This window comes from Lepisosteus oculatus, chromosome 3, assembly GCF_040954835.1.
Source record: "Lepisosteus oculatus isolate fLepOcu1 chromosome 3, fLepOcu1.hap2, whole genome shotgun sequence".
NCBI lineage: Eukaryota > Metazoa > Chordata > Actinopteri > Semionotiformes > Lepisosteidae > Lepisosteus > Lepisosteus oculatus.
This window is the reverse complement of record NC_090698.1, coordinates 69,385,716-69,436,952: the sequence shown is the minus strand read 5'-3', so window position 1 is coordinate 69,436,952 and position 51,237 is coordinate 69,385,716. Positions and strand designations below refer to the sequence as shown.

The 51,237-nt window shown below is 44.3% G+C and overlaps 1 protein-coding gene and 2 long non-coding RNA genes across 6 annotated transcripts; 2 read left to right on the top strand and 1 right to left on the bottom strand.

Annotated features, from left to right (window-relative positions):
* Nucleotides 1-4,028: 4,028 nt before the first annotated feature.
* On the top strand, nucleotides 4,029-8,616 carry LOC107079398 (uncharacterized). Its single transcript, XR_001480371.2, has 3 exons — nucleotides 4,029-4,174; nucleotides 4,414-4,472; nucleotides 7,481-8,616. It is a non-coding gene; the product is annotated as an uncharacterized lncRNA (long non-coding RNA).
* A 6-nt stretch (nucleotides 8,617-8,622) lies between these two features.
* LOC107079399 (uncharacterized) lies at nucleotides 8,623-34,838 on the top strand. 3 transcript variants are annotated; one of them, XR_001480373.2, is made up of 4 exons: nucleotides 8,623-9,320; nucleotides 10,164-10,337; nucleotides 29,950-30,834; nucleotides 34,645-34,838. It is a non-coding gene; the product is annotated as an uncharacterized lncRNA (long non-coding RNA). The 3 variants fall into 3 exon arrangements; XR_011189111.1 differs by lacking the exon at nucleotides 34,645-34,838 and adding an exon at nucleotides 32,386-32,668; XR_001480372.2 differs by lacking the exon at nucleotides 34,645-34,838 and having other exon boundaries at nucleotides 29,950-32,668.
* Nucleotides 34,839-37,786: 2,948 nt separating this feature from the next.
* On the bottom strand, nucleotides 37,787-50,992 carry LOC102684049 (aquaporin-3). Of its 2 annotated transcripts, XM_015363296.2 has the most exons (7): nucleotides 50,974-50,992; nucleotides 49,809-50,192; nucleotides 42,804-42,930; nucleotides 40,893-41,030; nucleotides 40,252-40,370; nucleotides 39,515-39,732; nucleotides 37,787-38,777 (listed from the first exon to the last, which is right to left on the bottom strand). In XM_015363296.2, the coding sequence occupies exons 2-7, from the start codon at nucleotides 49,914-49,916 to the stop codon at nucleotides 38,597-38,599; spliced, it is 891 nt and encodes a 296-aa protein (XP_015218782.2). In that variant the 5' UTR covers nucleotides 49,917-50,192; nucleotides 50,974-50,992; the 3' UTR covers nucleotides 37,787-38,596. The 2 variants fall into 2 exon arrangements, with proteins under 2 accessions (XP_015218782.2, XP_006626763.2); XM_006626700.3 differs by lacking the exon at nucleotides 50,974-50,992 and having other exon boundaries at nucleotides 49,809-50,197.
* Nucleotides 50,993-51,237: the final 245 nt, after the last annotated feature.

Below are 51,237 nucleotides of genomic sequence, written 5' to 3'. Positions count from 1 at the left end.
TGCAACTGGCACCGAGACCTCCGGCGGGGGGCGGGGCTGCGTGTGACGTGTTGAAAAGCGAGTGGCTGAAATGAGAGCGGATCAGGAACTCGCTCCGGCGCGAGGTTGCGCGGCGGGTAGCTGCGAGGCAAAACGTGAGAACTATACAGCTAGCTGTTTCACATCAGGTAGTAATATTGTAACGCATACGGCCACCATTGCAGGTTGTGCTTACCAGCGTCACCGCCCTTCCCTGTGAATAGCAGGGACCGCAGCCGCTGGGCTGACGGGAGATCTCCCTTTCGCTCGACTGGCTGGGTCCCTGTTGAGTGACCCTGGAGGTCCGGGTTCGAGTCCCCGATGGTTGGGGGGGCGGCAGAGGCGAGGGCATGTTCCCGCTTGAACCCCGGAGCGCTACAATATGTAATTATGGCCGATTGTGTTTGTGCAGCATTGGTCAACCTGGAAGCAAGGACAATGTCATTAAGGAATATTTTTATATATATATAGTTTTTCAAATCTAGATTTTCTTAATTAGAGTAAGCTATTTCCCGATGGTTTGTAGTTTGTAGTCTTCCTTTTGGAATATGTCTTTAGCGTCGTTTTGAAGTTAGTGGGCCGGGGAGTGGAATGTTTTCCCTTCACCGAATGTATTCATTTTTGTGTCATTTTCACATGGTTCCACTAGATGGCAACACATTACACGTTAGCGCTGAGCGTTGATACAGAGTTTAACAGGCCTTCCTCCAAAACGCGCTGGTTAACGGGTAGATATCATATTCACAAACGGAAAAAAGAGACAAATCTCAGTTTTTGATGTTCCGTTTTGTAATTCCCTCTGGCAGTGTGGTGTTATGTGATTTTTTGGGGGTTCACTTATCTTTTTGGATACCTTTTTGCCTTTGGTTCTGTAATTTGTTGTTCAATAACATTTTGGAAAAAAATAAAGAAAATCATTTTCTGATTAAGGTCAAGTCATCTGCATGCACTTTAATCCCCAACATGTCGGGGAATATCCCAGGCTGTTTTTTTTGGATTTCTCTTAATTACACATTATTTATTATTTATTTTATTATGTATCTAAAAAGATAAGTGAACCCCCCAAAAATCACATAACACCACACTGCCAGAGGGAATTACAAAACGGAACATCAAAAACTGAGATTTGTCAGTTATGTCAGTTACATTATGGAAGAGGTGTTAGTGGGGCCAGCAGGGGGCGCTCACCCTGCGGTCCCAGTGGGTTCTAATGCCCCAGTATGGTGATGGGGACACTGTACTGTAAACAGGCACCGTCCTTCGGATGAGACGTAAAACCGAGGTCCTGACTCTCTGTGGTCATTAAAAATCCCAGGGCGTTTCTCGAAAAGAGTAGGGGTGTAACCCCGGCATCCTGGCCAAATTTCCCCTTGGCCCTTACCAATCATGGCCTCCTAATAATCCCCATCTCTGAATTGGCTTCATTACTCTGCTCTCCTCCCCACTGTGATTTGCTGTGTGGTGAGCGTTCTGGCGCACTATGGCTGCCGTCGCATCATCCAGGTGGAGCTGCACATTGGTGGTGGTGGAGGGGAGACCCCATTACCTGTAAAGAGCTCTGAGTGGAGTGGCCAGAAAAGCGCTATATAAGTGTAAGCAATTATAATTATTATTATTATTATTATTATTTCTGAAACCTGTCTCCTTATTAGAATTATTATCAATATGGTCGATTTGATTTGAATAATCGTCAATGTGGGGACAAATCTACATACAGTAGAGTAATAGAGTAGTCCCACGAAACCACAATGTGTTCCCCAGCTCTGCCCATTAACATGTATAATAATAAGATACAGCGCATTTACAGGCTTTCCTGAAGAGAACATGTCCTCATAAACACGCGACAAACCCTGACCTGCAGTCACATTGGCCAAAGTCAGAATAGCTTTGCCCTGTGGCAGGGAAAGAGCTGAAGGGCTTAGCAATGTGTGCAATGAAAGCAGTTAAAAAGATTTTCTAAAAGCATTTTGGAAAGCGTTTCCACTATGCCACAATGCAACACATCCAGACTTCTTTGCTTTAAATCAAAAACTAAAAATTGATTATAACTGTCAATATTGAAATAAAAAGATATGTAAAGGCGATAACAACATTTAGTTAGAGCACATTGTATGCTATGACTTCACAGGGTACAATGCAGATCTTCTTTTACACCAGAGAGCAAAAGTTTGATCATTCACAAAGATGAGGATATTCACCTTTATCAAGCCTAAAACTAAATCCAGGAAGTGATCAAGGTCCATAGAGCTTTTCCTGAGATAACCAGGATGCCCTGGAATTCCAGCACCCAGACCAGGCCGCTGTCAATGGGGGCAATACTGACTGTCTGTCTGTCTCTTCTACACCAACTGTTGTAGTGGCTAATTACCACATTTTATTAGTGTGCTAATAATGCTGTTACCTTGTATTCATTAAATCTCTGTCTGTAAACTGCTGATAGCTCTGATGGATGGATTACTAGCAGCTGTATAACTCACTCTGTATTTACTTCTATTGTACTGATACAATTTCTAATTGTTTAAGTGAATTTAGGCCATCAAATGACTGCAGTTAACATACACTCAGACACATCTAGTCTCAGGGTGTTTGGCCAGATAAGGCATCCCTGGAATTACCCTCTGGGCCTCCGTCAATTTCAATTCAGTTCAATTCAAGATGCTTTATTGGCATGACCGATGAGTACGATCAGTGTTGCCAAAGCAAATTAAAAAAAAAGATTAACATGAATCAAAACAATAAAATAAAACCTACAGACATATTACAGACATTTACAACAAAGCCAAATCATAAAACATTTACATACAAAGCTATGGAGCATTATTGTTCACTGTCACTCTGTGTCACTCTGGATGTGCCCTGTGGCAAATGATCTGTCCTCTTCTGATCCTGTTCCAAACGCACACCCCTACTGTCTGTTCAGTCTCGGCAGCACAGCTATGCAAGACAAAAAGCACTGTTACAATGTCAGCTGCAACAGATGCCAATTCTGTTAAAACCTTAACAATGGGGAAGGTTTTACCATATACTCATGTCAGCTCATCTGTCATCGAGTGCTGCAGACAATTGCATCCAATAAACAAACTAGAAGAAGCCATCCTTAGAAAGGATGTGAGATAATACTCCAGTTTCCCGAGTGAGGTCTGTGTAAATAAACAAAAGCACAAGAGTACAATTTAATTAAAGGCCTAAACACAACTCAGCCGCCTAATGGGTCTCTTCCAAGAGGAAGTACCTGCAGCTCACTTTCGGCTGGGAGAGGGGGCTGGTCTTTGGTTTGAATACCCTCTCTGCACAGAGGAGAAGTGGTGATTCGTTTGAATTTAGTTGCATTCTCAGCTGGCAAAAGAGCTGAGCATCAGAGGTTTTATCAGTTCTATAAAAGCCTGGTACACCTTAGCCAGATTTAGGGTTTGCTGTCCTCTCCCTTTGAAAGTGTTGCACATCTCTTACAGAAAATGACAGCTGCAAAAGATGTACAAACACAGCAGCTGCCACCACTGCTGAAATAGGTCTACCAGATTGTGGCAGAATGGCTTCTTCTAAAGGGAAGCCCTTCTCCTCCCACTGATGTACCGCATTACAATCCCCACACGTGCTCTTGGAACATTTGGCATCAGCAGTCGCATGCTGTGCTCCTGCCTGTACACCACAGGCTTAAACAAGTCAGCTTGCAGAGTCCGAGACCGGTGCTTGGCCCTGTGCATTCTTCCCCCAGTCGTCCTGCATCCTGGAGAGTCCAACATGGTTTGTGACAGGAGCAAACCAAGCCAGCAAGTAAGATAGAGAAGCTTTGAAAGTTTTTTTGACTGGCCATAAATGCTTTTCAGCTAATGGGTTATTCTTCCCATGGTACAGGCAGTCTCACCTAAGACGGAGCATAAATCAATACTTCTTATTGCCTGTCGGATCCCCGTCGTTATACACTGTGCACGGGGAGTCTGGGTCCTCTAGTAATCTCTTGTGCATCTTTCAGGCATTGTTAGAGAAATTCTGTCATCCCTCCCCAGGCCCTGGCTGCTGCCGGTTTCCCAGGATCTGTCCAGGGAGAGCTGAGGGTAATAGAGTATGTCACCTCCTTAGACGATAGGTGCCCTTTTACCAGGGCCATGAACTTGGTCATGTTCCCAGGATCACCTCTTCCAGTCTAATTACAAAGGTCAGTGGAAAGGCTCCTTGGATAAACATCTGGAAATAACATTTTACTGTCTTAGTGGGTGGGGTTTACTCAGGCTGTAGTCATTCTCAAACAACATGTTTTACATCAGAATCTGGGACCGTGCTGTTACCTCGGGCTTATAGTTGTACAATTTTATGTTTGTGTGATTGACATCAACCTTTAGAAATCTGTGGTCTTGAGATGGGCTTTGCTCATGTTAATTGGTGCTACTTTTACAGCCCGCAGGTCCAGATCCTCAGGCTTACTTAACCTTCCTGCCATTCTCCCAGGAAGCCAGGTATTCTTCCACATCTACATCCACATTTTGCCCTGTTCACCGTCATTTCTTTTTGATTTATCAGCTGGTCTTGTGCTCATTCTGTTTGAACACTGCTGGACTCTTTTTAAGCAGCTAGTTGTTCCTGGACGATGGCTATCTGGTGTCAGTATCTTCCTGTACCTTACTAGCATCTTGGTAGTGACTTGTCTCTAGCTGGGCAGCTGCCTCCTGCACAAACACTTTAACAATGTTGAGACACTATCCCAGTCCAACCACCAAAAGTGAAAGCTTTTCCTATAGACCAGCTAGTTTTGCCGGGGAGAAATCCCTGCAGCTGACTTCCAGCTGAGTTTTAGAGCTGGCAGCCGTCACGCTGGTGCTTTGAGGGGAGTGGAATGGAGTGGAGTGGAGGGGTGGCATTGTTGTCTTATGCAATAAACGGAACCACCTCCACCTGTGGGCACAATGACCAGCTGTGGATTTCCAAACAAGATTTGTATTTATTCCCAAGGAAACACAGCACCTACCTGTATATGAGCTATACTGAATGAGAGATATTATTGAATTAATCTACTTACAGTAATTTCAGGAAACTATGAAAAGCAACAATAACTTTTGCAAAACAATTTTTAAAGCTCCGGTTTCCTCATTGAGCATCTATTTGATCTGCATCTGCATAATGTTGAACAATGAACATATTCCTGCATCCTAACCCTCTGAAAACACTTCAAGTAGGAAACTACTTATGAACCTAATTATGTTTTCCTCATTAAATTCATACTAGAATGATCTTGCTGTGAAAATGCCTTTAAAATTTGTGGCTTGTTCTGCAGAATAGAGAATAGAAGAGAGCTTTTAAACTTGCTGCTATTAATTTTTTTACAGTGTGTTAATTTGGCAACATTCCTTCTCTGGCCCTGTGGAATGAAATGCAAGGTGTTTCAGTGGCGGTGGTTGTATGTAAGAAACAGGGCAGTGCACACAGGAATACACAATAAAACAATACCGTGCGGCGACACACCCAGGTGCTGGGGCGCTGTAACGGGATCTTTAAAATAGATGGGCTCAGGAAAATAAACACAATCACAGCCGTACGGTAGGAAAACAGCGTTCCTCTTGTTCATGATGAGGGGAAATGAAGACAAAACAGCACACACAAAACAAAAGCCTGAGCTCCTCTTTGAGAAGCTAGCTCAGAAAATAAGATCAAGGAACAGAAGAAAGGTAAGAAAGGTGAAGCCATTCAACACATCAAGATTTCAGCTAGCCATTTCTTAGCAGTGTGTACTATGCTAGCCTCGGCTTCTTCCAATATACACTCAGGGCAGCTAGGGCCTGCTTTCTCATTAAGGTCTCTGTTCTGATTCTCTTCTCAAAACTGAGTTTCTCTCTGTTACTCGCACAAATCGTCTCTAAAACCTGATGCTTACATTCCGTAAGGAACAAGCAAAGGTGTATTCCATGCCCAAAAATAGAGAAGAAAAGAAATGCGATGTTTCGGCTGTGGAGCCTTCTTCAGGTGTGTTCTTCAGCTGGGAATAAGTCTTTGCTTGGTCCTAAGCAGTCTGCACATGCTGACGCAGCTCCCTGCTTGAAGCGCTTACATTCCAGTCGCAGTCGGTGCTTCTGGTGAGCTCACCTGCAGGAGATCTGTCCTCTGTTCCCACAGGGCAGATCAGCCTTGGAGCCCCCTGCTTCCTGAGTTTTAAATCATCACTTGTTGTCTCCCACCTGGTCAGGTGGGCGAGGGCAGCAGCCCACGCCCCACAGCATTCTGGGGAATGTGGTTTGGGTAAAGGTATTGTCTCAGTCGTGGGCACGAGATTTTGTCTTCTTCCGAAGGAGCCTAGATTTTTTTTTTCCTACTGGTTCATTGGACCAGCTCCTTTTTCCCAAAAGGCTTTTGTCCGTTTAAATCCAATTTTTATAAGTAATTTTATTACTAACAGGGGTTGGTGCAGTTTCTGAGTAAACATGTTGGCCGTCTGCTATCTCTTTTTAGTCATTGTTGATTACACCGTAACACTAAAAGCAAACATTATTTCTCACAGCTCAAACGGCCTTTGTCTTGCTTCACCAGCTGAACCGAAACTACAGTAAATTCGTTTCCGATCTGCAAATTTCAACCTGCTGCAATGATTTTTTTTTCTGTCCATAGCGGTTCATAATTGCTTGGAGAAATGTGGCTTCTCACGCAAATAACTCTCGTTTAACAAACATTTGGCCTATTGACACCAAACCTAATAGTTAACATTTTTAATGAGCGTGCAGATTTCATTAAACACCCACACTTATTGGGTACAAGCCGTTTGGACACTTAGTTCCTCCTTTGATATTAATTTACTGTTAATGCAATTGGCAGTTGTTGAAATAGGGTTTGGCTTAAACCACAATGGCCGGCTGCCACTTAATTCCCAGATCCAAACTGCCCGCAGCCTTGGAAAGCACTGCACGAGCTGACTTGACAGTGGCATGTTACATCATACTAAAACCTGCTACAGAGTCGTAGCTCACTTAATGCCCATAACAGGCCGTCACCTGCTTGACGGGTGACCTACTTCCAGCTGCTCTCCTACAGAAAGTGTTAGACTCTGGGCAATGCATTCCAGATGCCCTTAGATTAGGTTCACTCACGGCTAAAAAGCAAGTGGGTTTGGGTCGTCCCTGAAAATCCTCAAGCTGTTGGGGGTTCTCTGGTGTCATCGTTATTATGTAAGGTTAAGAAAATACCTAAAGTGTCTTTGTGAGTTACCCACCAAATGAAGTTTGTGTCTGTGGCCAGCCTGTTCTTCAGTGAAGCCCCCTTGCACGTCCACACTTGTCTGCCATGGGGTAACAGGTACATTGCATGAAATGCTCTTGGGTGGTTCAGTACCTCACTCGAACGTGCAACAATAACTGGAGCAATGGCTTGAACCTGCAGCCTGTCAGTTAGGCTAATCCTCTATTCTGAGCCCCTTTCTAGGTGCCAAAGCTGTAGAAAAACAGTGTTTAACTGGAGAATCGGTCTCTTATTTCGTCCGTAGCCTCAGTCAGGGAGCGTCTCGTCGCCGCTGGTGCTGAAGCTCCAATTCCAGAGGGTACAGTGCGAATGGACCAGACTCCTGATAAGCGACATTCAGAGGCATTTGAGCTGACCTGATACAGACAGACTTAAACAACATCCCCGTCTTAGTCTGAGTCTAGATTAAGCCTTCTGCCTGGGAACTGAGGATGTCTTCAGTAGTTCCACAGACCGGAAGTGCTCTCAAATTCAAGAACGCGGTCCTGCTGATAGCTTCCTGCATTCGCTTCTCTCCTTTCCTGACTTGTGGACGAAGTAAAGTTAAAAGATCCAAGGCCACAAGAAGTCCAGCCTAAATACAGGAAAGTACAAGCAGTCGTTAATTAACATTGATTAATACCGAGGCTCTGAAGAGACAAGGGGCTTCCGTTCTAATTAACAATTCCTGTTTAGAACAATTCCCATAGAAGACCGCTTCGCTGTGCTCAGGAAGGGTGAGGTCTGTGCCCACTCCAGGTCCCTTCCTTGGCTCAATCTTTAACCCCAGGACTTCACATCAGAGCGGGCAAAAGACAGCGAGACAGTCCCACTGTAGGAGGTGGGCCAGTGACCCGGAGTGTTTCCCCTTTACCTGGCTCCAGAAGCTCTGTAAACCCAGCAGCCATATCACTCTGCAGCTCACAGCTGGCAGCCCACTGAAGCTCAGCAGGTGTGAGCCTGGTCAGTCCCTGGATGGGAGACCTCCTGGGTAAAACTAAGATTGCTGCTGGAAGAGGTGTTAGTGGGGCCAGCAGGGGGCGCTCACCCTGCGGTCCATGTGGGTCCTAATGCCCCAGTATAGTGACGGGGACACTATACTGTAAACAGGCGCCGTCCTTCGGATGGGATGTAAAACCGAGGTCCTGACTCTCTGTAGTCATTCAAAATCCCAGGGTGTTTCTTGAAAAGAGTAGGGGAGCTGAGAGCTGGGGTGTGGGGAGCATTCTGGTGCACTATGGCTGCCGTCGCATCATCCAGGTGGGGCTGCACACTGGTGGTGGAGGGGATCCCCATTACCTGTAAAGCACTTTGAGTAGGGTGTCCAAAAAAGTGTTATATACTGTAAGTGTAAGCTATTATTAAATTATTATTATTATTATTATTAGAACAGAAGGATAGAAAAGCCACTCCTTTTTTAGCTCAGGGCGGCACGCTCCCTGTGAGATGCAATTAGCCAACTGGCCAGTAGGTGTCAGAGTCACCTGCTGCACTAAACTAAACCACAAACCGACAACACCGTTACTGGAGGTATGTATGCACAAATTGTTATTGTGCCTGTGTTATTTTCTCTGTGTATATAATAACATATAGAAGCTGTCTCTAGTTCGTTTCTTTACATTAGCATTCTTAAATCTGGAAGAAGATACTTCTACCACCTCAGCATAGTATACTATACATATACTGTAGTGGAGAATAATATAATTGTATGTCCTAGTACAGACTCAAAGATGCTATTGGATCCCTTTATTTACAAATGTCTCCCGAGGTGGCCTGGTTCTAGTGACAATGAGGAAAATAACTTATCTATAGTTCTAGCAGCCTGTGTTCAATATACAATAATACTGTACAAAGAATGGGCACTCAGGCTCATCAAGGTTAAATTAAAAATCCAGTATTTAAATTGCTACTACTTTGTATGCTGATTCACACGTTCATGATTTTGTCTTTTAAGAAGTATCGCCTTCCACCTGTCCTAAATCTGCAGAACACATTAATTACCACAGCCTTGCAGTCCTAGAGATCTGAGGTCAGTTCCTGGGGTGCTATCTGTGTGGATTTCCCCCAGGCACTCTGGATATTTCCCACAGTCCAAAGACATACTGGTAGGTGAACTGGCTTCTGGGAAATTTGGCCTTGGTGTCTGGCGACCCATCCAGGGTGTATCCTGCCTTGCGCCCATTGCATGCTGGGATAGGCCGCATGCTGGATGGAGTCCGTAAAATTGTGTTTTTAAACTGATGGCAGCTTTACATGCTTTGCGCGGCTTTCAGTCATTAGTGAAATATTAAAAAAGCGTTGAAAGTAAATTAAGTTGATATCAAGCCATTTGGCAAATGTTAACAGGGGTGGTATCTGTGAATCATCATGGCAATACACGTTTCAGACCAAAATAGAATCTGGACCAAAAAAAACAACCTGCGGGACTCTGTATTTGTTTTCTGTGCATCGAATACGAGCGGAGCTCCGGTCAGTGGCAGGGAGGTCTCTTCTCTGAGCCCGCCGGCCTGCCCAAACAGAGCGGACAGACAGGCCTGCGAAACGGCACTCCTGAGACAGGTGGCACAGCAACACAGCACCAGGGAGGAGTGTGAGCCCAGCAGCCGGGGCAAAATCCTGTCAGCCTTTTAAGGGCTTCCCTGGTCTGGGCTTCTAAAAATCTGTCTTGGAAAATATTAACTGCAAAAATGATGTTTTGTCCCCATGTGTACACTCTGTTTGCAGTGAATTGCCATGGTTTCCCATGAATTATAACTTTCTCTGTGCCCCTTTTCTTTTTTAATTTATATCCAATTGGCACGAGAGGAGTTCAGTAATATATCACTGGCCAGACACAACCTGCAAGATTTACAGCAGGATTCTTTCTCGGTAAAAAGATGCGAAAACCCCTCCCACACAAACACGAGGATGTTTCTGTGCTTTACTGTGGCACTTTGTGCTTTTCCCAGGTCGCCTCACAGCAGTCATCTGTCAGAGTGAGCTCTGGAGCTGACGGCCTACTTTACGTGTGGAGTAACTGCAGTCTGAGCTTCACCACTCCGATTAGTTTCTGCTTTGTAAGCTCAGCTTCCGGTTCAGGGACCTCGCACGTGAACTGGGGAGACCTGCCGGGGTTCAGAAATGTAGGTCCCCTGCCGTTAAACAGCCACGAGTACACACCAGCATAAAACCCAGCACACCGCATGAAAAGCAAATGAACACACCCAGTAGCATAGCCGCAAAAGTATTATCTCAGTGTGAGCAGGTGGAAATACATTCAGGTGTAAGGAGCTGATATCTCGCATGTACTTAACTTGAACCTGATAGCTTCAACCCAAATTTTTAACAATTCACAGCAATCTTGGCTGTCAGCAGCTTGGCCTGTAGACTCGGTATCTTCCACTCAACACTCAGTCAGCATCCCTGCCAGCCCTTCTGACTGCCTGCCAGCCATCACCTGGAATGTTTTTATTTATTGCCTCTGGCTGATAAGCACTGATTAATCAGGTTAGCCAGTCCTCATTCTATGAAAATCTGTTAGCCAAGTTCCATCTTCTGATGTTATATAAACTTTGAGTCAGTTCTGGAACAGTATCCATCCAACAACAATCAACAATCAAAAAGCTACTTCACTTGGGACAATGACATCCAAGGATTGAATGCTTGGGAATGCTTGGAATACTTGGTGAGAGAAGAATGGCTTTTAACCTGCTTAGTCCTGGCCACAGGACAAAGAGGCACAAACTCCATTGTGACCGAGTGAACCGTGGGGCAGCTGCAAGGTGGAGATGGTGGAGGAGGAGGAATCCTGGAAACGAATGTGAGGGGAGGCGTTTGAGTTGAGTTTATGTGGCTAGTTTGGTGGTAATGGTGATTAGGTGCAGTGGTGTGAGAAATTGACCTCTCATTGCTATCCCTCCCGAGCTTCAGTTAATAACTTCCATTTATTCTAGGTAAGTGTCATAGCAACCTAAAGCAATGCCTAGAGGCATTAGCTGGAGTGCAGGACTACAGCCTGGAAGAGAGACTTGTGAGGAAAGGAGGGGTATTACAATGGGTGTGGTCAGGACTGTGGAAGATGTGAGGGGTATTACAATGGGTGTGGTCAGGACTGTGGAAGATGTGAGGGGTATTACAATGGGTGTGGTCAGGACTGTGGAAGATGTGAGGGGTATTACAATGGGTGTGGTCAGGACTGTGGAAGATGTGAGGGGTATTACAATGGGTGTGGTCAGGACTGTGGAAGATGTGGGAGGGGTATTACAATGAGTGTGGTCAGGACTGTGGAAGATGTGGGAGGGGTATTACAATGGGTGTGGTCAGGACTGTGGAAGATGTGGGAGGGGTATGGTAGTACTATTAAAATGTGGTAGGGAAGCTGTGTTTCATGTTCTGTGTATGATCCATGCAGAATGAGTGTCATTGAACCTTGAGGACTTTGTTACCAGAGAGGAGGGAAAGACTATCACAGACCAGTCACTCTTTTCCTGTTGAATTACTCCAATCTGTCTGAAGACAGGAAAAGCTTGTCAAGGAATACTGTGGTGTTACTTCAGAAAGCGCAGGCAGTTGAAGGAAACATTTCTTCTATATTTGTAGTTCACATAAGCAGCTGGTGGCAAATTATACCCTAAAGATTATGATACAGACTGCAGCATCTAGTGGTCAGTTTACACCTGATCTCTGATTGCAAGCCATGCACATTAGACAATGTTATTTCCACTGCTTACTTCTGCTATTTCACTGTATAACGTAGAGCAAACATAAAAATGAAGAAATGCAACTTAATGGCTTTGTCTTTTCTTTCTCTGATCACTGAGAAAGAAACCCATTCCAGCTCAGGTCATTCCGTTGCTTCAGCAGCTACTGAAGACTAAACTCTCTGGTTGTAGAAAGCTGCACCGTCTCTGTGGGGAGGAGAGGGCTGTGTGCTCATGTGGGAGGGTCCCAGGTCCAGGTTTTGTCCAGGCGAGTCTCAGCTTGAGATAGCCTGGTACTGCCTTGCCAAACATCTCTGTGGCCACTGGCATCAGAAGGCACTCAGCCCCCAGGCTGTGAAGTTTGCTGAGGATGCTGTGTTTATCTGAAGAAGATGAGGAGTCCCAGGGTGAAATATCATCTGATAAGAGTGAATTCTTCCATCTCCACCCTCTCATTAGTGTCTTCTCTTTAGTGGTTTAGATTCTTGGAAAGTTAATCGAATTTTTACTTTACTCCAGACGAGCACCGAATTCTTTTCTCAGATGTTAAATTCATGCTGTCTCTCCCTCGGAGTGGGGGGGCCCTTATCTTAAAGGACTCATTACTGTACATCCCACACATATAGAGCACCTATATCATTAAAATAGCCTGTTTTTATTTTACTGGGAGACATCTTGTCACAGTATCTCAAACAGGGCACAGTAAATGTATAACTGAAGAAAAACAATTTGTATAAAAATTACAATCAATTAGCTATCAAAACAATTTATCAGGGAGCACTTAGCACAGCACGCAGTAAGAACAGAGATAACATTCATCCCATCTTATTATTTCTGAGTGGTCCCTGCAATGCAGTCAGTATGTAGACCATATTGACCATACAGTCGGGGTTCATCTGTCTTATTTTACAGGACAGAAGTCAACACTTAAAGGCACAAGCACTTTTGGGCCTAACTCAGACAGCAAGAAGGCTGTTTTACTGGGGTAAGATCCAATTTACCAGCTGTATTCTTTTCTCAGTCTCCTTAAAACTACAGGGATGAAACATTTCAAAGTACAGAACGAAGGGTGAGTTATTAGACCAGGCAAAGTCTCAGTGTGAAGTCTGCATGGGGATTGGGACAACACAGTGGGTGCTGTGGAGTCCCTGATGTTCACCTTAACTGCTCAGCTGAAGGGTTAAAGGCAACTTCAGCTGAAGTGCATTCATCTGTCTTCTCAAATAGATAAGAGGGTTGTTTTGAAATGCAGGAAGACAAGAGTGAACATGCAAAAGCAATTACTTCCAGGAACGCTATGGAATTTTAAGTGCCAAACCTTTCAGTGAGGCAGCAAGTTAATGACAATATTTTAAATGCCCACGTTTTCATAAAGTCAACACAAACAGTGTGATGAAAAAGTATGGGCTCTTAAGATTTTATGGTTTAGTATGTTAAGATATATTTGATCTTCACCTAGTCCTAACAGTAGATAAGACTAACCTCATTTTTTCAAATACACACAAATTCCGTTTTCTGTTATTTATTTAATGGGTCAAATATGTGTCTATGTTAAATCATAACATATTAAAGGGGTGTACCTATTTTTTTCACCGCACTGTAAACATCATGACTGAGCACCATGTCACGAAACCTCAGTAATTAACAGTAACCAGTCCATTTGCTTCTGTATCTTGAATCACAGCACTGTTCTTCACTTCTGCGCTTTTCTCTGGCTCAGCTGCGCTTCTCCTGAAGACTGCTGCTCTCCGGCCATGTTCCTACAGCAGCCTCCAGAAGTGAAAAGCTTTGGCGATCTTCTGCCGCAACAGAGGCAATATTGCAGTCGAACGACACAAAAGAAATTCAGTGAAAAGACCTCGCAGCTCTGTCAGATAACATAAGCATTCCCAGAACTGCATGGCTCACATACAGTATGGCCAACTTGTGTTCGCCCCAGGGAGAAACGGGAAGCTTTGGCTGCACTTGACAGACAGAAACACACATTAACCCTCCTCTGAGAAAGGTGTGGTGGCTCTGTGGCTCAGGATCTGCTCCTGTGGCTGGAAGGTTGCCAGTTTGTATCCCGTGGCCGGCAGAGGAATCCTACTCCGTTGGGCCCCTGAGCAAGGCCATTAACCCCAGCTGCTCCAGGGGTGCCGTATAAACGGCTGACCCTGTGCTCTGACCCCCAGCTTCTCTCCCCGTCTGTGTGTCTCATGGAGAGCAAGTTGGGGCATGCGAAAAGACAAATTCCTAATGCGAGAAATTGTATGTAGCCAATGAAGTGATCACATCAGACTGGAGCCAACAGGTTCCACTTGTTTCATCGTTGTGCAATGGCCAGCATGAGGCAGGGACACCTGCTGATACGCGTAAGAATGGAAGAATCTAAGAAAAGCCACAAAAGAGAGAAGACTTTTTGGCCCGTCGAGCCCATCTGTTAGTAAGAAGTTGAAATAAACCAAGGTATTCTATCAGCTTCACTGACATGGCTGGGTAGCTCGTTCCACACTCCCACAACCCTTTGGGTAAAGAAGTGCCTCCTGTTCTCGGATGTCATGCACTATTACACACTATTTTCATATAGAAAATAGAAAATGTAATAGAATATATGTACTGGGTGAGTGGATTTGTGTAAGGACTGTGCCTCCTATTCTCAGTTCTAAATGCACCTCCATATAGTTCCTGTGTAGGTTCCACCTGTGCTCGTTGTTTCGTGTCTCACTGTTCCTTCTGAAGTGATCTGCTGGGTTGACTTTCACAGTGCCCCGGAGGATCCTGAATACTTGAGCATTAACTCACAAACAGGGATTGCCAGCTATCATACACTGACGTATATTAGCGGCTGTATTTCTGAAATTTAACCAGGCCTCCACATTTCTGATACCCCTTAGCCTCTCATTAGCTCTTGCCATCTGTTTATGGCCAACGGCTTTCAGCCGAACAATCCCACACCTGAGCCGGAGCAGAACATAAGGCTTTAACAATTACACAAAGTCGTCATTTCCATCAGATCAGTATGAAGGCCAAAGGTGTTCAGATTTTTATGTCTCTGCTAATTTACAGTTTGCATGCTTGCACATATTCCCTGAGTGATCAGATAATGATGGGGCATAGCACTGCAGCCCCAGTGCAGTGAGAGGACACCATAGTCAGCAGTCGCTGTGCAGAGCCTGTGTTCTGGTCTGTGAGAGGCCGTTTAAGGGCTACAGGCAGCATCAGTGGAATCTAGTACTTTGGAGTCTTCAATGGGAGCATTTTTGAGGGTGGCAGGAGATGAAATCCTAGGGTGTAATTGTTGTGTAATATGCAACATTTTGCATTGTCTGACTTTTCACAAATACATTGATAGAAGATGACTTCATAGCAAGTCTCCCGGAAAACCTGCAGATAGAAACGAAGTCATTGCTGGTATGGAAATCTTTGTAGAGCTGGAATTTGACAGGCATAGAACATTCTATTGCATCTGTGCAACAATAAGCTCTGCAGCAGAGACGCACTGTGAAGCTGTATGCTGAAGTCTAAGTGAATGCAGAGCTCTGCAGCCTATCTTATTGTTGCACAGATTAAATGGAATATGCTGTACAGTACCTGCAGTTCTGCAGCTGTGGGGCTGTAAATTGAAATATATGTGAGTGAAGAGCTTAGTAGCAGAGATACACCATGGAGCTGTGCATTGAAGTATACAGTATGTGAATGAGGAGTTCAGTAGCAGTGATACACTGTGGGGCTGTGCATTGAAGAATACAGTATGTGAATGAAGAGTTCAGTAGCAGAGATAAACTGTGGGGCTGTGCATTGAAGAATACAGTATGTGAATGAAGAGTTCAGTAGCAGAGATACACTGTGGGGCTGTGTATTGAAGAATACGGTATGTGAATGAAGAGTTCAGTAGCAGAGATAAACTGTGGGGCTGTGCATTGAAGAATACAGTATGTGAATGAAGAGTTCAGTAGCAGAGATACACTGTGGGGCTGTGTATTGAAGAATACGGTATGTGAATGAAGAGCTCAGTAGCAGAGATACACTATGGGGCTGTGTATTGAAGCATATGGGAATGAAGAGTTCAGTAGCAGAGATACACTGGAGCTGTATATTGAAGTATACAGTATGTGAATGAGTTGCACAGTATCAGAGAGGTATATTGAAGTATATGATAATGAAGAGCTCTGTACTGTGTGAGCCATTTGAAAGATTGAATTGTATTGTGGAATACAGGTGGAAGTTCTAAGGAGGTGTGAAAAATGTTCTGCACATGTCAGGAATCATGATTTTCTTTTGCTAGTTTATTCCCTTTAGTGATACGGAGTATGAAGTGCTTTGTCTTGAAATTATTTATTTACGAGTGCAGAGAGAAGAACAATCTTGGGCAGAGCAAGGGGGATCCTGGGATTAACCAGAGATTGCCAAGAGTTAACACAACAGGGTGCACTCGGCTTTGAATCCACTTCTTCTTTGATTTTACTTTTAAACTGTCAATGTATATGTGCATTTAAATTTCAGGTATCTAAGTGAACAGTAAAGGCATGCTTAAGAGAATAGCTGGAATTCACATGGGGGATATCCTTAATTAAGAGGGAGGGTGTAGTTTAAGAATATGATAATAATCCCAGGGTTCAGCAATTCAGGATTTCCTGTGTACATGCACACATATGATAAGGCCATGAGACAGGGGCTCAGGTCTTCTGAGGAGACGCAGTGTTTGAACTGAGTGTTAAAATATAGGCCCAACTGCAAGCTCTGCATTTTATTCTTTGTTAGAATAATAAATTCAAATATGCCAGGAAGATCTGAGATGGAAAGAAAACCAGAAATAGCTGTGGTACTCCAGCACTGGAGAGACCATCCCCTTGTGTAATGCCATGCTTTCTGTTTGTGTTATTGTTATTGTGTTATTGCCTAACGGTTTACTAAATGGAGCTCAACTAGAGCCCATTATGCTTAAGGAAATCCTGTCCCTGAAACAGTTAAGTGAGGGTTTGTGCTGGACCGAGACCCAGATGGCCTGGGGGTCCTTGTGGAGTGGTGTTGTTTGCAGACTGACATCCCTGGTGCGGGATGTATCTGTGCTGGGTCCTCTCCCGAGGTTCATGAGGAAAGTCTTTACAGGGCTGCTCCCTCCGCCACAGGGCTGAAAGCAGGATTGTGTGTCGGCTCGACAGACAAACAGGCACTTGTCTAGGCATGCTGCCCTCCTACACCCACAGCCTCAAGACAGAACCTCACATGCTGCAGATAATGGCAGATACACACCAGCCTCTTTCACTCAGACAGTTTCAAGCTGACTTCCAGCAGGTACCCGGGGACCAGAGGAACGCGATCAGGGCCCCTCCTCCACTCACACTCATCCAGTCACTCCTTCTCGCCAACATAAACTTTAACCATTCAGGGCTATAAATTATCTTTTCGTGGCAAGCATGAAACGTGCGTTTCACTGGAAAGAAGTCGTGCACTATTTTGCTGACACATTGCCCTGGCCCTGTGGTGTAATATCTGGTATCCACCTGAGTGTGAAACGCCTGCACAGCGGAGATTATCCAAGGGCCATGACACAGAATGTCTATCTTAATGAGGCCCATTAAGTGGTTTTGCGTTGGTGAAGATAGACTCTTGGTGTCACTTTTCGCGTAGTTTGGCAATGGATTAGACTGTTCCTGGAGTGTGGCCACAAAGTTATCAGTTGTTTTGTTTTCACAACTGCGAGCTCCAGTCTCACTTGCCTGCTGTGCTCAGTGGGCGAGCCTGGCAGAGCGTCCCATGCGACTCATTCCAGATCATCAGAGCATGACAGCAACTGTTGAGAGAGAGTGCTGACATTGAAGATGCATCTGTGAACATCGCGTGCAAATATCAACACAGAGCTTTCTTTGAGTTCGACGCCTGGATCTTGGCTGCCTTCTTTTTAAAAAGGGAAGTCCTACCTTGGAGGAAATGGCCCTTTGACAGGATTTCCACCTTTAAATCTCTCTGGGTTTCCAGCCTTTTGCTGTGCATTAGTAATGGGCCTCTGATCTCCTTCTAGGAACACATTAGCACCATGGAACCAGCAGAGAGGTAAGCTCACGAGGGGTTGGACAATATGGGTGTAAATAAATGCCCTTGAGCTCAGAATTTTCCTGAAGTGGGAAAAGTAGGAAAGTTATCATTACAATATTGAGGCCACTTCCCGATCATTGCTACATAGAGATGAAAAATAGTAAAAGATTATGTGGCATAACACTCCAGCCCATGTGGATGAGGCTGACTGGACCCCCAGTCTCGTCAATAGGAATGAGCCAGGGAGCTGCCGCAAGGATGAAGATAGGGTGCAGGAAGGTTTGTGAGGAGAAGGAGCAAAGCGGGGTTCAGCAGGAGACGTATTTTTGTGTAGGACAGTGGGGGTGGTCAAGATTAGAAATGAAATTGGGTCTCTTCCCTAACCTCTGTTAGACACCACTAAGGATGATTCATGATTATTTTTGCAGTTTTGTTCTGTAAATATTTATTAGAATAAAGCAAACGTTTGTGTGCTGTTTTTAATTTGACTACAGTTTTAAGAGAATCTCCTTGAAGCACAGAACAGATTTATTCCATGCTTGAGTAAATCAAAGGCTAGGAAGCAAGTTAACCAAATGGATTAATAAACCCATTAAGAATAAGGAGAAAGAAAGGACTTCATAAAATGATTAAAATATACCTTGATCAAGTTAAAGAAAATGAATATAACTAATAATAGCATAATCAAATTGGAAATTAGAGAGGCAATGCGAGAGATTGAAATTTAAATCAAGTGAAGATATGTTCAAATTGCATAATGCACTAGTAAGGCCTCAGAACATTGCGTCCAATTTTAGCTTTCATGTTATAGAAAAGATATTGCTGCTCTGGAATCTGTCCAGAGAAGAGCAACCACATATATCCCATGATTTAAAGGAATATCCTACACTGACTGATTGAAGGCTGTCAGTGTAGGGTAGTCACTGTAGTGTAGGTGACTCAGTCCTCCTCTCCTCAATCCCCACCTCTCCTGCTTTCTGCTTCTATTCATATTTTGCAGAAAAGCTGACTCATATCATCATAAGACAGGTCACAAACAAGAACAGGCTATTTGGCCCATCTAGTCTGCTTGATAACTAGTAGCTATTTGATCCAAGGATCCCATCAATTCCAGCCATTTCTCGAAGGAATCCAGGGTGTCCACTTCGACAACTACCCTAGTAGCTCCTGCCACACTCTCACAACCTTTTGTATAAAGAGGTGCCTCCTGCTCTCAGTTTTGAGTGCACCTCCACATTGTTTCTGGCCTCTGGTTTGTGTTTCACTGTTCATTCTGAATTCCACTGACCTAACAATCCTCAATATGCCTTTGAGGATTTTGAAAATTTGTATCAGGTCCTCTTGTAGTCTTCTCTGTTCAAGACTAAAAAAGTTTAGTTTCTTCCTCCTGTCAGTGTGGGACATTCCATGAAGCCCCACAATGTATCTAATTGCTCTTTCCTGGACTGATTACAAAGAACTGAAAGAACTGGACATGCAATCAAAGATTAGATACTCTGCAGCTGCTCTGCAGATATCTTTCCAAATAGAGACACCATTCCAGGACAGACAAATAGACAAAGATATGTGTTAGTAGTGCTCTTTAATTCATGAGCTTGTCTTATCTGTGAGATAAAAACACAAAACCTCTGCCCATTATGCACAAGAAATCTTATGCTACAATATTCTGCTGTCAGGGGAAACAAGGCTTCTCCAGTTGGTATCCTGCAGAAACCAGGATACTTTTCCAAACACTTAATAAATTTAACATTTCCTCTTCATTGGAGCCTTGTCCCAGCAGACATTGTTAACTGAGCTATCTAGCCAGGAAAGGTTAATGAGGAAGTAGCCCCACTCCTGTTCTGTGAGGAATGGGCAATTTAGCACTGCCAATCAACAAGTCAGCATGTAACTGAGAGGTAGGAGGAAACTGGGGTGTGAACCCTTGCAAAGCCTGTTTCTGGGCACCAGGCCAGTAGCAAGCCTGAAACACAAAAAGCTGCAGACAGAGAAACCAGCCCAGAATCTGGTGTTCTGAGTTTCTTATCTGATACAGTCTTTTCAGAGTATGACAGTCTGACTTGACACAAGCTCTTCCCGATAGGCTGTACTGTAGGATCTCTAATGCCTATCAGATGGTCAACTCTCTCTCCTGACCACCGAGAAGCAGGTCCCTTGGCTGTAATTTGGACCTAGTGAAGGCCACACTGTGTATAGGTTCTTCATCTCTCTTGGTATACACAGTTCCAAATCCAGCACAGGACTAAGGTGACCAAAAAATTGTTACATGGTGGGTAAAATCAGTCTATACCAATTTCCTTGGAAAATGGAAAATACATACGTAAATATCCTACACTGACTGATTTAGTATAACACATACATTTATACTAAAAAATATATTATTAGAAGGCTGTAGGTTTGGTTCCTGCCTGAGTTACATTCCCCAAAAGGCATTGAGGAATGACCTGCCATCCTCCGTCACCAGCCGATGGAAGACAATGGGTCTGGGGACAGTTACAAGTTACAAAACAGGAAGAAGAGGCTCCTGCGTGGCACTCAGCCTCTGTCGTGTGACAGAACAGTGAGCTGAAGGATGAAGGAATTGCAGGCTTGCCTCTCAGGGGAAGTTTAAAAAGGGTTCTGCAGTGGAAGAGGCATTTGCTTGAACAACAAAGGGTTTTGTTTCTAAAGTCCTGTACGTTTTCATGTCCTGCAATGGGCTGGTCTTCCTGTACCCTGTACCCTGTACCCATGGCTGGCTGGACAGAGGTGGCATGAAGTCGCTGCGTCATCTTTACATATCCAGTGAAGCGAGTGGCTCTATTGGCACATTTCCGGCCTGAGAAGTATTTTTCACCCATTTGATTGAAAAAGCCGTTGTACTGTAACAGGGATAACTGCGTCTTTACAGTAGTGTCAACAGAACAGAAATAAACACGTTCGTCGTCGCTCATTCGTCCTCGTGTCTTGCTGGCAGCTATACTTTCATGCCTTAACTTATACATACAAAAATACAGAGACCTGTAATTGTTCTTCTCCGCTTTGATGCTCTTGTATCAACGTGATATTCAGCATCTTGGCACTACCTGTGTGCCTCCAGGTGTCAGTCATGAATCCTGCTTATCTCTCCCTTTGTTGTAGCTCCCACAGATTCAGGATTGTGTTTCCACTGACGTACAGTATATGATTGTATAGAACAGAAACACATGGCAAGCACACGGGCTGGCAGAGGAGATATTTCTCCCCCTGCAAACATCTGGGTCTAAGAGGTTGCCAAGAACAAGGAGAGGGGTGACATGCAGCCACTAACTTCATAATAAGGGCCTTCTGGATATTCTGAAGGAGCCAGAATGTGGTTATGCTAACTGCATTAAGACAAAGCTTAATTTAGGGCACACAATTGTAATAGTACTGAAGTACAAACATCGAAGGGCAGATTTGAAGGGTGCAGCCTACAACACCATTTATAATTGTTCTGCTGCTTATACAGTTCATATGTACTGTATGGTACCTTAGTGCCCAACATAACAATCAGGTCAGTGAGTCTTGGAGACCTGGAACGTTTTGTGCCGTCCATTGGGTTCATCTTGTCAAGAACCAATGTTTGCAATCGACCTGCAAGTTATAAGTCTTACAAAGGCAAGTCAGTGTAGGTTAACCTTGTAATTACTGACACAATTTCAAGGGGAGCATTGTAGGAATGCTAAATGAAATGGGTTGACAAGCACTAATACAAAATCACATTGTACCCATGGTGAAGGGTGGGGCACCTTCAATGCCAATTATTGTGCATATCAGCAGCTGATGGCTTCAGCCCTGGATGGGGGTATCACAGTTGCCAGAGTCAGCTCACCCCCATCACTGAGAGCTGCCTTCCGCACTGCAACGTACCCAGATACCACCTGGCCAGCATACAGATAACTGCGCAGCGCTGTCTGACTGTGCCCTCTGTTTATCCCCAGCACAGAGGGCACTTGGCAAGATTGATTGTAACATTCAGAACGAAAAACAAAAGTTAATTATATTTAACTAACATTCCTTAAGACCTCTGTATGTGCTTGGGCAATGCCCTGAGTATGTACAGAGCCCTGCTGTGCAAGCAGTCCGCTAGTGAGGTGAGGCTTCCTGGTTTCCTCCCTAATCCTTATCACTGTCAGGGTCTCAGAATTCCAGGATCCAGGGACGGGCCTTTGTTCTGGCCCTAGCATCACGTTGGCCACATCCTGTTGTCTCCTTGTCAGGGAAGCTCCCTTTCATTTGGCTTTGCTCTCTGCACATATGCCTGTGTTCAACGGCAGGTAAGGTAATAAAGCTAAAGATGAATTCCCATCCTCTGATTTTTAATCTTGATCTAGTTTTCCTTCATTCCTGGCAGCCATAGTTACTACAGTACTCACTCCCTTCAGCCCTTCCGGCTTGTTAATAAACCTGATGCTCCCTCCCACAGGACAGAGGCAGTTGGAACTGAACCCCACAGGTGTGGCACTCCCCTAAGAAGAGGGCAGCCAGTGCAGAGGTATTCATGCGTTCAGGGAAAATGATCCTTCTGGACCATTTGCTGCTTAAAGACAGTCATACATTACATCATTTAAAAACGAATCTTATGAATCATACTTCCACACCATTCTGTGTTTATGGATAAGTCTCCGTACTGCTTGTAATGAAATGCGCAATATAACATACTGTAGCGAGTCAACCAGTCATGATGTCTTTGGGAGGTGAGAGGAAACCGGTGTACACACCAGAAGCTCACCCTCCCAGTCTGGAATCAAACCCAGGGTTCAAGAATTGTGAATGTGCTCTTTTGCCATGTCAACCAGCGTGTACCTTTTCTTTTGCTCGAATGAAACCATTTTAAATTCAAATTGATCTCTCATTTTACATCTCAACTAGTTTTATTTCTTTCTTTGAATCCTGCTGCATTCATTGTCTCGGTGTTACTGAAGAAACATTGAGCCACTGGAAGGTTTCACAATGACGTATTGAATAAGGGTGTAGCGCTTAATTACTTTTAGGGAAACAAAAGGAAGAAAAGTCTGGAAAACAAAGTATGGAAGGGTGTTGTGTAATTTGGAAAAATATTGCCAAGGCAACTGTAGGGTGGTGATGTACTGGGGATGTTTTCAAATGTGCTTGATGAGACGTGAAGACCAATGATCTGCTAATGATGAGGTGTGCGATCTGGGCAGGTACACCCTGTCTCACCTGTACAGTAGCTGAAAAACACCAGGCCTGTGCAGGCAGGGCATGGCGGCGCTGGGGAGAATGGGCAGCCTGTGGCTGTGAGATTCTGGGGTGCGTCTGTGAGAGGCGCCAGGCGGGGCTCCACCTGGGATTCGGGGTGCGGCTCTCCGCCGGGCAGTAAGGAAGAGGAGGCTGTGTGACGGCACAGTCCTGCTACTCGGCTTTCATTGCTTCCCAGGAATGTGGGATGGATGTCTTGTTTGCACAGAGAGTCTTTTCTCCTTTTATTGTAACAGCTAATCAACCAGATCATTAATCAACAACTTCTGGGAAAAACAAAATCCTTACAGATACAAAAAGAAAATTTGAATGGATTTTTATGTGCATTTGTGCATTTAGATTATTATACTCTTTTCTTTTCATGCCCAGGGATATGTATGTGCCCACCAGGTGTTGTTGCATCAAATGACATCTGGTAAAATCAGACACCTTGATGTCAGTCATATTAACACTGGGTTATTCTTCACCCCTCTCCATGTGATGCATGTGAGTTTGTCATGATCCTGGGGCCTATGCCACAAAGCGTTTTCATTTCCATGCTTTTGAGTATAGCAACCAGCAATGCATTTCAATCCATTTGACAATGTTCAGCTGAAGACTGTCTGAGCCTTTAGTATTAATACAGTTATTAACTATATAGTAATTAATACTATAAGGATTCCAGCTTGCGTTCTTCTGGATGATCTATACTTGATAACAGTGTTGGGTTCGACCTTTTCCTTCATGGCATCTCTAAACTGACGTTCAATCAAAATTTCTTGGCCCGCTTCTGCTCTCTTCCACCTTAATCTCTCTCCTGCTGAACACCCTCCTTACTCTACTTCCTCACACACCTTCCTCCACCCCATCTTCACCCATGCAGCAGCTCCCTGGCTCATTCCTGGTGACGAGAGGGGGGTCCTGTCAACCTTGTCCTCTAGGGCAGGCTGCTGTACCCCCAGTTATGCCACATAAAACGTTAATAGGTTTCACCCCTTAGCTGCCATGAACCAAAGCTGAAATTAAAGTTCAAAGTCTTATTTTTTAAAAATTTGCTATACAACTGTAAAAAAATTGGGAAGGAATTTGTTCTCTGAAGCATAAGGGCTTGTGTTTGCTTTCCCTGTCTCATCAGAAATCACAGCCTTGAGTCCTGAACTGAAAGGTTCTTGGCAGAGCCTTTCTCTCGAAGTACACTGTGCATGCTGGCTCACAAGGCACTACGAAGAGAAGCTACTGTACTTGTCTTGCGTTGAGGAAGTTTAAACCAAAAACCTCACTCCCTAAGATTTCTAGTGGTAGGTCTGTGGACACAGTTATGTGAGTGACAGCAGAGTTTCGGTACCACAGTGTAGGAAGTTGGAGGGTAGCCATTATCCTCTCTATCCCCTGGCACAGGTCGTGTTCAGACAAGCGCAAGACATCATTTACTATTGCTCAATCTCCGCATGAAATACACCTGCTGGAAATCAACAGTATTTCTGAGGCCCTTGTTGCCAACCTGCATTCCATTACTCTGACTCTGCACTGGAGTTACACCTGACTTTTAATAAGGCATCTTCACATTTCTTGTTGTTATATTTCCTACGTTGATTTAATTTTTAATGCAGACATGCTTATGAGCGTATTTCATTTTTTATTTGATAATCTAGCTTAGTGAATGGTTTTCACTCCAGTTCCTATTGGAATAAGCAACTGGAAAAGAAAGGATCATTTTCAAACTTAGATTTGCTTGTTACATAAGGGACTTCATAATATTTTACTATATTGCTCACTTTGTCTATCATACTGTCCTTGAACATTAAGGAATAACTAATTGATAAGCTGCTTTAATGATGTGAAAGCATGAAGCTCCCTGTGGCCTGGAGAACCCCTCCCAACATCTTCTGCAGTACAACACCGTGGATCAGATTGCCACAGGCCCCTGTGCAAGACCTCGGAAACAGGTGGCCAATATGGACTTACCTACTTTGCATTAAAAGTCTCTCTTTGGTCCATTGCATGATCTTTAACAGGAGTGTGAATTGACCCATTTGGAACATAAGAATGCCAAACCCTTTAGCCTGGTTGGTCAATAGATGCTAATTTATCTAAGGATCTCATCCAGCCATTTATTAAACAAAGCCAGGTTCACATCCTTGACCTCCTCACTTCTATAGAAGAGTGACTCTGCTGGGCTGTTGCTGGACTGGAATCCAACTAGACAAGTAGCCCTAACCCCTCAGCAAAGTGACCTGGGACAGACCGCCTGCTTTATTTCTGACAGGAGCTGGCTGCCAATCCATTGGAGAAGCTTGAAAATAAACACCCAAGGCTTGTGGTGGCCACCAGAAGAGTGGTTCCCAAAGACACTGCATGCTCTTTTCACAATTCGGTCTTGCTGTGACACATTTGGGAACCATGTAGAGATTGCTTTTTCTAGGAATCCAACGTGATCATCACATGCAGCTCCCTCCGGCAATCACACTATGTAAACATTATTCTATCTGAAATGGTATTTCAGCTCTTGTACCGTGAAGTGCAATTATGAAATGATTTATGTTTGCAGATGATAACAAATTAGGAAGATTAGAAGGATTGAATAAAGTGCAAAGGAAATTCAAAAGAACTTCAGAAAACATTGATGCATTCCTTGGATCAATAATCTATTATCAAATGAGCTAGATAGGCTGAATGGCCTCCACTGGTTTGTATCATTCCTCACATCCTTAAAGAAATGACCTTAACCACTATCTTAACATTAACAATCTTAACATTATTAGTATACTTGGAAACAATCACTCAAAAAAGCAGTAGATCTTGCATTACAATTAAAGTACTGTACTTTATTAGGTTGGCCTCTTCTTTGAATCTTTTCAGATTACAGTAGTTTCATGTTCCTATCACGTACAATACACTTCAGACCCCACTAATGACCGTCATTGAGTTATTTTTATTAATCAAAGGAAAGAAATGAACAACAGAATGGATACAAAAGAACATGCTGAACCACCTCCTGCATGAGTGTGTCTGTCACTTGTCCAGGATGTACTGTTTAGGCCCTGTTTCTGATAAAGATAGAGAACAAAGACTGCAGATTATGTATTTCAGTCCCTCCCCAAAGTGGAGGTTTCAGACATGTGAGAATCTGGCACAAATACTGCAGCCCGAGTGCAGCAAACAAGATAAGGCAGAAGAATTTCCCAAGTAGCGTTCTTTCATTAGTTGACAGTTCTCGGCAGGAATCTGTAGGAGAAACAAATAATTCTCCAGGGCATGCCACCTATTTAGAGTTCTGGGGATAGACCAACAGTGTTTTAAGTCTAGAGCGCAGAGATTGATGCTCAATGCCAATGAATATAGATTAGTCTGGCATTTCTGTGGGCATTGTCTGCATTTCTCTGGATCATGGTGTCATAGCTAAAACAGTATACAGTATATGTCTAAAGTCATCTATATACAGTAATCTCTTGTTATAAGAGCAACCACTACATGAGTTTTTGTTTTTATAAGTTGCAGTAATTTCTAAATGTACTTTCATTTAATTTCACTCTTATGAGCTGGGATCTCATAAAGCATTGCTGAGATTCTTCTTTTCTTGCACCTTCTCATATGAGTGATTTACTTTTTATTTCTTCTAACGTTTTAACTTTTTTTACTGTAAAGGCATGTCTGCTAAGTGCAAAGTGTACAGAATAGTACTACTGTTAAAGTGTTTGCTACCGATATAAATGCTGTACCGTACTGTAAATGAGCTGGAGTGTGATTGTTTTCCTATCTATTGTTTATGCATTGGCTAATGACTTAAAAGCACATTACTGGAATCATTAACCAGGAATGTTATTGTTTCCATACTTTGGTACTATTCTGTGCAGTATTAAGGTGGAGTCAGGGTGTCTGGGTTAACATTTCTGAGTTCTAGAACTAATCAGTTCAATCATAATTTCTGATTTCTGAGTTTTCACTAACAAGCAGTTTTTGAGGAATTACTTCATATAATGTGGGATTACTGTATACTGAGACCCATTGAAGCCGATAGCAATTTGTTGCATCTTTAATGCCTCTCAGTATATATAACTATTCAGCCTTTTACCACACCTTCTGTCCTGCATTTGCATTCTTAAAGAGCCTTGTGTTGATTAACCTCAGCTTGTGTCGCAGTAATTAATAAAATACCAGGATCACCACCAGCACAGTGAGACAGTGAGCTGTGCGAATCAGCTGAGCACACAGTCCTACATTTCGTAAGCAGCAAAGTAGATGACTTGTACAGTACAGAGGGAATGTGTAAATCTCTTATCTATTTGTATTATTAACCACAGACCTAAACGGGTGGTCACAGTCAAATCAGATTTACCACACAGTAATGTGGTAATGTTACAGCTTGGTACTGTTCTGACCTCATTCACCATAAGGCATGGTTTCACTCCCATAAGCTCCTGTAACTGGAAGTGCAAAGGTGAAGCTCTTGGGCAAGGAAACCACATTCAGAGGTAACAAGAGCAGGTGAGGAATTTTGATCTATGCCAATTTGTCATGCAATTATGTGAAGATGAAAACAACCCTTAATTAAAAGTGGTTAGCGACTATGGTTGCGAAAGGGGCTCAGCTGAATCTGGTGCTGAATTTGGCGTTCAGTGAGGCAAGAGTGCACAGTGCCCGTGTTGCACGTCACACCGATGCCACAAATCACCAGCAAAGGAAAACTGTGACATGGACTGTAGAAACACAGAACATTTGTCAGATATCTTTTAATTGCCTCTTCACATTGCCTAGAGGATGTAAATAATGTATCAACGTAAAAACATACAGTAAGTCTTTTTCATAAGTGCCCACTTCTATCTCAGTGTTTTCCATTTTGTATTTGTAGTTTATTTTTACTATCAGCATGTAACACTCTGTTCTCGTTTGCACTAAACATCATCTGCCAGGTGTTTGGCTAGCTTTTGCATTTCATCTATGTCTAGGTATGTAAAAAAATCTTATATAAACTAAGGAAACACTGTTGCCAAAACACTACAGTGAGTAATTTGAGTTAATTACAGTAAAACAGCAATTACCGAAAGTGATGACAATAGTGCACCACTGTCAATGGAAGTCACAAATTTATCAGGAAACTTCAACAATCTGTCACCACAGCTGAGAGGCGAAAGTGAAAGAACTACAGGGAGTCCTGTGGTGGGGTTTTAAATAACTAGTTGAAACAAAGACTTAACTGAGTGGATCAATTTAATCCTTTTCTAATGTCTAATCCAGGTAATGAATACACAGACTTACAAACCCCGCTCCAGTTGGGGACCTCTGGGTTTTGGGGTGACAGACTCCTGGGCACCTGGTGGAACAGAAAAGGAATCCATCAAATAAAACGGACTTCATTTAACCAGTGGAGCACATACACTCAGCCCATATTGCTCATACTGTACATATGAGCCTTTGAGTCTATAGGGAAGCTATGTCTTTTTCTTCCAAAATAATAATGCACACTAACATCTGGGTTGAAATTGCTCCCATGTGAATTGTATCATAAATATTACAGTCTCAATCAGAACACATCATTCATTACCTGTGCTTGTGGTTTTTCATTACACTGAAGTGTTCACTAAGTGTTGTGTAAATAAGAGGCTCTGAATGTCTGATCTCAGTAACAAACTCACAGCCCTGGGCCAAAAATATTACTTTACTAGTTTCAGCTGTTTACTTAATCCAACCAACCTCAAAATGACTAACCTGGTGAACTGTAAACATGAGAACATAAGAGCAGCTACAAACGAGAGCAAACCATTTGTCTCATCTAAGCCTGTTTGGTAATAAGTAGTTAATTGATCCAAGAATTTCAGTCAGCCAGGTGTTTCTTAAGTATAGCCAAAGTACCAACTCCAATCACACGGCTGCGTAGCTTGTTCCATACACCCGCAACCCTTTGGGTAAAGAGGTGCCTCCTGTTCTCAATTAATAATAATTCCTTACACATATATACTGTAGCGCTTTTCTAGACACTCCACGCAAATTGCTTTACAGGTAATGGGGATGATGCGACGGCAGCCATAGTGCGCCAGAACGCTCCCCACACACCAGCTCTCAGTGGGGAGGAGAGCAGAGTGTTGAAGCCATTTCAGAGAGGGGGATTATTAGGAGGCCATGATTGGTAAAGACCAGGGGGAAATGTGGTCAGGACACCAGCCCAAAAAGCTGATTTTACAGTTTAGCCCTGTCTTTTGCAAAATCCCAACTTCAGGCATGCATAGGTGTAAAAGATAACATTAAAAAAGAGCACACAAGGAATACAAGAGCAATACTTTCTTTCTCTCTGTGTCGTCTTCTGTTTATGCAAGAGCTCCTGTGTACAGTGGAAGGCTGAACTGCCAGACATTTGTTTGACTGTGCGTGTTTGCACATGGCTTGTGGTTACATAGCTTCAGATCCTATTTTTATGGAATTGTGTAAAATGATTTTTGTGCTAATGCTGTAGTTTAGCCAGGACCTTCTGCCAATATTGTGATGTTGCAGCAGAAATAATATTCCCAGAGGTCAGACTAGGTTATCTTTCGAGCTGTGGGATTCTATACAGTCAGTTCAGTTCCGTTTGCTTGTCATAGGCACAAGTGCAATGGAGTGCATTGGGAAATTATTTGAATGTGTGCTCCTATACAAAGACATTAAGGAATCACCATGCTTAAACACAGAACAGCAGCAGCAACAATAATAAAGGTCAATAACACACACCTTAAACGTCAGCACAAGCAGCGTGCAAAAAAAAAGATTATTATAGAAAGTTTGAATGCTTTGAAATTAAATGATTGGTCACTTTCAGATTCCAAAAGATGTTTGGCCTAACGTTTATCTTTATTCTGGGCAGGGCTCCGAGACGTCTCCCAGTCTCCCGGCCGGCACAAAGCCCCCCACAGTGCCAGGAGACAGGGAAAACTCCATCCGCTTCGCATACACTAAGCTGGAAAGCACCCGGAGAGATCCGTGAAGCTGCTGCAGTCGGAGCCTTTGTCGTCGCCTGCGTTGCAGGCGTCATCCAACACCGCGGGCGGAGGCCTGGGCTGGACGCGTGCCTTCGGGAGCCCCCATTCTCTCTTCCACGTCCTCACGGGGAGAAGGAAGAGAGATCCCTCCATCGGGTCATTTCCCGTAACAGTCTCACCCTCCTGGCGTATTGTGAAGCGAGAGCCGTTGTGAGGAGCTGCGATAGAAGCAGAGAGCGTGCCAGTGTCACATCCACCCTCGGCCCGGCCCAAATCCCAGAACAGCGTGTCACCAGGACCCTCCCGCCTGCCCACCCGAGGCCTGGGTGATCTCTCACTGTTCTGCTCTTGGAGGCTCCTGTGATGCGGGAGGGTGTCATGTAATCTTGCTGAGAATATTCTCAGTGAGGAGCCACTGCTGGTCACGTTCTCGATCAGACTCCACCGCCCAGCAGCGCAGTCCTTAGGTTGGCATGGCGATTTGGCGGTTAGTACTTCTGTCTCACAGCAGGGGGTCCGGGGTTTGATTGGGGGACAGCTCGTCCTTCTGCGCGAAGCCTACATGCTTCCCCCCACCCCCCCGTTCAAGGGGATTTTCGGCTGGTTTCCTCCCACAATCCGCAGGCATGCAGCTACCGGGGGGATCAAGTCTCCCGATTCGCGAGCAGAGGAAGGGGACCCCGGGACGTGACAAGTGTGGAATCAGCTCGGAAGCCGAGAGACGTCACATAGCGAGGGGAGAATAAAGAGAAGACAAAATCCACTGCCAGGTATGACAGGCACGGGAAAAATATCCCCATCCCAATTTCCACTGGTCAGGCTTTCATTATGATGAAGATCCTTTAAATCCCACCAGAATGTCCTGCAGACCGGAGGGGGCTCTTTAACGGGGCAGAAGGAAATGAAACATCTCCCCGGCTGCACGACATCTAGACGTTTTTCTTACATTTGACTTGGAAATGAAGGCGACTGTTGTTGTAAGGAATCCCTCTTTATTAAAATGCCAATGGAAAGCAAACCCCCTTCGGCAGTAGGTACTGTAGGACTGTGAAAACAGGATAGGAACAAGAACCTTGGTTTAAAACTGGCTGTAGGGAAAAGCTGTTTGGGGCGTCGAGGCAGGTGGGCGCAGGACATGCCAGTGTGCCTCCATGTGAGATTTTCTGTTTCGTCACACGAAGTCCGTGCATTCCAACAGAGATCTCACTCTGCCTTGAGCATCTGTTTCTTGTTTTTTTTTTACACTGTTTTTTTTTGGACACTGGTCCGGATGAATGCCCAGAGACACCCAAATATTCGGATGATCATCTGACCTTTAAACTGAAATCCTTAACACGGTTCTAAACAAGTGACAAGGAACTGCTTTGTTTTTGCATTTTCACTTTTGTCCTTTTGACAAAGATGCCTACAGTACAATGAGCTCTCAGAAGACAAGTATTGGGGGCAGTGAAGGCCAGAGGGAAAAGGAGCTCATTAGGTTGAGGTCATAAATAACTAAAACATTCTGTCTTCTTGACTTGCCAAACCTGTATTGCGAATCTCATATGATGACCTGTAACCTCGACACAGGAGAATTTCAGAAAAAAACAAGTTTTCCTCAAAGAGCCACTGTAGAGGAGAAACAACAACATAGTTTGGCAATTGGATTCATAAACATAATTATGCTCGTTGTTGCTGAAGCTGTACCGACAGATTTTTGGATGCAAATCTGGAGTTGATGTAATTTATTATCACCCTTTCCTTAATTGCTGTCAACTTTTAATCATGTGAAAAAGATACACTGTGAGTGTTTTGTAAACAAGGATTCATCTGATCATCCTATTTTTCTTCTTCAGGACCTTTAGTTAAAAACAGACCATGGATTTCTTGGGTTGGGTTTCAGGGGATGGTTATGGAACAAAAAATGAGATTGTTTTTCTATATGACGGTTCAGTTTTGTGCCGGTTCTTCCCCACACCCTCCAGAAAACTGATCAGCAAACACGTACGTGAACAAGCACAACCACATCAATACCTATCAACAGCCACTTGCCTTGTTCCCCTTGACTGCTCTGTGTGTACAAACATGTTCATGCCATTACCAAAAGAGTTATTCACTTCAGAATTTTATAACAGAAGCAAAACAGAAACCGTCTCAGTAAGCACAATGCTTTTATTTTTGTTACTGAAATAATTGAAAGCTGAGAGCTTCCTCCAGCAGCACAACAGGTTGAGACAGGATCAAACTGAACGATAACTTCAGCTCTAACAGGCCAAAAATACCTCCAATAATGCAAGAAAGCAAGACGTCTGAGCTCCTCCCTTCTCTTCTCCTTTCAGTAGCTGTGTACCTGCTGACATGTGGCATCAGATTGACTGGAATCTCCTTAGTGCAGGGCAAAAACTGTGCAGTGCTGTGGGTCAAGGGTGCAAATTTAATGCCAAGGATTTCTACTGTCTCACACTGATTTTTCTGAACTGTTAAATAAACTGGTATCTAAAGATACTTGCATCTGCAGGGCTTAATTACTCACCTCTGATCGGGCTCCGTGGTCCTGTTTTTTCATTTTGTCTCCCTTTCTCCTTTGTGGGTTTGAAGGTGCATTTAAAACTATAAATGTACGAAGTCCAGATATATTTTAGAAGGCTAAAGTTGCACAGCTAACAAAACACAGCCTCTTGGCACTCGCTGAACGTGGCAGTGCAGGACTTCGGCTGACTCCTTGACAGCTCAACGTACTTTTCGTTGCTGAATTGACCGCTGTGTTGAAGAACACATTTAGACAGGGATTAACAGGAACAATTATTTCAATTGGAATGGAATACAAATTTGCCCCCGCCTGCCCTAGAAGATGCTGGTTCCCATTATTCAGAATGGAAACTTTTTTCCTGTCTCACTAGTGTTTCCACTCGGTTATCAACACTTTGGGAATGAAACCCTGATTTGGTGAATTGGGCTCTGGCAACACCAGACATGGCAGGAGAAGCTCATGCAGCTGTCTTAGTGAATTATGCCAGAAGGAGGCTCAGTTCTGAAGAAATACTGAAAAAGACCACCTGGATACAAACTCTTCTATACAACACAGCACATGTCTACAGAACAAAGGAGGGGGATTGTGGCTTTGTTTTTCTAATCCCATAAAACTGGCTACTTTATTTTCTGAGCGCTTGCTTGTCTTTTACACCAAGTTGTTTGAGGCTAATGGCTAACACAGCTCCATGAAAAATGATGGGAAGTTTCACTTTCCTGGAATTGTGCTCCCAAAAATTCCTTTCATCCCGGATTAGGGAACAATGTTTTCTGAGCAGAGTCGAGCATGCGTGACATTGGGAGAAAGATTATGGTAATTATGTCGGCTCTGCTGGGCTCCAGCCCAGGCTTGTATCACGTTCCGGAGCTGGAGATGAAAGAATCCAGCACAGGTGAAGGTGGAGGCCATGCTCAGCCATGCTGGAACAGATAGGAGAACAGGTAGAGGCAAACCTCTCTAGCCGGTCTCTATTTTCCTCCTGGCTAAACATACCACCAGGGAGAAGAGCTGACAAACAGTTTGCCATCATGACAATTTAAAACAGCACTTCAAATTTTGAGCCTTCGCAATCCACCCCAATCCAGGAAGGCTAGAACATGCCGGTAGCATATAAATAAATTAGATTTTTGAAGCTTCTCAGTTTTATAAGTATTCAGTCTTTGCTGTGATAACCCTTTGGAAAAGCCAAAGGATATAGGTAAAATATTGCAGTAGAGGCTAAAATAAACAGCCCCGAACCCCAGAGGACTTGAGTGGCTGAAAGAGGGAGGGAGAGGCAGCGTCAAACTCGCAGCACCTTCACCTTGTCCGAGCTGCAGCCATCACTGCAGGCAACGTCAGTGATGTGGACCTTCCACCTGCTGCGAAATGAGCCGCGTGCAGAGAGTGTGGTCAATAAAACATTACGAAAATAAAATGGAAAACAACAAAAAAGAACACAGATATAATGATATGAAAGCATGCAATTACTTTTGCCTCCCACGGATCTGTTTTCGACTGTTTCGCATTAGAAACCCAGGGGGATTTCTCTGAAGACAGCCCCTCCCTTGTGAACGGGTGCAAAGGGTGTAACCTGGCAGATTAACGACACTGCAAGAGCAGCATGAAACCCCACTTTATGGTTCAGAATCCGATCACACCTTTGAGAAAGGCAACAAAAGCGACTGCCTGACGGAACATGTTTTTCGTGTCCGACGCTCAGGAGCTGCTGCTGGGTCGAACAAAAGCTGAGAACATTCCTTCGGAAAAAAGGCATTTTGTTCATCTGATCCTCTATTTTCTCATTTCTCCCTCATTGGAAACACTTTAACTTGGCATTGTCTTTGGCCTTTTGCCTCAGAGGAAAGGGGTGTCTCTGGTGAGTCTAAACAGAACCATACTGGCACACCTGTAAGTGCCATGAGTCCGTTGTTGAAAGGGAGTATCATTTCTGCTGTTTATTCATGTGTTTTTATGAAATGGTTTGGGCAGTACAGCAGTGTTGTGGTTAGTGCTGCTGCCTCACAGCTCTTTGATCCCGAGTTCAATCGTGGACTGAACACCCTCTGTGTTGTGTTTGCTCTCTCTGTAGAAATGGGTCTTCTCTGGGTGTGCAAGGTTTCCTCTCATATACCAAAGACGTGCTGCCTGGAATAACCAGTGACTTGAGCTTGAACTTGCATGTACAGTATGTGCATCCCATGAGGGCCTGCCATCCCAAGAAGCAGCTGGGCAAGGTCCTAAGCCATTTAACTAGTAACAATAAAGTGTACGGGATGGACTGAATGTCCTCATCTCCTTTGTGACCTTTCTTGTGCTCCCTCTTTGCACCCCAATTCCAGAATAGGCTCCAGGTGGGCTCAACTGCTACCAGGAATAAAGAGCTCTCTGACAATGGGTGGGTATAAAATTTGACATTGCCAAGAATTTTCCTTTTTACACAATTATAGTTAGAATGTTATTCATTTTTAGTGCTACTTCATAGATGCAAGGGAAAGTGCAGGATGGTGAGCTTTTTTCTCCTGAACATCTGAGCAGATAATAAGCAGATAATCTGCACCTGCCATTTATTGTTCTACCCAGTATGCAGGTGAAGATAATAATCCTCACACTTACAGTATATAGCGCTTTTCTGGACAATCCACTCTAAGTGCTTTACAGGTAATGGGGACTCCCCTCCACCTGTGTGTCACCCCCACCTGGATGATGTGACAGCAGCCATAGTGCACCGGTACATTCCCCACACACCAGCTATCAATGGGGAGGAGAGCAGAGTAATGAAGCCAATTCATAGATGGGGATTATTAGGAGGCCATGATTGGTAAAACCAGGGGGAAATTTGCCCAGGACACCGGGGTTACACCCCTACTCTTCTCGAGAAACACCCTGGGACTTTTAATGACCACAGAGAGTCAGAACCTCAGTTTCACTTCTCATACTAAGGATAGCACTATATATTAGGGGACATTAGGACCCACACAGACTACAAGGTGAGAGACCCCCTACTGGCCCCACTAACACCTCTTCCAGCAGCAACTGTACCCCTCCAGGTACTGACCAGGCTCACACCTGCTGAGCTCCAGTGGGCTGCCAGCAGGGAGGTGCAGGGTGATATGGCTGCAGGTGTGTTGAAAGCAGCTCTGCCCCTGCTGGGATTTGGTCATGGCCAGTCATGGGCAGCACTGGGCCAACGACAGGGGAGTTGTGTTAGAGGGCGGTGTTATCCAGGAACCAGCCCTGGGACACTAGCCCTCACTGCAGGAGAGATTCAGCTCTCACTAACAACAAAAACAAATTGAACAAGGAGACTGGTGGCCAGATTACTGGCACATCCTTGGACTCAATAACATGTCTAACGGTGTGACTTATTATTAATATTACTAATGTTGCACTCAGTATTTATCTTAGATGACCTCTCTCACCCACTCTTTTTAGAATAAACCAGATCCCTTTTATAAACACTGAGAAACATTTACGTCATTTACACCTAAAAGCATTCAATTATTGAACGATGAAAAGATTGTTTGGAGGTAGGGATGGTATTATTTTAGACTCTTTACCAGCTAACTGCCTATTCTTAAGCTCATAGTACTGGATTGCGTTCTGACTGGGCAATGTTGTTAAATGCTGTTTTGCATCATGATATTGCACTGCTTCTGCATTGTCTAATTGTCCTATACTTTATACGCCATGACCTCCCGATGTGCAAGACAATTTCCCTTAGGGGTAATAAAGGTTAAATCAATTTAACCCTGTAGCCAAGCTACTCACAGCGGGTGGGGCATGCTAGAGACACCCCGGCCAGCTCAACCCATCCAGCTCCAGTGCTGGGCCACTGCCCGGGGAGTCTAGATCACAGCGTCCTGTATCTGGACCACTGGGCTACACAGGAATTCACAATGCCCACTCCTCCTGCTTGAGTCTGCCAGGAGCGCTTCATGCTTAATGGTAGATCTACTGTATTTACCCAGAGAGAGCGCTGATGTTCAGTGCTGCGTCTCTCGGGCTTCTCCGTCCCATACACAGATATATTAATGTTGTCTCAGATACACATGGGTCATGTTATTGTTTCTTTTTATTTCCTGTTGTTTGGGAATTTGCAACGGAGAAAATTGTCTCACAGGATATCGTGACCTCAATTGGGTAATACTCAACATATTTACATACAATAGAATACAAACCTGTTTAGCATTTCCAAACGCTTTTTAAAACAAAAAAGGAAGCTTCGCCTGAGCAAGAAGGAATAGACCAGATTTACAGTATCTAAAAGGCAGCTGGATTTTAAAATATTCAGAGGGATAAAAAGCAATGGGATACTGTGAAAGAAATGTAAAGGGCTCGTTTTAATTTATCCAACAGCATCTTGGCTAAATAAACATATACTTCAAAGATTAGTTTACATATTTGCCAGAGTCCTAGTCTGCTGAACACTTGTGAAGTTGTGTCAGTGAAGATGTGCAGGAGCTCCTAGCAGAAGCAGTTTCATTTCGAATAAGAGAGGGACGACTGTGAGCCCCTTCATTGTGAAGGCTCTCAGTATCCTTTACCTACCCTTAATAAACGTACATGAGAACAACTTGAAATGTTTTTCCACGACAAATCTAATGTCGCTCAGCTATTTTTTGTATTTCAATAATCAGGACGTGCCCCATTCATTTTCTGAATATAATGAAAATATCCTGTTTTTGAAAGAAAACCATCCAAGACATTAAATAATCTTTAATACAATAGTAAGTTCAATAAAAACCTGTGACCTCTGTGAAGCAGATATTTGACAGCCATAGTGCAATATGTTATTAAAGAACTTCTATACATCCAGTATAATTACCTTCGCTGCTACCCAGTGGGGTAAGAATTTGTAAACTCTATAGAAAAGAAAAGACTAAAAGATTAATTGAGATTTAGGCAAAATTCAAACATTCAGGGCTAGGCAATTCATATACTGTAAATGTGAGTATGTAGTGTAGCAAAAGTGTATATGTAGCAAAATCAGAACAGATTCTTTATTGCTTAATTAACCAAAGTGTTGCAGATGACTTTCCCAGTTACAGTAAGTATTAGCTGGAGCAAACCCTTTAAATGGCCTGGAATACAGGCGATATAAACTCTCAGAACTCAAGCTGGAGTTCAAGAACCAAGATTGAATTCTCTTGTCCTGTAGAGATAACCATGAAAACCAAAGACAAACACAATGACAGTCATTAGACATCCAAATTCACAGCCCAGTCTGCATGTACAAGAAAAAGGCCTTTATTTGTACAAAAATATCTCCTTGGCCTAATAACAGGGACATCTGATACAGTACAAAAATACTTGGACAATACTATGGGATTTATACATTTCAAACTGGATTGGCGAGGTTCATAAAACCGTGCCAACATTATAAAAAGATTTGGTAGAGACAGTTACATGTTCCTTATAAAAGAGCTGTAAAAATGAAATTAAAATATTCTTCACAAGTAACAAAATACGTAGAAAGGTCTATCTAAGATACTCACCATGACAAAATCTTCAGAAAGCTTAGAAACAGACTTACTGGTAACTATATATATATATCACATGTAGTAGAAAAACCTATAATCATACAGAACATACAGCATGTGCATACAAAGTGGAGCTGGAAAGAATCCAGGGCATATTTTCCTTACCAAGCTAATTATATTTCAGAGAACTGATCAAATAACTAGAACGGAGATTTTCACAAAGCTTTTTGGTTTGCTTTTAAAGGATTAAGAAAAAGTACAACCCCGTTTAAACCAAACTCCAGGAAACCTACAATGCCGAGGAAGAGCGCGGTGCTATACATGTGTATTTACAGAGGGCAGACAGCTCACACAAGTTGCTTTAGAGCAGGGGCCTTCAGGGGTGGCTGAAGCAGGTAGTGCTGGGGGTCCGCTGAGAGCAGATTTCCCCAGTCTCGTCGACCCGAGCCCCAGCAGAGCAGGCCTGAGAGATCAAGCAGGGGAAGGGCGTGGCAAGTGTCTGGGAGGAGAGGGGTGGGCTTGGCGGTCTGCCCGCGGAGGGGGGGGCGGGGGTCGCTGGGCTCACGCCGTCTCCTTGGGGTTGAAGTTGGACAGCTTGGCTCCCTCCTCCCCGCCTCTCTCCTCTCTGTCCCGAACCTCTCCCTCCACGTGGTAGCCAACCATCAGCTGGTACACCACCACACCCACAAACGAGCCAATGAAGGGGGCGAAGATGGGCACAAAGAACCAGTAGTCATTAGCCCTGGAGGAAGAGGAAGAGAGAGATCGCCCATTATGGCCCAAGACCTCATCTTTACTATTTCCAACCACCCCCTCATCACAGAATAGCCGATCGTCATATTCCTAGATACAGACTTTCCATCAGTAAACTAAAAATATCTGACCACAGAAGCTCAGCAAGGCTGGGCCTGCCCAGTGCTGGGCTGGGAGATTCCTAAGGAAGACCAGGGTGCTGGTGAATCTGCAGGACGCTTCCCGCTGGACGGGAATTTCGAAAAACCAATGTCCAGTGTGGCGAAAACAGGACACTGCTGTACAAGGCACTGTTTAAATGACACGTTACACTCAGGTCCCAACTACTTAAGTCGTTGAAGACTGCATGACCTTTTGAAAAGCTAGGGTTGTCTATACAGTTATTCCGATTACCTTGTACTTTGAGCTTGCTTAAATCGGTCTTTTTTTAGCTTCCCACAATTCAATCGGTGTGCCAATGTATCCCTTTTCTACCGGATCTGCCGTGGAGTGGGGCTGCAGGTCGCCCATGTGAGCACCGCAATGCATGAAGCGTTCAGGGACCCCTGGGGGGGTGAAAAGCTCTTCATAAGGAACTGTTTCGGTTTGTGCTCCTGCAGCCCTATTTTGCAAGAGGAAGCGGGCGCAGACAACGGCTTGCTGGGGGGAGCCCGATGATGAGCATCCCGAATTTGGACGGGGCGCTCCCTCGGCTGGTCAGAAGGAAGCCCGCGCGAGGGGACTTACGTGAAGACCTCGCTGCCCCAGCCAGCTATGGCGGTGAAGAGCCGCGGGCCGAGGTCTCTGGCAGGGTTGACTGCATAGCCGGAGTTGAAGCCCATGGACAGGCCGATAACCAGCACCACGAAGCCCACCGTGAAGGCTTCCAGCCCGCGTGGGATGGGGTTGTTGTAGGGGTCCACGATAGCCAGGATACACACCACCAGGGCGGCAGTACCAATCAGCTGGAAAATAAAAAAAGAAGGAATTATCCTTTTACCGAAACCGATGACAAGACTACGCTAACAGCTCTCTATTGATTAACAATCTTTTTCATGGATCATTACTAGTAATAGGGTGGCAGTGGAGGTGTCGTGGTCAGCATTGCTGCCACTGGGTTCAATTCTGGACCGGTGGTGCCATCTGTGTGGAGTTTGCATGTTCTCCCCATATTCGCTAAGGGTTACAGTTTCCTCCCACAGTCTGAAAGCATACTGCTGGCATAAAGGCACCATCCTGCTGAGAGGATCAAGGATTAAGACAACCTATTTCCTGGTTAACGCAGAGCTCCTTCACCCCCGTTGCTCACATGAACCATGAACCACTTGTCCCAGGATAGTGGTTCCAAGGCATCATTCACCTGGGGAACTGCCGATGTTGTGACCAGCAGACCCACGTGCCAGACTGCACCGTGTTGCTGCAGTGAAGTCAAGGAAAGACACGCCAGTTTTGGAAGCTCTGCGCCAGGCCTGTCTTGGACTCACCTGGTCAAATAAGCCGTTGATCAGGGTGAGGTGGTTGGAGGGGTAGGTGGCGAAGATGCCAGCAGTCGCATTTGTTCCGGTCACCAGCAGATCCCCACCAGCGAAATCCCACAGGGCATCTGGAGGGAGGAGACGTGTGAGGGTCAGGGAGTGGTGATGTTGAGTAGGGGATCTACTCATTTGACAGGGGCCAGAGCCCCACAGAAATAACCCAACAGACTGAGGAAACTAAATGTGACTTTTGAACATAGAAAGAAAGATGGCTGTGGGATGAGATCTAGCAGTCACTACCACCCCCTGAGGGCCAAATGGACAGCCCGGGGTTTGTAAATCCAAATTATTGCAGGGTTTTTTTTACTCCTAATGCAGAGATGTCAAACTCGGCTCTTGGAAGAACAAGCTCCTTCTCCTTTTCCCCCCAGAGCTCTTGCCAAATGTTTGGTCTAACTATTTAACTTCATTCATCTGACGAGGCTCCAAGGTATTTTGTAGGTAGCAGGGCCTTTAAAAGATCTCAAGAGAAATCCTAGATAGGATGAAAAACAATTACAAGCTACTGAGACCGCAGACCACAAGACACCCAGACCTTCAAGAACAGAGTCTGAGATGCCTGCTCCTAGGGGCTTCCTACCTTTACCTACCAAAGTACAGGCCGAAGATGATCCCAGAGCCCAGGAAGGCTCCCAGTGTCTGGGCCAGAAAGTAAGCAGGGAGTTTCCTCCAGGGATCCCTCCCAAGCAGGCACAGGGCAAAAGTCACCGCCGGGTTAAGATGTCCTCCTGGGAGAGTTTAAGAAAGGGAATGAGATTTACTTCTCTACAAAAAAAAAATCGAACTTGCCGCCACGGCATCTTCTGCAGTCTTAACCAAAGGTCGCTGTGATGAAGATACAATTTCCCACACTCCTTTGCGTCAGCTCTTCTCTTCTTTTTTTTTGCCTGAAAAGGCTTGAGAAGTCAAAAACAAACTGGTGCCTTTCGGTTTTTTGTATTCTGACTGAAGTTTAAAGTTCTTTTAAACTGCCTGATTTTCAGCTCTCAGGTTTCAGGTCCACACAGAGTCGCATGCTCGAGTCTTGGGAACTGGCTTCCAAGCTGTGACTGTAACGGATACTCCACAGTGGAAAAGTTGTATTATTCTTGTTTCTAAAGAGGAAACAAAAATAGTTTCCAGTGGTTGTTTTTGTGGGCTATTCCATTCTGGTAACCTGTAATTACAGAGTAGTTAAATACGCCCAGAGAAGTAGGAGACTATTTCCCTATTTTAATAGAAAAGGCCTTTAAAACAGAGGCAAAGGAACTGTTAATCTGCAGAGTGCATCTCACAAGGATTACGAGAACACAGAGAAATTCAGCGGTAATACAGTACTTAATTTAGTCAACTGCAGACAGGTTAATTCACCACGTGACAGAAACGATATTGTTACTGTAGAAACCGTTCAGAGAAGAGCAACCAGATTCATTGCAGCACTGAAGGTTTTTAGTCTTGAGCAGAGAAGACTATGATCGGAGCCATTACAAGTACTCAAAATCTTCAAAGGCACCCAGTGGGCTTCAGTGAAACAGAAACCAAAAGACAAGTGAAACTTTTGTGGAGGTGCGCTTAAAACTGGGAACAAGAGGCTCTTCCTCACCCAGAGGATCCATCTGGGAGTATGGAACAAGACAGCCAGCCATCCCATTGAAGCTAACGTCATTCAAGAAAACAGCTGGGTGACATATTGGACTAACAACCATCAAGCTGGCTAGATGGGCCCAAACTGCTTCTTCGCATCTGAAGCCTTTATATTCTTACAGCTGACGTTGTCAAATGATGGTTACCCTTTTGTCACAATCCAGTTGCTTTCAGTTCTACAAAAGATACAATGTTTTGCTCGCCGAGTCTAAAATATGGATAATTCTAATAGAAATTGAACACTGTAGAATCTGAAATTAACTGGGAAGCAGTGCATGGGATTAGCAGTTTCTCAGGACAAATACTTCGAGCTCATGTAGCGTTACACTTTGTGCACAAAACAGCCGTTAAACCAACAACGCCTGTGAAAATGATTCATATTTTGGTCTTTCGAAGCACGGCAGTAATACAGCACAGGCTTGACCATACAGTCTTCCCTGGCTCAGACAGAGCAGCAGTGGCAGCCTGTTCTTTTGTGCTTGGAGAGGAGTTTCTTTGCTGTCAAGGACTTGGTCTGGCATATGCCCCTCCTCCTCAACAAGTTTCTGCTTTCTGAAATGACTCAAACCAATACAGGCTGTCCCTTGTCAGGCCTGTGTGAAGTCGCATAGTGCCTATAAGCCACAATGACTATAACTGAAAAGTCATGGACATTTGATCTCTGTCCTTAATTGAACTGATGATCTACTTTAAATACTAGAAGGCAATTTTCTAATAAAGCATAAAAAAAACTATAAAACAAAGTCAATTTGGGTATTTTTTTTGGCTTTTACAGATGATAAATTATTGATCTTCTATTGCTTGATAATCCGTGACCCAGATTTAGTGTATTTGCTTCTAGCTGTACAGACACAGAGCTGAACCACCATGGTACTCACCCGACACCTGTCCGCAGATCAGGATTCCTAGGGTAGCCGCAAAGCCGAAAGCAAAGTTCACGGTCATGAACATACCATGAGAGCCACCGCTAAGCACCAGCTGAGCCACTGCACCACAGCCGAACATCTGGCAACACGAAAACAGAGCACTGTCAGCAAGCCCATAAGATCAGATAACATCACTTTATTGCCCATATACAATTTCTTGCATTAGGAATTCGACTTTTCACATACCCCAGCTTGCTCTCCATGAGACACACAGACAGGGAGAGAAGCTTGGGGTCAGAGCGCAGGGTCAGCCGTTTATACGGCATCCCTGGAGCAGTTGGGGTGAAGGGCCTTGCTCAGGGGCCCAACGGAGTAGGATTCCTCTGTCTGTTGTGGGATTTGAACTGGCAACCTCCCAGCCACAGGCACAGATCCTTAGCCAAGGTGCCACTGCTCCGCCCCAAACTCATGGCGATTGCTGGATTTGAACACGCTTATAAGTCAGTCACTTAAGCAATCACACCAGAGACGCAATAGTACAGTCCATTTCCCCGTGTATTCACCCTGACATCACTGCACTGCATTCTCCAAAAAACACATTCCAAAGAGAGAGAATGACTAAAATAGTATCCCTGTGAACACAAGTCAATTTTCATAATCATCTTGAAAGGATCAACTAAACATCTCCAGGTCAACATAAAACAGAAAGAGCTTTTCAACTTGGGCATCTCAGGAATTCAGCTGTAAAGAATCAGCATTTAGACAAAGTCAGGAAGTAATACAGAAAAAAAACAAGCAATGCAAGGATATATACCTTTATACCTTTAAAGAATGTGATATTACAATAGTAGTACAATGCACTAGTAAAACCATATTCAAACAATATTCAAAATAAGGTCATCACATTACAAAAAAAGATTACTATCCAGGAAAGAGTAATCCGAGTCATTCTGGGCACAAAACAATGTCCCGCTGTTTGTGAGGGTCTGTTATAGAAAAACCCCTTAGGAAAGAATTATTTCCATTGCAAAAATAAAAGACTTCATACAGCAAAAGCTGTTGAGATCCCCAGTACTGCGAATTGGGAAAACCCCTCATCATTTAATTTTTTTTATAATGTCAACATTTTATTTGTGGATATGGAATAATGTGAAAATTATTAATAGTGTGAAAAATATTTTTTTTGTTGATCCAAAAATGGGAAACAGTAAATACAGCTTTCATAGGGCAGGATTAGCCGTTTTCTGGGACAAATACTTTGAGCTCGAGTAGCACTCCAGGTTGGGAACGAGAGGGATGTTAAATCAGTATCTACAGTGAAAGGCTAACAGTTTCTGTGCACAAAGGGTAGTGGGAGCGTGGAACAAGCCGCCCAGCCACGATGTTAGAGCCAGTGCCACCACGTCTTTCAGAAACAACTGGAAGACTTTCTCAGACTCAGGAGGTACCAGCAGCCAAATGGCTTTCTTGTCAGCTTTGCTCCTGCATTGTTTGCCATCCTTTGGTAGGCAGCGAGTATTTCTTTCTGGAAAGTGTTTTACAGATACGGTATTTAGGCGTTTCCTGTCCACAGCACTAGAACTCCCCCCTTTTATCTTGTTCTTGACCATGATATTCCTGGAATAAGCTGTGCTTCCCTGTTCCTTGCTGCCTTGGTGACTCTTATTTTTGTGAATCTGATGTTCCAGATCGCTCGACTGTCAGTATTAGTCATGCCTCTGCTTCTGTGCATGGGACCTGGGAGGAGGCCTGTGCCATGACTTCATTTTTAAATCACAGGTTACAAAATTATGACTCATCAGAAATGGGGTATTTATCATTTTGTTTGGTTTGAAATTAGTTGGAATCAGAAGCACAGAAAGGGACTGGAACGTGTGCCACTACCTTTCTGGGTAACATTTCTCCTTTTGGCCCGAGCTGAGTTTTTCAGCACTGTCTCATGGAAAGTCAACAGCCAGGAGGGGGCTCTGCACAGCTCCATTTCCCCTCCATAAGTTCCTTTCAAAGCCCAGTCCCATACAGAGCCATTGTGCACCGCCTCTGCTGGAAGGCACTGGGCTGTGATTACTTTCTGCTGAAGGAGAATGTGGAGGGATCACCAAAGAAAGAGGAATGAAAGGTCGTATTTTTTCATGCCAAAACCGACCAAGACGCAGCAGAGCCATGGACGAGCTCGTGAAAGGAGCCCATTGAGCCGCTAGCGGAATTTTTCCATCAGCAGACATTCCTCCCCCCTGTCCCACCTTGAAGTGACACTGTGGCACACGTAGTGCCATCGCAGCGGTGAGCTTCTGGAAGAAGGAGAGCTTTGTTCAGTTTTGTCCGGGCTTCATGTAAAGCAAAGACAAAACCCTTGTTCTCCTTTGTTTATGCAGATAAATCCATTGAGAACAAGTTCCAGTTTACAACGATGTCCTGGAAAATAGGATTTTATTGGCACATTTTCAATACGTTTTACTCGACATAGGAGTGTCCAACACATGACTCTAGACTGCCCTCCAGTCCAGAGACTAGAGCCCTAATCACTGCTCCATACTGCTGCCCCCAAAACTGCTAAAAAAAGCAGAAGTTTCCCCATCTTGTTCTGCTCCATTAGAAGTTCCTTGTTCTGTTCCATTGTCTTGTTATAATGCATATAATGCATTCACCATTAACATCCCTAATCTCTGTATACCACCAAGCATAAACAAGCACAAATACCATTACACAACTCTGCAGAATGGCCATAGACAATAGAAACATTGATGTAGCCAGCAGTCCCTAATGATACAGGATACTGTGGCTGATGATTTCAGAGGTTCCAGTCTGAAGAGAGGGAAATGAAAATAAAAAATAGATTTTCTGCACTGCCCGGTTATTTAAAAACCTGCTTACTAGTTGTCTTTTGAACTGACTGATCCTCACAGAGCTGGAAAGCAACCGCCTTAAATCAAGACCTGTCAGCAACCTGATTAGAGTAATTTAACACATGGAAACGGCGCCGGTGGTGTTGATGCTTGGGTCCAGTTCATTCCAGATGAAACTAACACCTGTGGTAGATTTGCCAGAACACTCCTTGAAGTCTCTTGACGGAGCTGCCTGATGGGCAGCAATCTCTGTGTCAAAGAGAGCCTCCAGGCCACAGCCAGCCCCACCCGGCACTCATTTACAGGCTGTGACAAGAGCTCCGAGATCACATGACAGCTGCCAGATTCATATAGCCAATTCACTTGCTTGAGTTGTTATCATTTGTATTTTTGCTCCACTGATGGAGGTGGTTTTCCAGTCCCACCCTGTTTCTGAACACTAGGAATAGACTCGTGGTTTTATTATTAGTATCACAAATAACATTGCCGCTTTTGACACAACCAAGAAGAAATAAGGAGTCTACCCATCCAGAAAAGTGTTACTGGGGGGGGGGATCAGATGAAATTAGTCTCGGGATGAGGACGGGCTGCAGCCTCACCTTACATCTCCACAGAGAAGAGGCAGGTGGACACACATCTAGAAAACGTGCAGCTAACGCCACTATATTAAAGGACCAGCTGGAGAGCAGCAAGCTCAAATCAAAGGGTCGAGCACATCTGAAAGCATCCCCAAAAGCAAATATCAACACGACCCACTCCGAATTTTGGAAATCCTGGGAATTTGAAGTGTAGTTGAACGCCAATTTCAAATTAAGGAATGACAGAATAGCCTCCTCTTACCTGTGGCCTTTCATGCTCTTGGGGTTATTGGATTCTGTTTTTACAGACAAGGAGAGCCAATTGAGGTTACTATAAAGAGAAACAAATTAGATTACTATACCTGCTGTGTGTAGGAATGCAGGACTGGAATCTCAAAACCCCAAAATCGAATGAGATATCCAAGCAAGGAATCTGTAGGCTCACCAGATACATCCGATAGCTTAGGACTGTCCTACAGTAGCTAAAACTACTGGATATTTCTAGTCTTGAATAGAGAAGAATGTGACGGATTCTTATATTCAAAATCCTTAAAAGGTACCGACAAGATCAAACCAATATAGTTTTTCGGAATCAGCACAGAAGGGGAAAATGCATTTAACCCCGAGAACCCCAGGGTGCTTCCTTACACAAAGGACTGTGGGACTCTGAAGCAAATGACCCAGCCTTGTTATCACCCAGCTTCTTTCAGGAAAATAGCCCTCAGCAGCTGGGCCAGATGGCTTTCTCTCATAACATTTAAAGTTCAGACTCACCGGTGCAAAAACGTACCCTGCTGTCAGCCCCATCACTCCATTAGTAATCAGTAGCATCTGCAAACACTCCCATCTCCACACAGCAACGCGACACACCAGACTGCCAACAGCATCTGTTCTGTCATGTAGTGTTTAGGCTACCAAGTGCCACTGTTTTCAAATCTGTCCTCCTGCTACACTGATCCCACTCATTTCCACTTCACTGCCTCAGCCTACGTGGGTACATTTAATGGCAACGATGTGCCACACTTCTGATCTCTTTGACAGAGCTTAGGGCTCTTGTTCCCCCCCGTTATCAAGCACAGAAAAAGGTGACAACACCTTTCGGCTAAAGTGCATACCTAAAAGCTCTGTCAGATATGTCTGCACTTAATGACCATGTTCTTTTTAAAGAAATATCGCCCAACGCCCACTTAGAAAAGAGTTAAGTGCAGTTACGTAAATATCCTATGTACAAACGCTACAGACGTGATCGTATCTTTAACGGGTTTATGTTGATTCTTTCCTTTCGGCTTAAACTGGAGGAAGCACCCTGGATTGCGCTGAGCACATTTTGTAATACAAGAACACCCCGCGTGCTGGAGGGTTCAGCCAGCCAACTCTTACTGTGGTGGAAAGTCATCGCAGGTGGGAGCCTGATCCGTGAGTCATCATCAGCTTGTGCGCTGTACAAACACACAGTAGCAGCACCGGTCACGGCGATTGATGGAGACATTGGCCGGGCTTCAGCTCATGCATACTTTTCCCCACACAAAAACAGCAGCTTATCCACTCTTATCTCCCCTTTCTTTACACTGCTGTTCTGCTCTCTATCAAGGCTTCCTCAGGCAGCAGGCCTTATCAGTGCTGCTCCTGGAACGTGACAGCTGACACAGGGAGACAACAGCGCAGACCTCCCCCCCCTCCCTCCGTACACACACCTCCTTATGGTTAAACCCACAGTTAGCACTAAGATCCAGCTTATTAGAACCCAGCAGAAAAGGTGCAAGTGCACTACGAACCCCCCAAGGCGGGGCTCGACTCCTGAATGCTGCACCCTGCCTCTCCTATAATCCTAGCACAGTGCGGATTAGAATCTAGCACAGGCATGGGGTCAAGACCGCTGTTCAACTTAGGAGTGCAGAGAGTGTAAAGACCCAGATAAGTGTTCAACCGTGTATTGAATAACATCTGCAGCAGTGACACAGCACCTGTCTGCAGAATGGAGCTGAAAGTGCCAGAGCTTTAGAGGGATTTCAAACAGAGACACATTGAAGTGCATACAGGCAGGTCGAAGAGGACTTAGAGGAAAGCAAAACATTCGGGGACTATACAGTGGCTGATCTTGAGAAAGCAAATAAGCAGGTTTTCTTCTGAGTTATTTGTTTAGGCAAGATTGCACACATACAAATTAACTGAAACAAATGATAGCATTAAGTCAAACACCCAAAGGTTTATTATTTAATGCTCATCTGTAAGGTGTAGAGGTGCATTAAAGCTGCAGTTCACCTAAATCACCTTACACCCGCATTTGTTTCTGTGCAGGAAGCAAAACCTTTTTATCTAGCAACTTCTCATAAATATGCATCAAAACCGCCCACATCTTGTGGCCTTCTCTGTTTTTTCCCCCCATTTAGAACATCTTTTCAGTTTGAAAAGGATCCCTCGTCCACAGGACAAGAGCAAGGGAGGTTTCCTAAAGGCAATAAAACTGCACTTGACAGAACAAGTCTTGACAGGAAAGGAATCAGCTCTACAGGTGTCACAGACCCATTCCAGATATCTTTCTTTTCCATCAGTGAGTCACGCAGACTAAGGCTAACCTACAGTTTGACGAAGGGGAAGGGTGCAAACTAGAAAAAAACCCCAACTAAAGCACTGTTCAGAGTGGTATATTATTTACAATGTATCTAAGCATCTGATAATATGAATAATTGTAGCAGGGTGGGGCTGACAAGTTGCACATGGACTTACCCAGGGTGGCTGTAACTTGATTGAGTAATTGCCCCAGCAACAAGAATAAGGTCCTTCCACATTCTCATGCTGGCCAATCTCACACTCAGTCAAGTCACGCCAATAACATCCATGTGAGGGATCTCAGCCCCACCATCTTTAGGTCTCGTCTTTGAAAGCTCCAGCACCAAGACCAATCATAAATATAAAGCCAGTTGCCTCAGCCCCTTGAATTCTGAGTGCACTTAAATGTGTTGGATTTTAATTTCTAAATGCTTAAGTATGCTTTGTTTAAACAAGATGAGGATTAGTGACAGCATAACGTTTTGCATGTTTCTCTTACAACTGTCCTTTGCTAAGATTCAATACAATGAAATCCAAGTTAGTTGTATAGACCTTAAAGTAGTACTGAAGACAGTGGACTTGCAGTACTTAAGGTCTTAAAACTGTCACATGCACCTACAACTTTTTAATGCAATCTAAAAGCCTTAGCCTTTATTGCTTAGAATAATCCTGAGAGTGAGCAAAAAAAAAAAAGTAGTTTGCTTTGTCTTTCAATTCAGCACAATGCAAAGAAGCAGCCCCTAGAAGATGTGGACAGAGGCAGCCCAAGATGAGCTGGTCGTCTCTGCACCCTCTTCTGCACCGTCTCCTCCAAAGTTTAAAATACAGTGCCGCTGGCTACAGGATATAACCTCCTTCTTTTCGAAAAGAAGCGTGGGATTTTTGTGCTGGGCGTATATACACAGGAAGGCAAGGAGAAACGTCGTGAGACAGGAGGCTTCATTGGAAATGACTGCAGCGTGTAAAGCAGAGATGTATAAAGAAACAGGTGTCATGCCCTTACCGCAGCCGAAGGGGGGGTCGGGAGACCGCCAGACACTTACCACGAGAATGAGGGTCCCCAGGCACTCTGCCAGGGCCTGGCGCAGCAGCAGGTTCCTGATCTGGAAGGCGCGCGCCATCTTGTCAATGTAGTACTTCTGCCTGCCCATGGTGCTGTCCTTTCGGGTGCGAGAGGGCTTGTCCAGGTACGTCCACCGCTTCCTCTGTCTGCCAACTGGGCTCCCCGGCGCCGACACCTGCTCTTATAGGAGCGGGAGCAGCCCTCCCCCTCAGGGCCTTCCACTCCGAGAGCCTCTCTCCCTCCTCCTCCCCCCTCTCTCTCTCTCTCGCTCCCTGCCACTCTCCTTCGGCTGTTTCCCGAGCCTGGGCTCCTCTGGGACTTACAGCAGGGGAGAGGGAGGCCGGCTGACTGGGTCTGTGCAGGGCTGAGCCGAGACGGAGACACAAATTATGACAGGCAGTCGCTTGCTCAAGATTTCAAAAGGAGCACACAACAGGCTATCAAGAAAGAAACATGCCACCCGAGGGGGTTGTGTGTGTGTGTGTCAATCCCTGTGAGGCTTACTTTAAAAAAAATAATCATTCTAGACCAAGCAGTGCGAGACCATGTGGATTAGAGCTCTATTTCCCAGCTCTATTTGAAACTCTTTAAAAATGTTCAGCACCTGCTATAATGTCCTATAATATACATTTGATCCACAGCCCGAAATCTGCAGGATTTTTTGAGCAGGTGAAAATAGCAGATGTAAGCCTATTTTGAGTTCAACGAAAGCATCAATTACGTAATTGGGAGCTCAGCGCGACCCAGAACCAGCTGGTAGATCAGCGGAGGACGCTCCGTTTTAATCTGGCGTTCATCAAAACAGCTTTTTATTTCCTCAGTCCAGGTATAACCTCTGCATCAACACGGCGTGCGCCTCACATCTCTCCTTTCTCGTTACTTCATCATTCACTTCGATTCTCGCCCCTCGGGTGTGTAGCAGATCGTTGACGAAAAGAAAAGAGGGCGACCGTTTCTCTTCCGCAGGAAAAAAAAAATTCACGAGTGTTTTTTAAAGTGCGGAAAAATCACAGGAACGGCTAGATTGTCAACAAATGTTAATGCTTCGCGCAGTATTGGCAAAACGAGTTTCACTACCAAACAAGCATATCAGGCAATTTTTGTTTTTTAATTTCGTTTGTGCAATAAAAGAAAAGCTGACGTACCGGAGCTCTGTGGTGAACGATCCGGTATCCGCCCTGCACTGCTTGTCAACTCAAACTAGCCCGTCCGCGTCAATATTTCGCCTGGACGCGCTATAATTGACAAATTAATTTATTTGAACGAAATCGACATCGTGGACCACAGGCTAATACAAAACAAAGACTATAATTGTTTTTGTCCCCCACGTTTTTAGAGGTGCACGCTAACACGGTGAATCTAATTTTCATTTTCAACACAACAACATAAATTCCGATTTGTGTGTTTCC

Bases quoted from the DNA above. Each gene is read 5' to 3' on its own strand.
- LOC102684049 (XM_015363296.2), bottom strand. From the start codon at position 49,916: ATGGGCAGGCAGAAGTACTACATTGACAAGATGGCGCGCGCCTTCCAG. The intron at 39,733-40,251 runs GTGAGTCCAAGA...TTTATTTTCCAG, and splicing joins TCAACGGCTTATTTGACCAG to CTGATTGGTACTGCCGCCCT. The intron at 38,778-39,514 runs GTAAGTCCCCTC...CTCTTCCTCCAG, and splicing joins TGGGGCAGCGAGGTCTTCAC to GGCTAATGACTACTGGTTCT.